The following is a 72089-nucleotide window of genomic DNA, read 5'->3' on the forward strand; positions in this document are numbered from 1 at the left end:
AATTTTTAGCAGTCGTGTTTGCATGTGAAAAGTTTAGATCTTATATAGTTGACTCCAAAGTCACTATTCACTCTGATCATGCTGCTATTAAGTACCTTATGGAGAAGAAGGACGCTAAGCCTAGGCTGATCAGATGGGTTCTCCTGCTACAGGAATTTGATTTGCACGTCGTTGACTGAAAGGGTGCTGATAACCCTGTAGCAGATAACTTGTCTAGGTTAGAGAATGTCCTTGATGACCCACTACCTATTGATGATAGCTTTCCAGATGAGCAATTAAATGTCATCCGCACTTCACATAGTGCACCGTGGTATGCCGATTATGCAAACTATTTCGTAGCCAAATACATACCACCCAGTTTCACCTATCAGCAAAAGAAGAAATTCTTCTTTGATTTGAGACACTACTTTTGTGATGATCCTCACCTTTATAAGGAAGGAGTAGATGGTGTTATTAGACGTTGTGTGCCTGAACATGAACAGGGACAGATCTTGCAGAAGTGTCATTCCGAAGCCTACGGAGGACACCACACTGGAGATTGAACTGCCCATAAGGTATTGCAATCTGGTTTCTATTGGCCCACTCTCTTCAAGGATGCCCATAAGTTTGTCTTGTCTTGCAACGAATGCCAAAGAATAGGGAATATCAGTAAGCGTCAGGAAATGCCTATGAACTATTCACTTGTCATTGAACCATTTGATGTCTGGGATTCTGATTATATGGGACCCTTCCCAAGTTCCAATGGGTACACTCACATCTTAGTTGCTGTGGATTACGTTACTAAGTGGGTACAGGCTATCCCCACTAAAAATGTTGATCACCACACCTCTATTAAGATGCTTAAAGAAGTCATATTCCCAAGATTTGGAGTCCCTAGATACTTGATGACTGATGGCGGTTCACACTTCATTCATGATGTTTTCCGCAAGATGCTAGCTAAGTACGATGTCAACCATAGAGTTGCATCCCCTTATCATCCTCAGTCTAGTGGTCAAGTGGAGTTGAGTAATAGGGAGATCAAGTTGATCTTACAAAAGACCGTCAATAGATCTCGAAAGAACTGGTCTAGCAAACTTGACGATGCACTATGGGCTTATAGACTGCTTATAAGAATCCCATGGGCATGTCACCGTATAAAATGGTTTACGGTAAAGCATGTCATTTACCTCTTGAGGTGGAACACAAAGCTTATTGGGCAATCAAAGAGCTCAACTTTGATTTCAAACTTGCCGGTGAGAAGCGGTTATTTGATATCAGCTCGTTAGATGAATGGAGAGCCCACGCATATGAGAATGCCTGGTTGATCAAGGAAAAGGTTAAGAGATGGCACGACAAACGAATACAGAAGCAAGAGTTCAATGTAGGTGATTATGTCATACTATACAGTTCTCATTTGAGATTCTTTGCAGGCAAGCTTCTCTCTAAATCGTAAGGTCCCTATGTTATTGAGAAAGTATATCATTCCGATGCCATCAAAATCAATAACACGGAAGGAAATTTTCCTAGAGTGGTAAATGGGCAAAGAATCAAGCATTACATCTCTGGTACTCCCGTAAATGTTGAGACCAATATCATCAATGTCATAACTCCAGAGGAGTACATAAGGGATGTTTATCAGCCTCTTTCAAACCCTGAAAACGAAGATGTATCTATTTCGATAAGAAATTGGACTCCGATGCTTTTCCAATAGGAAACTTCTTCCATTTTGGAATTTTTGGAAAATTAGAAAAATAAAAAGCAGTCCGGAGAGCGAACGAGGCAGCCACAAGCCCTGCCACCGCCCCTACCCCTGGTGGCGGAGGGCAAGCTTGTGGGCACCTTGTGTGCCTCCCGGACTCCGTTTTCTTGCGGATGACTCCTTCTGGCCCAGAAAAAATCAATATATACTCGCCCGAAGGTTTTGATCTCCGTATCTTGCAGTATTCCTTTGTTTTCGTTTCGAGCTTGTTTCTGCCGCAGATCTAGGTCAAGATGTCTTCTCAGGATTCAGAGGGGGAGAGGTATGTGGCTGACTACCTTGCTAACCCCATGGTCTATGGGGATTTGGAACCATATGGCTGGACCACTGATGAGGAAGAGGACTATGAGCCCGAAGGGAAGGAGCAAACGAGTTCCAGTGAAGAGGAGGCTCCTCTACCCCAACCCGCAAACACCCATGTGGAGTTCAAGAAGTCAAGCCTCCCTGACCATAGGAGGAAGCCTAAGACCTTGTTTATCCCTTCTCGTTTCTTGTAGGAGAGTAAGCAGGAACTTTGCCATAGAGTGTTGAAACTTGAGGAACAAAATGACGATTTAAGGGAGCAAAATTTTTTACTGAAGTGGAAATAAGACAAGCTCAAGACTGCTTCAACAGCTCCACCACCATCACCACCGAAGAAAGGCAACTAAGCATTGGTATGGGCAATCCTCTTGGCTTCTGCCAAGCTTGGGGGAGTTGCCCTGGTATTGTATCAACTTTATATCTTTTGCTTTTACCTTTGTTTTAGTTCTTTCCTTTTCAGTTTTTATTTCTTCCCTTAGAGGAATAAGTCTTTAGTATTTAGTTTGAGTCTTTTGCTTTTGTCTCTCTCCCGATGTATTAGAGCTTACGAGCTATATAATAAAGAGTGTCTTAGTCAAGGGCTTTGCTTTGTGCCATGATCAAAAGTATGAAAAGAATGATAAAATGAAAGATCATGAGACGATCTTGTGGAAAGTGATAACTTCACTTATGACACGTATGATGATTGAAACTTGTTGAGAATAAATCAACATAGACCTCAGTCATTGTTGCAATTAATAAGAAGTAATAAGGAAAGAGAGGTTCACATATAGATATATCATCTTAGACACTTTTTACAATTGTGAGCACTCACCAAACTATTACATGCTTAGGAGTAGATGTTGGACAAGGAAGACAATATAATGAATTGTGTTTGCTTGGTTCAAAACAATGTTATATGATTAGAGATCCCTTAGCATGTGACGATTGTTTCCACCTCATATTAGCCAAAACTCCCGCACCAAGTAGAGATACTACTTGTGCATCCATAAACCTCCAACCTAGTTTTGCCATGAGAGTCCACCATACCTACCTATGGATTGAATAAGATCCTTCAAGTAAGTTGTCATCGGTGCAAGCAATAAAAATTGCTCTCTAATATGTATGATCGATTAGTGTGTGGAAAATAAGCTTTGTACGAACCTCTGATAAGGAAGACATCAAAGCGACAGACTGCATAATAAAGTTCTTTATCACAAGAGACAATATAAAGTGACGTTCCTCCGCACTAAGAGGACACGCATTCAAACCTCAAAAGCGCATGACAACCTCTGCTTCCCTCTGCGAAGGGCCTATCTTGTACCTTTACTTTTTGCCCTCGTAAGAGTCATGGTGATCATCACCAATTCCCTATTTTTGCCTTTGTCTTGGCTACCGTCACATGTTTGGGAAAGATCTATATTCATATATCAACTTGGAGTTGAGTACTTATATTACTTGTGGTACCATATTTATGCCTTTTCTCTCTTATTTTGCAAGGTTTATTTGAAGAGGGAGAATTCAGGCAGCTGGAATTCTGGACTAGAAAAGGAGCAAATCTTAGTCCACTATTTTGCACATCTCCAAATGCCCTGAAAAGTTACGTGGATTTTTTTGAGATTATATAAAAAATATTGGGCGAAAGAACTACCGGAGGGGGGCTGCCAGGGCGCCACAAGCCCTGACACCGCCACCCCTGGTGGCGGAGTGGGGGCTTGTGGGCTCCCTGACAGTCCACTAGCCCCCCTCTTTTGCTATATGAAGCGTCTTGGTCCAGAAAAAATCATACGGGAGCTTTTGCGTGGTTTCGCCGCCGCCACGAGGCGGAACTTGAGCAGATCCAATCTAGAGCTCCGGTAGGACGATCCTGCCGGGGAAACTTCCCTCCCTGAGGGGGAAATCGTCTCCATCGCCATCACCAACAATCCTCTCGTCGGAGGGGAGGCATCTTCATCAACATATTCATCAGCACCATCTCCTCTCCAATCCCTAGTTCATATCTTGTAACCAATCTTCGTCTCGCAACTCCGACCGGTACTTGTAAGGTTGCTAGTAGTGTTGATTACTCTTTGTAGTTGATGCTAGTTGGATTACTTGGTGGAAGAGTTTATGTTCACATCCTTGATGCTATTCATTACACCTCTGATCATGATTATGATTATGTTTTGTGAGTAGTTACTTTTGTTCCCGAGGACATGGGATAAGTCATGTTAATAATAGTCATGTGAATTTGATATTCGTCCGGTATTTTGATATGTTGTATGTTGTCTTTTCCTCTAGTGGTGTTATGTGAACGTCGACTACATAACACTTCACCATATTTGGGCCTAGAGGAAGGCATTGTAAAGTAGTAAGTAGATGATGGGTTGCTGGAGTGACAGAAGCTGAAATCCCAGTCTATGCGTTGCTTCGTAAGGGGCTGATTTGGATCCACTAGTTTAATGCTATGGTTAGACTTTGTCTTAATTCTTCTTTTGTAGTTGTGGATGCTTGCGAGAGAGGTTAATCATAAGTGGAATGCTTGTCCAAGTAAGGGCAGTACCCAAGCGCCGGTCCGCCCACATATCAAACTATCAAAGTAACGAACGCGAATCATATGAACATGATGAAACTAGCATGACAGAAATTCTCGTGTGTCCTCGGGAGCGTTTTTCCTCCTATAAGACTTTGTTCACGTTTGTCCCTTTCTACAAAAGGGATTGGTCCACTTGCTGCACCATTGCTACTACTTGTTACTCTTTGCTTGCTACGTTTCACCTCGCTACACAATCACTTGTTACCGCTACTTTCAGTGCTTGCAGTAATTACCTTGCTGAAATCCGTTTATCAGAGCTTTCTGTTTCTCGTTGGGTTCGACACTCTTACTTATGGAAAGGACTACGATTGATCCCCTATACTTGTGGGTCATCAATCACCACTTCAAGTACTGTTGTGAACTCATTCTAAATTCATATTAGCATTATATCTAGTATAATCCAACTTCACCATGGTTCATACCCCCCGATACTACCCATAGATTCATCAAAATAAGAGAACAATGCATAGAAAAAAGAATCTGTAAAACAGAACAGTCTGTAGAAATCTGTATATTCCGTATACTTCTGCTATCTCAAAAAATCTGCAAAATTACTAACGTCTCTAAAATTTGCATATCAATCAAAAGAAAAACGAATCAACTCAAAATCTCTTCCAGAATAAAAAAGAAAATTAATTTCGGGAGCAGAAAGTTTCTGTCTTTTCTCAGCATGATCAAACAACTATCACCCAAACTAATCGTAAAGGCTTTACTTGGCACATTATTTTTAAAAACACAAGGGAATTGTACAAGGGGATAATTATTTTTGTGAGAAACTTCCATGAAAAATTCTACATTGCTTCCATGAGCATGAACACAAGTGTTCAAGGTCGACCCTCACTTCCGCAATGCATCACCTTTCAATCGCTTCTCTTTTTGAAAAAGTTTTAAGTTTCCCTCTATATTTTTTTTGTTTTTAAACTAAATAAAAGAACTGAACAGAAATAAATGACTCTCTAAAACTTCCGGGTTGTCTCCCAGGCAGCGCTTTCTTTAAAGCCATTAAGCTAGGCATAAAATGCTCAAGTAATGGATCCACCCGGATCCCAAGGTATATCAAAGCCAATTTTAATTAGCAATGATTTGAAATTTAGTAGTGAGCACAAGGTAACATATATCATGCAATGACAAAGTCTAACTCTCTTCCTATACATTGGCATGTCATAAAAGAACAATTCATGCACACCAAGTAAAGGTCAATACATAGCATAAGCAGTTTCTTGCAATTTTATCGTATTGGAAACATAGAGAGGTGGAGATGTAGTTCCTCTCTCATAATAATTGCAAGTAGGAGCAGGAAGCACATGCATATTATATTCATAAAAATCATCATGTTTAACATAAGGGACTATAACTAGCTCATCTTCATAAGCATCATTCATATTGACAACATGGCCACAAGCATAGCATGCATCAAGTTCATCAAAAAGGGATATTTTAAATGAATCCAAGGGATCATAGCAATCAACATATCATTCATCCTTCGGTAAGAACGAAGGGAAATTAAATAATGTATGAGTTGAAGAGTTACTCTCATTAGAAGGTGGGCACGGGTAGCTAGTCCGCTCTTCCACCTTTTGTTCTTCGCTCTCCTCGTCATCTTTTTCATCTAATGAGCTCACAGTTTCATCATTTTCTTCTTCCATAGTTTCCTGCAAAATATTAGTTCTCTTCTTGGGCAGCGGACAATTTCTCCTTAAATCGTTCAATATGGGCGTTATATTCATAATTAGTATAACAATAACGAAGCATAGCCAAATTTTTAGATTGGTAAGGAGCATCATCATTATCATCACACCTTTTAAACAGAGCCTCAATTTCATAAGCACCCATAAAAGCAACAAACTCTTCTATTTGATCCACATCATAGTAATCATATATACCATTAGCATAAGAAGCCAAGGTTCTATGACCATTAAACACACAAGAAAAGGGAAGGTGTGGAGCCTTCATCCTAGAGCAACAAGTAACACCATATCTCTTGCATAGTTCCCAAGCATACCATTTCAACAAATGGATTTGATCCCATTAAAGTTTCCCTTTTTGAGTCAAGCGATAATCCCTAAAGTATTCACGTTGATCCGACATGTATCCCATTATATAATTGAATGGGGCTTTCTTAGGATTACTAAAGAAGTGCATAATATTTTCCACATAACGAGCCTCGAGGGTTTTAGGAGGTTCCGCATCTCCATGAGTAGCAAGTACACCTAATTTTTTTGGTATTTCATGTTCCATATCTATAACTAAAGATAGAGAACAACTTAGAACAGCAAATAAATCTACTTAGTGATAAAGCAAACAAACGCACACGAGGATATTCACCCCATGCTATTGCTCCCCAGCAACGGCGCCAGAAAAAGGTCTTGATAACCCACAAGTATAGGGGATCAACTGTAGAATTTCTCGATAAGTAAGAGTGTCTAACCCAATGAGGAGCTAAAGGTAGGACAAATATTCCCTCAAGTTCTATCGACCACCGATACAACTCTACGCACAATTTACGTTCGCTTTACCTAGAACAAGTATGAAACTAGAAGTACTTTGTAGGAGTGATAGGATAGGCTTGCAAGAAAGTAAAGAACACGTAAATAAAACTAGGGGCTGGTTAGATAAAGGAACAACTATGAGTGTCTAACAAGTGTGGAAAAGTGGTGGTAGGAGTTGCGGAATTGTCCCTAAGCAATTGACTACGTTACTAGATCGATAGCAAGTATCATATGGGAGAGGCCTGTGCTTCATCCCTTACTTGGAATTCTATGCACTTATGATTGGAACTATTAGCAAGCGTCCGCAACTACTAACATTCATTAAGGTAAAACCCAACCATAGCAATAAGATATAGTGGTCACCCTTCAATCCCATATGCATCAATTTCTATGCTAGGTTTGAAGCTTCTGTCATTCTAGCCTGCCAATACATAGTCCTATCAACATACAACTAACCCTATGGTGTGATCCATGCGCGTGATCATATGATGGGCACCAAAGGACAACAACATAACCACAAGCAAATTAAACCAATCTTAGCAATTCATCAATCACTGATAGGACAACGATAATCTACTTAGACATCATCGGATAGCAACACATCATTGGATAATAATATGTAGCATAAAGAACCATGTTAAAGTAGAGGGTACAGCGGGTTGCGGGAGAGTGAACCGCTGAATATAGATGGGGGAAGATGATGGAGATGTTGGTGAAGATGACGGAGGTGTTGGTGTAGATCGCCGTCACACAATGATGTCCCGGGCGGCGTTTCGGCGCCGCCGGGAGAGAGGGGGAGAGAGCCCCCCCTCCTTCTTCTTCTTCCTTGACCTCCTCCCTAGATGGGAGAAGGGTTTCCCCTCTGGTCCATGGTCTCCATGGCGGCGGAGGGGCGAGAGCCCCTCCGAGATTGGATCTCTCTCTCTCTGTGTCCTTTTGTTTCTGCGCTCCCAGATTCTACGTTTCACCGTTTCTTAAATTCCCGGAGATCCGTAACTCCGATTGGGCCGAAATTTTAACACGATTTTCTCCCGGATATTATATTTCTTATGGCAAAATTAGGGCTCCAACCGCCTTAAGGAGTAGCCACAAGCCTGCCTGGCGCGGGACCACCCCCTGGCCGCGGCGACAGGGCTTGTGGGCACTTCGTGCATCGCCTCGCGTTGATTCTTCTTCTGAAAAATCATAAATATTCCAAAAAAAATCCCTGCAAGTTTTTATTACGTTTGGACTTCGTTTTGTATGGATATTCTGCGAAACAAAAAACATGCAACAAACAGGAACTGGCATTGGGCACTGGATCAATATGTTAGTCCCTCAAAAATAGTATAAAAAGTTGCCAAAAGTATATGAAAGTTGTAGAATATTGGCATGAAACAATAAAAAATTATATATACGACGGAGACGTATCACTCCCCCAATCTTAGGATTTTGGCCTAGCTTGGTCTACTCCCAAGGAGGGAAATAACCAGCTCCGGGATACTCCGGAGCGGACTGTGGATGCCACTGCTGTGTGATCTCCTCTGGCTCCCACTGATAAACTGGCGTCTGGTAGTCAACTCGCGGCTCGGGCACGGGCACTTGTGGTTGGGCCAAGCCCCAATACGCGTAGATGTACGAGGGCATAATAATGTACCTGCCTACATAAAGGTTGAACAAAGAAGGAGCAGGCAAAGTCATAGTCTCTCGAGTACCCTCACTAAATACCAGGTTATAAATCATCCGTCTACTAGCATCTCTATCCAGAAAATCATGGCGAACCATGCTGTCATAATCCAGATATTTCTCAGGAAGAAGCATTTCTTCTTCCTCCTTCAGTCTAATGGGTATCTCAAAGTGTGTGGCAAGACGGGTATCATAGATACCTCCATAGATGACACCTTTGGAACGGTTTGTGTTCAACCGCCGAGCTACTATAGCACCTAGGCTATAAGTCTTGTTGTTATAAAGGCCTTCGCGCAAAACCGCAAGGTCTGGAGAGCTAAGTGATCCAGCCTCCCCACGGCCAATCAAACATTTTCCCACAAATAATGAGAAGTACCGAAGCACAGGAAAATGTATGCTAGCAATTTTAGCGCGAAACACTCCTCTCTCCTCTCCAACAGCAATAGTTCCTATGAAAGACTCCAAGTCCCGTGGACGAGGATCATGAATATCCCCAACATAAGGTAATTTGCACACATTGCAAAAGTCATGTAGTGTCATGCACTGGGGGATATCGTATAACATGAACTCAACCATAGGAGGATTCTTCCTCGGATAAAAGTTGAAACTTTGAACGAAAATATTGGTGAGGAGGAGGTATTGTGGGCACTTATCTTCAACGAACGCGGTAAGACCTGCATTCTCCACCAAGTAATAAAAGTCTTCATAAAGCCCGACGGCACGCAAAAATTCATCACTTGGCCACTCGGACGCTCGAACTTCCGTGACTCGAGGAACCACGTACTTGGGGTGGTTCTTCTCATCCTCCTTGGGGTTACGGCTTGAAGAGCCTCTCAAGAACCTCCTCATCTTTTCCTTTTTCTAGCTCTGAAAAATTCTGAAATTTTTAGAGACTTCAAAACAAAAGTGAGTAAGCATTAACCCAACTCGTAGCAACTACTCCTACTAGTGCTTAGAGACCGTATCACACGCTAAAACTACTTGGAACCAGCTAAAATCAACATTTCAAGCTCACGAAAAGGGTCACCAAGGTAGCAAGAATACACGAAGGATAAAGCACTAGAGTAGAAACTAATTGGACCAATGGAGGAGTCACTTACCAAGGAGTAATTTCCCCAAAACGGTTCGGAGAAAGGTGCTTTGAGCAAGGAGATCGAAAATCACAGCCAAATGAGCAAGAACACATGTTTGAGCTGCGAAACGATTTTTTCTAGAGGTAGAAGAAGAGGATGGGAGCTGGAATGAGTGGAGGGGGTCCTTGTGGGCCCCACAAGCTTGGAGGCCGCGGCCAGGGGGAGGCCGCGGCTACACGGCTTGTGGCCCACTGGTGTGGCCCCCAGGCTAGCTCTCAGTCCCAGTATTTTTTGAAAAATCCAGAAAAAATCATATTTGATTTTCAGGACCATCGAAGAACTTTTATTTTCGGGTTACTTTTCTCCGGGATGCTAAAACAGAAAACAGGGAAAATTAAACTAAACATATCATTTTTCTTCTAAGTAATAGAAAGTGAAAGCTTAAAACAAAGGTTTGTGACTCTTTGATTCGTCCATTTCATGGTCATCAAAAGAAATCCGTCAATGGGGTTGATCAAATCCTCGTGAAAAAACCTTTTCAAATCACAAAAGGAAACGGAGAATTGTCGAATAGCCACTAAGTCACCTCGATGGGGATATGAATCTCCCCAACAAGCAAATCATACTTCATCTTAACACGAGGAATAGGGCATTCAAAGCTCCCAATAAGAATCGATGAAGTTTTTTTGATAGCATTGATGCAATGTACTTGATATCGTTTCTTCGGAAAGTGCAATGTATGCTCATTACCGTTGACATGGAAAGTGACATTGCCTTTGTTGCAATCTATAACATCCCCTGCAGTGTTTAAAAAGGGTCTTCCAAGAATGATCGCCATGGCATCATCCTCGGGAATATCCAAGATAACAAAGTATGTTAAGATAGTGGTGTTAGCAACCACAACAGGCACATCCTCGCAAATGCCGACAGGAAAGCAGTTGATTTGTCGGCCATTTGCAGAGAGATTTTAGTGGGTGTCAACTTATCTAGTTCAAGTCTACGATAAAGAGAGAGAGGCATAACACTAACACCGGCTCCAAGGTCACATAAGGTAGTTCTTACGTAGTTTCCTTTAATGGAGCAAGGTATAGTGGGCACTCCGGGATCACCAAGTTTCTTAGGAGTTCCACCTTTGAAAGTGTAATTAGCAAGCATGGTGGAGATCTCAAGATCTGGTATCTTCCGTTTATTAGTCACGATATCTTTCATGTACTTCGCATATGGAGATATTTTGAGCATATCAATTAACCGCATCTGCAGAAAGACGGGTCTCAACATTTCATTAAAGCGTTCAAAACCCTCATCGTCCTTTTTCTTGGATGGCTTAGGAGGAAAGGGCATAGGTCTCTGAACCCATGGCTCCCTTTCTTTACCATGCTTCCTAGCAGTGAAGTCATTCTTATCGTATCTCTTAGGTTGTGGGTTATCAGGATTAACCGTAGGTTCAATCTCCACATCCTTACCATTGCTAGGTTGAGCATTATTATGAACATCGCTGTCCATATTGTCACGAGGTTCATGTTCATCACCAGATTGTGTTTCTGCATCAGATGCAGAAATATCATTTAGTTCTTCAAGTGTGACAGTATTTGGTGAACTGACATGTAGGTTTCTATCATCCTTCTTCTTCTTAGGATGACTGGGTATATCAGCATTAATTCCTTGAGAATCTTGATCAATTCTCTTAGGATGGCCTTCAAGATACAAAGGTTCCTGAGTCATTTTGCCTCCTCTAGTAATGACTTTGACAGAGTTGTCATTTAATTCATTGGGCAAGTCATTCTGATCTTTAAGTACTTGTTCTACCTGAGTAGTAATCATAGAGGCATGTTTACTTAGAAGCTTCAGATCATTGACATTTCTGTCTACACAAGCACTTAAATGACTAAGCATACGGGTACTTTGTTCCAAATGTCTGCTAACATAATCATTGAAACTCTTTTGTTTGGCAACAAAGTTGTCAAATTCATCAAAGCATAGGCTACCAGGTTTATCAAAAGGAATGTCACTCTCATCAAACCTACGCAGAGAATTTACTTCTACTACCTGTCTCTGGTTATCGAGACCATGGATCTCTTCGATAGGTGGTAGATCTTTGACATCTTCAGATTTAATGCCTTTCTCTTGCATAGATTTATTGGCTTCTTGCATATCTTCGGGACTGAGGAATAGAATACCTCTTTTCTTAGGAGTTGGCTTGGGAGGTGGTTCGATAATAGTCCAAGCATTATCGTTGATCAAGATGTTATTCAGTAGGATCTCAGCTTGTTCTATAGTTCGTTCCCTAAAAACACAACCGACACAACTATCTAGGTGGTCTCTAGAAGCATCGGTAAGTCCGTTATAGAAGATATCCAGTATCTCGTTCTTCTTAAGAGGGTGATCAGGCAAAGCATTCTGTAGCTGGATGAGCCTCCCCCAAGCTTGTGGGAGACTCTCTTCTTTGAGTTGAGCAAAGTTGTATATTTCCTGCAAGGCAGCTTGCTTCTTATGGGCAGGAAAATATTTCTCACAGAAGTAATAGACCATATCCTAGGGACTACTCACACATCCAGGAGCAAGAGAAGTGAACCAGGCTTTAGCATCATCCTTTAGAGAGAAAGGAAACAACTGAAGGATATAGTAGTAGCGGATCTTCTCCTCACTAATGAAAAGAGTGGCTATATCGTGTAGTTTGGTAAGATGGGCTACGACCGTCTCAGACTCATAACCGTGGAGAGGATAAGATTCGACTAGAGAGATTATCTCAGGGTCGACACAGAATTCATAATCCTCATCGGTGATAAAGATAGGTGAAGTGGCAAACTTCGGGTCGTATTCCATCCTAGCTTTCAGAGATTTTTCCTTCCACTTGAGAAGTAATTTCTCAGCGTCATAGGCATCCATACACGCAAGAAAATCCTCAGCTATCTCTCCCTCCATAATATAACCCTCAGGTATATCAGGCAATTCATATCTAGGAGAGCTAGATCTAGCAGGAGCAAAAGCAGGTTCTATCTCAATAGTATCGGCAGTTTCAGAAGCATCACGAGCATTGGGAGTAACTCTAGCAATATGAGCATCAAGGAATACCCCTAGTGGCATATCAGGCAAAGTAGTATCTCTAGCAGTATCAAGCATAGCATCATCAGGCAAAATAGCATCTCTAGCATCATCAGGCAAAGCAGTATCAAGCATAGCATCTCTAGCAGTATCAGGCATAGCATCTCTAGTAGTATCAGGCATAGCATCTCTAGCAGTATCAGGCATAGTAGCATCATAAGTGTCATCAAGCACAGGCGACATATCAAGATTTATAGCAGGAGGTAGTGTCGCAAAATTACTCATAACTGAAGGTGAATCAAGTGCGGAGCTAGATGGCAGTTCCTTACCTCCCCTCGTCGTTGAGGGCAAGACTTTGGTTCTTGGATATTTCAGATTCTTCATAGTGATCAGCAGATATAAATCCCAAGTGACTCAGAGAATATAGCTATCCTCCCCTCGCTCCCTCGCCGCACGCCTCCCCAGATCCAATTCCCGCCAACGAGCCCGTCCCCGACCACCCGTGTCCGTGCCCACCCCCCGCCTCGCCGCCACCATCTAGCCAACCAGCTACCCACGAGAAAAGCAGATCGGGCCACATGACAGCATACATGCATGGAGGAGGATGTGGTCACGGCCGTCGCGGCTGCTGGACTCGTGGAACACGGCCGACCCCGACGGGGCCATGAGCCGCCTGCTCCTCTCATCCTCCTCGGCCTCTGCTGTAGCCGCGCACCGGGTGTCGTCATCGCCCGACCTCGCGGACGACCACCATCGACTGCCTAGTGCAGCGCTGCTTGCTCCTCGTCAAGGTAGGCGCCCATCTCCCGTAGATTTGCTCTTCTCCCCTCCCCTCCCTTGCCTCATGTGCTTACTTGCTTTCTCACTTCAGGCGTCAGACATCAGCATGGAGCAACGGTCGGTGCCTCTGCTGCTTCCCCTCTCAAGTGTCCGCTTCCGTAAGCCACTCGGTCTCCTCTTTCTCTTCTTCCGTCGTGATGGAGGACGACGGTGACTGTTGCCCTACTGTCGGTCGGCCAGCCATCCCCATACGTGGCACATTAATTTAGTTTCTAGGACTAGGATTCTGGGTGGCTGTGCTGACAGTCTGTGTGTGATGCAAACGCTCTTGCAGATTTGTTGGCTTGGATTAACCCATTGCAATTATATATCCTCCTTGTCAAATATGATCACTTTTTGTGATACGCTGATTATTGTTTGTGAGCACATTGCAACTATATATCCTCCTTGTGAAATATGATCACTTTTTTGTCGTGTGATGATGTGTTTATCATCATTTTGGTGTCCTGCAATATAGCTAATTGAAAATCCTATAAGATGGAATAGTGCTTTGTTGGTGTTAAACATGACATCAAATATTTCATGTGTACGTGTGCCGACTGTACATATGCGTGTCCGTGTGGGATTAGAGTTGGATGTTTGAAGTAGAAAGTAAAGAATCGAAAGAGTTGAATGGAAGATGATTCATTAGTCTTTATTGATGATAGCAATGGGGTATTTATACCCGAGCGGAAGTACACATGTTGCTTGGGAGTCAAGTAACTTGAAGTTACTTAAGGGCCAAGTTAATTATTACATAGTTTCCTTGAGAGTCAAGGAAGTGCATGGTTACTTGAGGACTAAGTAACCTATCTAAGAATTAACTTAATCCTAATCAGCTTAATTAATAAGCAACTAATCTATTCTTAACACTCCCCTTGTACAATGCCTCTTCTTGAGTATATGCATCATCTTCATAAATTCTTTGAATATTCTTGGAAGTCTCCTCCAAAAACCCTGTGGGAAAAATATGAGGAGAATTGTGCAGATATGTTGCTAAAACTCCTTTAAACCCACTGGGAAAAATAATAAGGAGAAAATAATGCAACATATAGTGATTATTGTCTCTTGATAACTCATATGAGAAAAACTTTGAAGAAGGAGAAAACTCATTGGTGAGTTTAGAGAACAATTGATATGTCTTGAGTACTTCCTTTAAAAACCCCAATAGGGAAAATAGAAAGTATGACATATGATCTTTGATAAGATATTGCCTCATTAAAAACCATTATGAGAAACTTTTGAGAGAAAAACTCATAAGGGAAAAGAGTGCATTTGACATGCCATTGAAAACTCCTTTAAAACCCAATAGGAAAAATATAAGGAGAAAATGATATGGCATATACAAACACTTGTGATTATATTGTCTCGTTAAAAACCTTTTATGAGAAACCATTAGGGAAAAACTCATCAAGGGAAAAAGAGTACAATATATGCAATCTGATGATTATTAATAGGTTATAGTCTCGGAGATTACTCCCCCTGAACTTTGCAAATATGGAGGATGTCTCATACCAATGCCATTGACATGAACATGAGATTGTGTATAATCTGTTGGATTATCACAATATTTTGTTTGCAAATTATTTCCTCAACTTTCTATAATCGATGAGGATAAGTAATTTCTGAGCAATATGATTTATGATATTGCTCTTCATATAACCTGTAGGTATTGAGTAACACAAGTGGAAGTATCTTGATAAATCAAGTTATGTGATTCTGATGAATCTCAACCACATGATTTGGAGTGTGGTTAACCATTCTAGTAAGTTATGCATATTTTGCAATAACTTTAGATAAAGCAATTATGTTAGAATGATAATTGGAACCATTAAAATCCATTTATATGACTTCCATGTGAAGGCTGTTCCAGCAAATTCAGTCATTGATATGGCGTCATTGGGATCAAATAAAAAGCCAATATCATTACATCATATCATGGTCATGTCTTCTATTTCCTGATGGAAATATTCAAGATTTACTGTAATCTTCAGATATAAGATGATAGTACTTATATCAACCATATACCTTTTGTTTGAGGTTGCACTACGAATAAATATAGCAAATATAGTGTCAGGCTTGACGTTGTTTGCAAGTATATGAGTTCTTTGGCATTAGTGAGATATAGAACTTCAGGTCCTAGTATCACTTCATTATCACCTCTAGGTATGGATGGATTTGTACATTATCAAAGGTAGTATGACCATACATGTATTTTGTTGTTATGTTATATCCACACTGAACTTCTCATATATGTTTTGGATATATATAGACTGATACGTATTCTTGATACAATGCTCAAGTTGTAAACTTAAGCTAAATTTGGTTAAATCCAAATTTTCCGTCTCGAGATGATTTTGTGTATGTTTATGTCTTGTAGAGACATTGATGATGAAATCATCGATATACACTCAGGTGATGTAAGGAAATAAAATTTTGGGATTCCTTTATTAACACATGAATAATCATCATCCTTTGAGTAATCCTCTGAAGAAGGAACTCGTGTAGTCGGTAGTACCATATGATTCACGACTATTTCTAGTCATAGAGTGACTTATGGAATTTTATACAATACATGTTGCGATTTGTTTTTGGATTCGAAAATGAAGCCCTTCAGGGACTTTAATATAGATTTCCGAAATGAGTGACTCATATGAGTATGTAGTCACTGCATCCATTAACTGCATGGATAATATTATTTGTACTGCCAATGGTATTTATTATCGAAACATAGTTCCACTCATACCAAGAAGGTATGTTACATCGTAATCGATGTTGGGTCTCTGCGTGAACCCTTTTGCTACAAGCCTCACTTTTTCACCACCTCATTGACTTTGTCTATGAATGAGAAGATTTTAGTATTTCATATGGAAGATACTTATGAGGAGTAGGTATTACTGTGGTAAATACCACTCTTTGATTGTCGAGTGCTATTCTTCATTATTTGCTTCCTTTTATGTGAACCAATATGAGCACAAGAGGCACTCTACCATGGATTTTGGTTCAGGTCCCAAAAGGTTTTAGCAATCTTTAGAAGAAATATATGTCGACAAATGTTATATGGTTCTAGAGGAATCGATGAAATTTGTGGAAATGTATTTATCCCTTTTAACTCCTTGTGATTTCCTACAACAATGGAGTCAAGGTGTTTCGATGTCCCGACACCAAAACATTTGTGCACATTTATGTCGGGATTTGGATGATGAGCATCCAATGAGGTGTCTTTCAACTTGATGTTGAATTACATTTACTGGTTGAGGATTTGATTTCCTCTGTTTCCGCGGATGCATATGCGAGATTATATCTCATGTGGTCAGATTTCTCCCCCTCTTGCTCTCATTTGGGGAGAAGAGTGGTTTATCAGGTACCTCCACTCTTTCTGACACTTTACTGCAGGAATATAAATTTGAGTGACACCTTTGTCATCAGTAAATGTATGTGGCAGATTTGCAATGTGTTGCAAATATGTGATTCTAAACTTCTTGTTTACATTCTTTGAGTACGTAGATATAAGGACTGAATGTGAATAACATTTCTAATTTATTTCTTGGCATTCTCTATGGTACTTGTCTCCCCCTAATGCCAGAAATGTCCTTATTGCTGATGCAATCAGCATACGGGCTATGAATAATTTTGATTGACGGATAAATTTTTGTTCCTCACATAGATCCCTAATAATAATATTTTTTTTGTGAGAGCCCATTGATGTATGCTGGAGTGGTGATATTGGTATGTAACCAGAATATCGCAGATAGGAAATACTTTGTTGATTTCCACGTAATTACTACAAGGGAAAGTAGTATGCTATGCAGTTGGTATGATTTATATCATACTTACGGTGTGTAATGCCATATTTGTCTAGCATGAGGCTAGTACATTACGATTCTATAAGTTTGGTCATCTTATTAATTTCACTATCTTTGATAAGATATTGAACTAAACCATTCTGGGCATGTACATAAAGTATTATGTATAATCAGACATTGCTTGTGAAATGAGTTCAACGCAGTTGTCCATTCGAATGGATTTATCCCTTGTTTAGGATAACTTGCTCTTACTTTGAGAATTTGAGCAATTAATTTAGTTATATAATTCATGATTTTGTGTGATAAGAGACACACTTGAAATCATTTTATAAATGTTTCCATGAGTACCATAAAGTATATATATAATACCACATAATGGTTGAGTAATCCACATATCTTCTGAATGTGTCCAAGGAAGAATTAGTGGCTCATTTAGAATTGTAAGGTGAGAGTGCCTTAAATTAATTTCCCCTATGTCACATGTGGTGCACATAAAATCTGATGATTTGAGAAATTTAGCAACTTGTTAAGTTGTGACCAATAGAATTGTTAATAATTTTCTAATCATCCCCAAACCAGGATGGCGAAGGCTATTAAGCTTAATATTTAATTTATTAATACTTATAAAATCGTTATGTACGCAACAATATTTAGTATGAATTGATTCATTCTTTCAAAATTTATCAAATATAATGTCTAAGAAATAGGATATTGGACATCTATCACACTACATGTAGTAGCACAAGTATAAGCTAATGTTATTTTGGGAATAATCAGGAGATTACATGAAGTGTCCAATATTAGTGATTTTTTTTCATATATGCAAACATATCTTGGGTGCAAAGGAATTGACCAACCTTTTCTTGCACTAGATTTTTGGTTCTCCTTCTGAGGAAGATTTGAGAACAACCATTTACCAGAATTGTTTTCAATTATAAGTTTGCAGTTTTTGAAATTTATCCCAATGACTTCTTTGCCTTTTTAATAAATTTGTGGTGTGGTTTGACCATATGTTTGAGGGTTTGGTAATCATAGGTACGATGTTTAAATAACCACACATTTGACAAACTTGAGAGTTGTCGTTGATCGTTTGAAAACGATATATTCCCTATTTAGAAATAATTCCATCTTTGGTTGTATTTTAGCCTCCACTTTACTTTGAATACACCATGGTTCTTTTTTTACCAATGACTTGATTATTATTCATAATACTAGCAAGAATTTAAAATAATGGAATAGCACTCGTTGGGTGAATCTGATGATTTTATGAAATTCCATGTTTCTTCATCATGAAAATGGTAGGACTATCATAAGAAGATGTAAAGTGTATTGAGAGCTTTTCAAGTAGATCTTCGGATGAAAATGTTTGATCATGAGATCTCAACATAAAGTTGATTGAGTGACAAAAATGTGAGCTGCGATAGACTTGAGGTCTTGAGAAACGAATGAATGATTATTCACGATGTGCTCATGGCAGCATGTTTCTTTTAATGGAAATATTCAAGGTGAATAAATATTCGTCCATTATGTACTTAGTTTGATAACCAAGTGAAGTTGGTGACATATAAAATGCATATGTGCATCAATAGAATATCCATGTGTTACATGAAATGATCATCCATTGTTTAAATTACTTCTTAGAGTAAAATAAAATATATGGATGAAATGATCTTGTTGAGCACAATCTGTCAAGGCGATCCTTGGTGAACATGGGGTGTAAACCTTCAATATAGTACATGCGATGAAATCGTTGCTAATGTTTTGGGCTTTATTTGTGATAAAAAGTGTGACTTTAGAGTCAGGGCCAAAAATATAGACTTTGCAATTTTAACATTGCTTTCTCACTATGAAAATACCAACCACAATGTGATGTGGATCTTCCAATAGTGTTTGAGACACTCGCTATAAATTATGGCATCCATCTTGGATGACACTATAATTAGAAATAGTGACGTAGGCTCCATTGCCATGCATTTTATGAATGTAGTAGAAGATAATCACAGGTATATGCACATATTTTCATAGTTTCCTATGACATATTCAAGCAAAATGTGCAAGAACAATATTTACTATGAGAGTAAAATATTTTAGTGAACAACAACAATAAATGCTTTAGAGGAGCAAGTTCTTGTTTGGCTGATGCCTTATATGTGTAAACCTCAATTGATATAGAATAACACTTTGAAGATAATCACCAATATGGTGTAGATCTCGCAGTAATAGAAAACATAGTCTAACTTTTGTCAGTAGATGTTCATAATTCTATTACCTTATGTTATGCTATTTTTAAGAAAATCGGTAGAAGATAGTCATATGTCAGAATGACATGATGTAGACCTCATAGTAATATTGGATAATCTGCAAGATTTTGCAGTAGATACCAATATTACCTTATGATATCTTGAGGTAGTCAAATATTAATTTTTGGAAGAGCACTTTGAAGGTAATCATCTTGTAAACACAAACAAGGTGTAGACCTCATAGTAGTGATGAATAATCTGCGAACTGTGCAGTAGATGTCATCAATACCTTGTGATTCACAAATAAAAATTTGGGCTATGTACACATTAATATTTAGAAGAGCACGTTGAAGATAGTCATCTTGCCAAAATGACAAAATGTAGATCTTACAGTAGTGATGGATATCTACAAAAATATGAAGTAGATGCCATCAAATACCTTGTAATTCACAAATAAACTTGGATGCCATCATATTAAGTATGAGAATATGTGATCCTTGTTTTGAATTACAATAAGATTTGCAAAAATTAAAATTAATTGCAAAAAAAGTTGTTTTCGTAAAACACATGTCTTAGGAAATGTTTGTGGCAAAGACATATATATTGTCTTAAATTCCGAAGGAATAAAGGCACGCAAAATATTCTTTTGCATTTAGTATTACTGTGGTAATACATACGGATGCAAACCTTAATAATTTACATATTTATGTAATTTCATTCACAAAGAGTATAACGATTAATCTGCAAAGTATTCTAAGCCTGAGGGCTCAATGGGGATATGTAAGGGATTGTCTTCCTTTGCGTGGATAAGAATCAAACTGATTCGTTTGGGTCGCCACCGGGGAGGTTGTTGCCTCATGGCTGGCGCGAGGGCGCCGCGGTCAAGCGTGATCGAGAGGTCGGGTCGTCGTGTTGGACTATGATCGCGTCTGAGGACGCACCACCGTGACTCGTGTTTTGTCTGTTGGAGCCGGCTGATGGCCATGAAGGGGCTGCGCGCCGGAGGATAGCGACGGGCCCGAGGGTCGCCGTGCGCTCCAGGATGGAGGCCGCCGTTTCGTCGAGGCCGGTGTTACCTTCCGTTGTCGGGGTGTCTCGCATGGATCGAGGCCTCCTCACGCTGGACATCATTTTTGCAAGTAGAAGAAACGCCTACGCGATGTGGATGAAGTGCAGTCGGCCTCTTCATGGATGATTTGATGAAGCGATTCTAGCATAAGGTAGGATGAATGAGATTTCTTTAATCACAAGAAGACAAACGGAATTAACATTGTGATGATTAATTTCCTGTACAAATGCATGCATGGACCATGGGTTGCCGCTGCATGTCGCTGCATTGTTAGCCTGTTGCTGCTCTTGCCAAGGATGAAGTCGTTCATGGCTTTGCCAGATCGGACTGCCACTCTTAATCACAAGGAGACAACAGATTTGCATTTGCAACTGATTTCCTGATGCATGCATGCATGCCGTTCTGCCACAACCAGCCTTGCTGCAATCACTCCGCGAATCATGAAGCCGCCCCGTGCCTTGATCCAGCCGACGGAGTACGCGCAGTACCGCACCAGTATGCCGCGGTCGCTACCGCTGCTTCGCCTTGCGTAGAAGTCGTTCGCCTTCTGTCATTATTGCTTGAATACCAGACGTCCAGACCTGTTGTGAAATCGCTCCATTTGAGAGCGTGCTGATAACGTGTTTGAAGTAGAAAGTAAAGAATCGAAAGAGTTGAATGGAACATGATTCATTAGTCTTTATTAATGATAGCAATGGGGTATTTATACCCGAGCGGAAGTACACATGTTGCTTGAGAGTCAAGTAACTTGAAGTTACTTAAGGGCCAAGTTAATTATTACATAGTTTCCTTGAGACTCAAGAAAGTGCATGGTTACTTGAGGACTAAGTAACCTATCTAAGAATTAACTTAATCCTAATCAGCTTAATTAATAAGCAACTAATCTATTATTAACATTGGACACCGATTGGGCTAGCTTGTGTTTGCCGGCTACTATATATACGTAGTTGTACCCCCTTGCAAACATTGAACTTTAAAATCAGTCAATAAAGGAAACAACAGGTATGATACGTACACGTGGCAATACGCCGGGCTTGCGTGCGTTTGTGTGTGTGTCCAGCCAACTGAATTGCCAGGCTTGCGTGCGTTTGTGTGTGTGTCCAGCCAACTGAATCGATCAAGCAAGGATCGATCATATTTTTGTTGAGTACGTGCGTGAGGTGCTCCTGTCTACGGCCAGTTATGTCGGTGGCGTACGCAGCTACCATTGCCAGTTCCGATTCATCGGAATTCCACCCGTTGTGCTCCGTCGTCATTCATCATGTGTCGCCGGAAAGTACCTTTTTCCATTATTACAAAGAAGGTTAATTCTGGCCTTCTAGAATAATCTTGAAATTCCCAATACAAATGCTTTTAGAGTACTATAGCAGTGTCTCACCTATGACAACAGGATTACATTGGAGGATTATTTCAGTGATATTGTCAAGTGCTTGTCTGTAACCTAAAGCCAACCAAAGCTCAAATGAACTCGCTACCAAGTTGGATGTCGATTGGCTCATTTTGTTTATGTTCAACATATATGTGATGGGCTTCTGATATGTCTCCGTCGTATCTACTTTTCCGAACTCTTTTGTCCTTATTTTGGACACTAATTTGCATGATTTGAATTAAACTAACCCGGACTAACGATGTCTTCAGCAGAATTGCCATGGTGTTGTTTTTGCGCAGAAATAAAAGTTCTCGGAATGACCTGAAAATTTACGGAGAATTTTTATGGAAAATTTATGAAAAATACCGGCGCAAGAATCAACGGAGGAAGTGGAGCCGTGAGCCCACAAGCCCACCAGGCGCGGGCCCCCCTGGCCGCGCCTGGCAGGCTTGTGGGGTCCACAAAGCTCCACCGCCTCTCAATCCAGCTCTATATAGTCCGTTTCGTTTGGAAAAAAAATTAAGGAGAAGAGTTCATCGCGTTTTACGATACGGAGGCGTCGCCACCTCTTGTTCTTCATCTGGAGGGCAGAATCTGGAGTCTGTTCTGGGCTCCGGAGAGGGGAAATCGTCGCCATCGTCATCATCAACCTTCCCTCATCGCTAATTTCATTATGCTCTTCACCATTCGTGAGTAATCTCATCGTAGGCTTGTTGGACGATGATGAGTTGGATGAGATCTATCACGTAATCGAGTTAGTTTTGACGGGGATTGATTCCTAGTATCCACTATGTTTTGAGATTGATGTTGAGACTACTTTGCCACACTTAATGCTTGTCACTAGGGCCCGAGTGCCATGATTTCAGATCTGAACCTATGATGTTTTCGCCAATATATGTGTGTTTTATATCCTATCTTGCAAGTTGTAGTCGCTTACTATGTGTTATGACCCGACAACCCCAGAGTGACAATAGCCGGAACCACTCCCGGAGATGACCATAGTATGAGGAGTTCATGTATTCACCAAGTGTTAATGCGTTGGTCCGGTTCTTTATTAAAAGGAGAACCTTAATATCCCGTAGATTCCAGTAGGACCCCGCTGCCACGGGAGGGATGAACAATAGATGTCATGCAAGTTCTTTTCCCTAAGCACGTATGACTACATACGGAATACATGCCTACATTGGATTGACGAATGGGAGCTAGTTACATATCTCTCCGTGTTATAACTGCTACATGATGAATAGCATCTGGCATAATCATCCATCACCGATCCAATGCCTACGAGTCTTTTACTGTTGGTCCTTGCTACGTTACTTTGCTGCTGCTACTATTACTCTGTTGCTACTGCTGTTACTCTGTTGCTGCTGCTGCTATCACCCTACTTTTCTACTAATACTTTGCTGCAGATACTAAATCTTTCAGGTGTGGTTGAATTGACAACTCAACTGCTAATACTTGAGAATATTCTTTGGCTTCCCCTTGAGTCGAATCAATAAATTTGGGTTGAATACTCTACCCTCGAAAACTGTTGTGATCCCCTATACTTGTGGGTTATCAAGACTATTTTCTGGCACCGTTGTCGGGGAGGCCAAAGTCAAGAATAGTCTCCCGTCAACGTGCTATTTTCTGGCGCCGTTGTCGGGGAGGCACAGCTATATTCTCTGAGTCACTTGGGATTTACGTCTGCTAGTCACTATGAGGAATCTGAAAGATTGAAGAACTAAAGTCTTGCCCTCAACTACGAGGACAGGTAAGGAACTGCCGTCTAGCTCTGCACTTGATTCACCTTCAGTTTTGAGTAAGTTTGCGACATCACCTCCTGCTAGAAATCTTGATATGTCGCATGTGCTTGATGATGCTACTTCTGTTGCCCATGATGCTTATGATGATGCTATGCTTGATACTGCTTTGCCACTAGGTCATTCCTTGATGCACAAATTGCTAGAGTCACCGCTAGATGTGATGATACTTCTGAAACTGCTGATACTATTGAAGTAGAACCTGCTATTTTGTCTGCTAGAACTAGCTCTCATATGCCTGAATTGCCTGATATGCCTGAGCGTTATGTTATGGAGGGAGAGATAGCTGAGGATTTTCTTGCGTGTAAGAATAGCTATGATGTTGAGAAATTACTTCGCAAGTGGAAAGAAAAATCTCTGAACGCTAGGATGAAATACGTCCCGAAGTTTGCTACATTGCATATCTTTGTGACCGATAAGGATTATGAATTCTCTGTCGACCCTGAGTTAATCACTCTGGTCGAATCTGATCATTTTCACGGTTATGAGTCTGAAACGGTTGTAGCCTATCTGTGACATCCCCGGATTAAGCTACAGTAATCACACGCTAATGGTGCCATGGCATCAAGATTAACTAAGCCAAATTGCCACTTGATAAAAAACAAAACTAAATTCAAATTTAATGTAAAGTCAAATAAATTATTTCTGAAACTCTAAAATAAAAATCGTGATTGGGTTGAAAATATTCCTTAAGTAATTGTCAGTGTGAAACCAATATTTTACCAAGTATTTAAATGCCCTACATTATTGAAAAGAGAGGCCAAAACTATTATGTAAATGCCTTTTGTTTTATGAAAATTTCAAACGTTTTCAAATGGTCCTCAAACTTTGTGCGGGAGTGCGGAATATTGCAATGTGAATAATGGACTAGGTCACATATTTTACAAAAGCTAAATAGTGCTGCAAATAAAGCCAAAACAAAATAAAAATACTAAAGCAGAAATTAAACAAAAGAAAAGGAACATACTAAAGGGGTACTATGCAACTGGTCTCTATGCTACTACAGTGCACTGGCCCAGCCCAACAGGCCCTTTCTCCTACCTCTTTGTACAGAGGAGGAGCTGAGCCATGGCGTGGCCACGGGCACGACCGTCCATGCCACCGATTGTCGCCGTGTCGGACATCCACAACACCCTGGAGATGCATAAGAGCCCCTCGCGACGACTGAGACCAACCCTAGCTCCCTCGTTCTCTATCTCAATCATCCCCTCCATTATTCGTCGCTTGAAGCTACTGGTAGTCGTGGTCGCGTTGATCCCGCGGCCATCGTAGTCCCCGCGCCCCGCCGAGATGTCTAGGAGCTCCGCCATTGATGACTCCTTCATCTATCCCCGTTGATTCGAGCTAGGAGTCACCGTGCGGTCGGCATCGAGCCGGTTTCCCGCCACGGCCGTCGCACCGTGTCGTCGAGCTCGTCACATCTGGTCTTCCCCGCGCCTCCAAACCACGTCCACGACCTCCGCGGTGAGCTCCTCGCCCGATTCCCCTCATTTCCTGGCTCGATTCGTCGCCGGTTGCTGTCGTCCCCGAACGTACGCGTACGCGCGCGTTTGCTCCTGATACATTGTTTGCTGCCGCTGGCTGCTGTTCTTTGCTACTGCTACTGGTTGTTGCTTCCCCGCACCGTGAACGTCCGCCTCGTCGTTGTCCATGCTCCCTGCGCCGCTGGCCGCCGTTGCGCCTATGCTGCGGCCCTCGAGCCAGTGCTGCTCCTGGGCGCTACCTGCTGCTGATGTGCGCTGCTGTCGCGCCCACGTCTGGCCGAGCCATCCGCGTGCACGCCCCACCCCGCGGTCGCGCAGCCCCGCGCCCACTGTCGGGCTCGTCGCCCGCGGTTCTCGCGCGCGTACTTGCCGTGCTGAGCTGCTGGCTGCTAGCTCCTGCTCTTGCCACGTTGGGCTATTGCTACCTACTGCATGTGCTGATTTATTTGTTGCTGCTCGATGCTGCCTCTACCACTGATGCTTGCTGCTGCCGGTAGCTGCTGCTCGTTGCTTTGCTACTAGCCACCCGCCTCTGCCATCGCTAGTTGCTGCTATCAGCTGCCTCCGATGTCTGCTGCTGCTAGCCATGGCTGGCCGAGTGTGAGTGTCTGTGTGTACGTGAGTGTGAGTGAGCGTGAGTTTGTGTGTCTGTATGTAGTGTGTGTGCGTAGGTGTGTGTATGAGCCAACACTTGTTTAGTCTAGCTTATGATTAAACTAATGCTAAGTTAGTCTAGTAGTGGATGACATCAGGGACCTACCCGTGTTAAAACGTTTTTTCAATAATAAAATAAATAATACTATAATTAAGTTAATAAAATTAATTAATTAATAAGTTAATTAATTAACTCCTGATTAACTTGTATAATTAATTCAATAACTAATTAGAATAATTAAACTTAATTTGCTTAATGAAATCTATTAACAGTTTAAGAAGTCTATGATATTGGGCCATTAACCCTGTTGACTAGTCAAACTTTGACTTCTCAAATGCTGACTAGGCAAGCTAACTGGCACCCTCGTCCCACTGTCATAGACTCTGGCTAGAGTAGCACTAGGTGACATAAGAATATCGTGTTTATTTTGAGTTAAATAATTTTTGAATATTGTTAAATCTTTGTAAAATCTTTGTTAAATAATTCGTAATTCGGATGCAAATATTTTATATATGAAAGTTGCTCAGAAAAATTCCACGAACCCGGATACACGGTCCTTTCGTCTCTCACACATCCCTAGCATAACAAACATGGAACATTTCCATCGTTTTCCATCTGTCCGGTAGTAGCCCGAGACCCGGAAAATATCGTCAGATATTCTTCCGACCCGTCTATGACGGATGTTGTTGCGTTAGCTCATGTCTAGTCTTTATCTTGCCATGTCATGCATTGTGTTGCACCATTGCTATTATTTATTGTTTCTCCCCCCTCTTCTTACTGGTAGACCCCGAGACTAACGTTGCTGCCGGTACATCTACGAACCTGCCGATCAGTCCTTTGCCGCAGAGCAGCAAGGCAAGCAACCCCCCCCCCTTGATCATTCCTATATCGCCTATGTCTTTCTTCCTACTGCTTGCATTACTATTTTGCTACTGTTGTAGTTAGCTCCTATATCTGATGCATAGCCTAATTTTGATGAACTTCTACTTTCAGCCATGTACCTTTAATATGCTTAGTATAGGTGGAGTAGTCATCCTCTCTGACCCCGTAGTCCAGTTGCCCCGCTTGTTTTCAAATCTCGATCCCTGATCGACGAGCCATACCCGACACATCACATACACCCCCTTAGTTGTACGAGCTACAGAGATACTATCGGGTACCGAGGGTGACACCTCGCTAAGTACTCCTGATGATATCTCTGTAGTATAGCTAGTCGGTCGTGGTTATCGAGGGTGATTCCTCTTTCACCATTCCCGATGATGCCTGTGTCGTAGAACCCCTCAAGTATGGGACCCCCGAGGGTAATTCCTCTAAGCCCACCTTGACGGATACATCGTTCGGAATCCAACAAGGGTGATACCTCGGACTCCCCCCGATGTTACAACCACACAGTTACTTGACCATGTTACTGGGATCATTGGTGATTAGTTGTTAAGACGGATGGATTCCCACGAGACTGTGTTGATGGCCTAATTAAAAAGTTAATGGATTTGGGTATTTGATCTGGGTTGGTCGGAGACCTTTTCGCACTAACCGTTTGCGTGGGAAGAAGTAAGGGTACTCGGCGTCGCGGTATCAGCCGAAGCTTTTCAGATGTCAGCAATGTAGCGGCGCACGCCCAAGTGGTCCCGAGATGCATCGTGCTTGTGATTAAGGGATGCTAGGACTGACGTCGACCGCCCACGCCACGTGCAGGAGTGCGAAGGGGAACTGGGCCCACGAACCCTTTGTCCTTAGGAGTTAGACCGGCGGGTTGGCCTCTCTGATTAGTCTTAGGTGGGGCTACGACGTGTCGATATTCCGAGGCCGGGCAGGACCCAGAAAAGTGTGTCCGGTCAGAGTGTTATCAAGCGCGTCGGGACATGTAGTGCACCCCTCTAGGGATGAAAATCAACTATTCGAATAGTCGTGTCCACGGTTACAGGACGACTTGGAGTTGTGCCCTGATCTTATACAACGACAATTGTTACTTAACTAGATTTAGTTGCCTCGGGATTGCTTCCCCGCAGGGAGTCGAGGGAGGATCTCTTGGCGTGACCTCACTTTAATATTGCTGCAAAAATATGACTATTAATTGTGTTACCCCTGTTCTACTCTCGTCTATTGCTGCAAGACCTTGGAGATGCTAGTCTTCGATAGGTCTAGGCCTTTTGTCTCTATTCTCACATTGCTGCAGTCAGTCCACATATAACACCCCCTTCTTTGATACTGATGCATACTTAGAATAGTTCTGATGTAAGACTTGCGAGTACTTTGGATGTGTACTCGCCGTTGCTTTGCTCCCCTTTGTTCCCTTGATCCGTTGTTGCGACCAGATGATGGAGCCCAGAAGTGGAGTTTCCTGTCGATGTCTGCCATCCCGATGGTGTCTTCTTCATGGAGGCCGCTGAAGATAGGAGTAGTTTAGGAGGTTCCTAGGCAGGAGGCCTCGCCTCGTTCGATCGTGTTTCTTTTGTGCTAGCCTTCTCTAAGGCACCCCATGTTTTATGTCTGTACTCAGATATTGTTGCTTCCGCTGACTCGTGTGTTTATCGAGCTTCTGTATTCTAGCCCTCGAGGCCCCTTGCTTGTAATATGAAGCTTGTATTATTTTATTTGTGTCTAGAGTTGTCTTGTGATATCTTCCCGTGAGTCCTTGGGTTTGATCGTACGCATTTGCGTGTATGATTAGTGTATGATTAAACCGAGGGCGTCACACCATCTTACCAAACTTCACGATATAGCCACCCTATTCACGAGTGAGGAAAAGATCCGCCACGACTACATCCTCAAACTGCTATAGGATGATGCTAAGACTTGGTGCACTTCTCTTTCTCCTGGTTTTGTGCGTAGCCCCCAGAATATGGTCTACTACGTCTCTGAAAAATATTTTCTTGCCTATAAGAAGCAAGCTATCTTGCAGGAAACATACAACTTTGCTCAACCTAAAGAAGAGAGTCTCCCACAAGCTTGCGGGAGGCTCGTCCAGCTACTGAATGCTTTGCCTGATCACCCTCTTGAGAAGAATGAAATACTTGATATCTTCTATAATGGACTTACCGATGCTTCCAAAGACCACCTAGATAGTTGTGTTGGTTGTGTTTTTAGGGAACGAACCGTAGAACAAGCTGAGATTCTACTGAATAACATCTTGTGCAATGAGAATGCCTGGACTATTCCCGAACCACCTCCTAAGCCAACTCCGAAGAAAAAAGGTATTCTATTCCTCAGTTTTGAAGATATGCAAGAAGCTAAGAAATCTATGCGAGAGAAAGGCATTAAATCTGAAGATGTCAAAAATCTACCACCTATCGAAGAGATCCATGGTCTTGATAACCCGATACAGGTAGTAGAAGTAAATTCTCTGCGTAGGTTTGATGAGAGTGATATTCCTTTTGATAAACCGGCTAGCTTATGCCTGGATGAATTTGATAACTTTGTTGCCAAACAACAGAGTTTCAATGATTATGTTAGCAGACAATTGAAACAGAATGCTCGTATGCTTACTCATTTAAGTGCTTGTGTGGACAGAAATGTGAATGATCTTAAACTTCTGAGTAAACATGCCTCTATGGTTACTACTCAAGTAGAACAAGTACTTAAAGCTCAGAATGACTTGCTCAATGAGTTGAATGACAATTCTGTCAGAGTCGTCACTAGAGGCGGTAGAATGAACCAGGAACCTTTGTATCCTGAGGGTCATCCGAAGAGAATTGAACAAGATTCTCAAGGAGTTAGCACTGATGCACCTAGTCATCCTAGAAAGAAGACGAAATATGATAGGAACTTGCACGCTAGCAACCCTGTTGCTGCTACACCTGAGAGTCCAAACGATGTCTCTGTCTCTGATGCTGAAACACAATCTGGTGATGAACATGAGCCTAATGATCATATCAATAGTGATGTTCATGATGATGCACAACCTAACAATGATAAGGATGTGGAGATTGAACCTGTTGATCTTGATAACCCACAACCTAAGAATAGAAGATACGATAAGAACGACTTTGCTACAAGGAAGCATGGTAAAGAAAGGGAACCATGGGTTCAGAAACCCATGCCCTTTCCTCCCAAACCATCCAAGAAAAAGGATGATGAGGATTTTGAGCGATTCGTTGAAATGATTAGACCCGTCTTTCTGCAAATGCGTTTGACAGATATGCTCAAAATGTCTCCGTATGCTAAGTACATGAAGGATATTGTGACTAATAAGAGGAGGATACCTGAGGTTGAGATTTTCACCATGCTTGCTAACTATACCTTCAAGGGTGGAACTCCTAAGAAACTGGGTGATCCTGGTGTGCCCACTATACCTTGCTCCATTAAAGGCAACTACGTTAGAACTGCTTTATGCGACCTTGGAGCCGGTGTTAGTGTTATGCCTCTCTCTCTTTATCGTAGACTTGAACTGGATAAGTTGACACCCACTGAAATCTCTCTGCAAATGGACGACAAATCAACTGCTTTCCCTATCGGCATTTGCGTGGATGTGCCTGTTGTGGTTGCCAACGTCACTATCTTAAGAGACTTTGTTATCTTGGATATTCCCGAGGACGATGCCATGGCGGTCATCCTCGGAAGACCCTTTTTAAACACTGCAGGGGCTGTTATAGATTGCAACAAAGTCAATATCACTTTCCATGTCAACGGTAATGAGCATACGGTGCACTTTCCGAAGAAACAATATCGAGTACATTGCATCAATGCTATCAAAAAAAACTTCATCGATTCTTATTGGGAGCTTTGAATGCCCTATTCCTCCTGTTAAGATGAAGTATGATTTGCTTGTTGCGTAAATTGTCACGCCCAAGATGCGACCCTATCCTCAATTTGGCACGAATGCCTCGTCAGGGATAGAAGCGCCTCTCGTCGTGTCGCAAGAATGGATATCGTTACAAGTACATGTACTGAAAAGAAGAGATATATATATATATATATATATATATATAGAATTTTCTTACACTCGCCACAAGCTACATCAGAGTCACATCAGTACATTACATAATCATCAAGAGTAAGAGCTGGGTCCGACTACGGACGAAAACAAACGACAAAAGAAGAACGACGTCCATCCTTGCTATCCCAGGCTGCCGGCCTGGAACCCATCCTAGATCGAAGAAGAAGAAGAAGAAGAAGAAGAAGAAGCAACTCCAAATGAACAATCAACGCGCTCGCATCAAGTAACCTTTACATGTACCTGCAACTGGTGTTGTAGTAATCTGTGAGCCACAGGGGACTCAGCAATCTCATTTCCAAAGGTATCAAGACTAGCAAAGCTTAATGGGTGAGGCATGGTTAAGTGGTGAGGTTGCAGCAGCGGCTAAGCATATATTTGGTGGTTAACTTACGAGTACAAGAAAATAAGAGGGGGAAGATCTACGCAAAACGGACGTGACTACTGATGATCAAATGAATGATCCTGAACACCTACCTACGTCAGACATAACCCCACCGTGTCCTCGATCGGAGAAGGAACTCACGAAAGAGACATTCACGGTTAAGCACACAGTTGGCATATTTTAATTAGGTTAACTTCAAGTTATCTAGAACCAGTGTCAAACAAAGTTACCACGTTGCGACATAACCGCGGGCACGACTTTCTGAAAAGATTTAACCCTGCAGGGGTGCTCCAACTAGTCCATCACAAATTACCACAAGCCGCATAGAAATCCTCAATCACGAAGCTCGCGATCTCGACGGATTCCCTAGTGGAAAATCTCAACTCTGAGATTACCCAAAGCATCACCGGAATCCCGATGCACAAGATATCTCGTCGAAGGTAAAAACTAATCTAGCAAGGTCGCCCGATGTGTCGACGAACCCGATAGGAGCCGCATATCTCGTTCTCAGGACACGAGGGATGGAACTAGCTACGGGTGCCAAACCTCGAGTTTCCTTACGGTGGCCCCGCTGGCAGACCGTTTGGGACCAACACCATCAGCACTGGCCCCTCCTGTTTAAGTAAAATTACTCCTCGGGTAGCGCTAACTCCCTATGCATTTCAGTATTATCAAATTATTGTGTTGGGCGAATGTAAAACCAATGTTGGGCCTTGCCAGACCAGCTTTAATCTAAAACGAATTATCAAGGGGGTCCCCATAACAACCCCGATCGTGTTAGGAGTGCTCGTTTATGGAACATAACACCGGTAGCCGAAACTAAGGGGGCAAAGGTGGAACAAAACACCAGGCTAGAAAGGCCGAGCCTTCCACCTTTTACCAAGTATATAGGTGCATTAAATTAAATAGCATTTAAATATGGTGATATAACAAGGAACCCATGTTTTCACATGGAAGCAACTGCACCTGCAACTAGCACGCTAACAACATGGATAAGAAAGCGGTAACATAGCCAAACAGTGGTTTGCTAGGTCGAACAGGTTGAAGGTCAACATGGCATTGTTGAGAGGCTGATATTTAACATGTGGTAGGAAACGATACATAATCGATAGAAGCGGTAAAACTAGCATGGCAATGATAGTAATGGTATCTGGGGAAATGGTCATCTTGCCTGAGATCCCGCTTGGAAGAAGAATGCCTCCGTGAAGCAGACGAACCGACGTAGTCGAACGGGTCCTCACAATCCGGCACGCTGCGGAACTCTATCGAGACGAAGAAAACCGGAAACACAAATCAACACACGGAACTCACCATACGATGCACAACACAAATGATGCATGAGCAGCTGAATACATGCAAGTCACGGCATGCCAATTTCACACAATTAAAACTACACATTAAGTGAAGTTCAATATGCAACGAGTTGCATATTGACGAAACTCCACATATGAATTATTTAGTTCACTCCCGGTTATTTACACGGCAATATTAATGTTGTCAAACATGCAAGAGGTGAAGCGGAAATTAAACTATCTATCTAGACATTTTAAATGAGGTCGGAAATGACATATAGCATCTCTGAGACGACCTCACATGTTAATTTGCAATTCTGTCCAGATCTGAACTAACACATTTAATTGGCTGTTATACAGCAAAACAAATAGGTTCACGTGATTCTACGCGTCATGGCAAGCAATCTACACATAGAGATCATCTCCAACGGAGCTACGGATCAAAAGTTACAAGCACCGCAAGATATGATGGCATGAATGCAATATGTGCGCAACACGGCTACGAGCACTTCAAAACATCCAACCAAGAAGAGAAAATGAAACTACACGATATTCTAAGCAAGTTCCATATAGGACACGTTCAAATCGGAGCTACGGTTCAAAAACTACGAGCAAAACAAGAAATCACTACAATCTGCCAAAATCAGCCACATAGCATTTTCTACGCCCCACAACTACGAGCTACAAAATCCCAATAGGCTCAAGCAAGGCATGACACGAAACAGGGCAAGACGCACTACTACAAAAAACTAACAACAACTAGCATGGAAGCAAGGAACACTAGGGAAAGAAGTCACAAAAAGGCATCGCACACACTATTTCAGACTTAGTGAAAATAGCACTTCATGAAAGTGCAGTTTTCGATCTGAAGCCATATTTGTTGGAATTATGCCCTAGAGGCAATAATAAATGTATAGTTATTATTATAATTCTTGTATCAAGATAATAGTTTATTATCCATGCTATAATTGTATTGAATGAAGACTCATTTACATGTGTGGATACATAGACAAAACACCGTCCCTAGCATGCCTCTAGTTGGCTAGCCAGTTGATCAATGATAGTCAGTGTCTTCTGATTATGAACAAGGTGTTGTTGCTTGATAACTGGATCACGTCATTGGGAGAATCACGTGATGGACTAGACCCAAACTAATAGACGTAGCATGTTGATCGTGTCATTTTGTTGCTACTGTTTTCTGCGTGTCAAGTATTTATTCCTATGACCATGAGATCATATAACTTACTGACACCGGAGGAATGCTTTGTGTGTATCAAACATCGCAACGTAACTGGGTGACTATAAAGATGCTCTAGAGGTATCTGCGAAGGTGTTAGTTGAGTTAGTATGGATCAAGACTGGGATTTGTCACTCCGTGTGACGGAGAGGTATCTCGGGGCCCACTCGGTAATGCAACATCGCACACAAGCCTTGCAAGCAATGTAACTTAGTGTAAGTTGTGGGATCTTGTATTACGGAACGAGTAAAGAGACTTGCCGGTAAACGAGATTGAAATAGGTATGCGGATACTGACGATCGAATCTCGGGCAAGTAACATACCGAAGGACAAAGGGAATGACATACGGGATTATACGAATCCTTGGCACTGAGGTTCAAACGATAAGATCTTCGTAGAAAATGTAGGATCCAATATGGGCATCCAGGTCCCGCTATTGGATATTGACCGAGGAGTCTCTCGGGTCATGTCTACATAGTTCTCGAACCCGCAGGGTCTGCACACTTAAGGTTCGACGTTGTTTTATGCGTATTTGGGTTATATGGTTGGTTACCGAATGTTGTTCGGAGTCCCGGATGAGATCACGGACGTCACGAGGGTTTCCGGAATGGTCCGGAAACGAAGATTGATATATAGGATGACCTCATTTGATTACCGGAAGGTTTTCGGAGTTACCGGGAATGTACCGGGAATGACGAATGGGTTCCGGGAGTTCACCGGGGGGGGGGGGCAACCCACCCCGGGGAAGCCCATAGGCTTTGGGGAGACACACCAGCCCTTAGTGGGCTGGTGGGACAGCCCCAAAGGGGCCTATGCGCCAAGGATAAGAAATCAAAGGAAAAGAAAAAAAAGAGGGAGGAGGTGGGAAGGGAGGAGGACTCCCTCCCACCAAACCTAGTCCAACTCGGTTTGGGGGGGAGAGTCCTCCCCCTTGGCTCGACCGACTCCTTGGGGGTCCTTGGACCCCAAGGCAAGGCCCCCCCTCCCTCCTCCTATATATATGGAGCAATTAGGGCTGATTTGAGACGACTTTCTCACGGCTGCCCGACCACATACCTCCACGGTTTTTCCTCTAGATCGCGTTTCTGCGGAGCTCGGGCGGAGCCCTGCTGAGACAAGGTCATCACCAACCTCCGGAGCGCCGTCACGCTGCCGGAGAACTCTTCTACCTCTCCGTCTCTCTTGCTTGATCAAGAAGGCCGAGATCATCGTCGAGCTGTACGTGTGTTGAACGCGGAGGTGCCGTCCGTTCGGTACTAGATCGTGGGACTGATCGCGGGATTGTTCGCGGGGCGGATCGAGGGACGTGAGGACGTTCCACTACATCAACCGCGTTCTCTAACGCTTCTGCTGTACGATCTACAAGGGTATGTAGATCACTCATCCCCTCTCGTAGATGGACATCACCATGATAGGTCTTCGTGCGCGTAGGAAAATTTTTGTTTCCCATGCGACGTTCCCCAACAGTGGCATCATGAGCTAGGTTCATGCGTAGATGTCTTCTCGAGTAGAACATAAAAGTTTTTATGGGCGGTGATGTGCGTTTTGCTGCCCTCCTTAGTCTTTTCTTGATTCCGCGGTATTGTTGGATTGAAGCGGCTTGGACCGACATTACTCGTACGCTTATGAGAGACTGGTTTCATCGTTACGAGTAACCCCCTTTGCTCAAAGATGACTGGCAAGTGACGGTTTCTCCAACTTTAGTTGAATCGAATTTGACCGAGGAGGTCCTTGGATGAGGTTAAATAGCAACTCATAGATCTCCGTTGTGGTGTTTCCGTAAGTAAGATGCGATCCTACTAGATACCCTTGGTCACCACGTAGAACATGCAACAACAAAATTAGAGGACGTCTAACTTGTTTTTGCAGGGTATGATTGTGATGTGATATGGCCAACGATGTGATGTGATATATTGGATGTATGAGATGATCATGTTGTAATAGAAATATCGACTTGCACGTCGATGGTACGGCAACCGGCAGGAGCCATAGGGTTGTCTTTATACTAACGTTTGTGCTTGCAGATGCGTTTACTATTTTGCTAGGATGTAGCTTTAGTAGTAATAGCATAAGTAGCACGACAACCCCGATGGCAACACGTTGATGGATGATCATGGTGTGGCGCCGGTGACAAGAAGATCGTGCCGGTGCTTTGGTGATGGAGATCAAGAAGCATGTGATGATGGCCATATCATGTCACTTATGAATTGCATGTGATGTTAATCCTTTTATGCACCTTATTTTGCTTAGAACGACGGTAGCATTATGAGGTGATCTCTCACTAAAATTTCAAGACGAAATTGTGTTCTCCCCGACTGTGCGCCGTTGCTACAGTTCGTCGTTTCGAGATACCACGTGATGATCGGGTGTGATAGACTCAACGTTCACATACAACGGGTGCAAAACAGTTGCGCACGCGGAACACTCGGGTTAAGCTTGACGAGCCTAGCATGTGCAGACATGGCCTCAGAACACATGAGACCGAAAGGTCGATCATGAATCATATAGCTGATATGATTAGCATAGGGATGCTTACCACTGAAACTACTCTCGACTCACGTGATGATCGGACTTGGGATAGTGTAAGTGGATCATGAACCACTCAAATGACTAGAGAGATGTACTTTTTGAGTGGGAGTTTAGCATCTAATTTGATTAAGTTGAACTCTAATTACCTTGAACATAGTCTAAGTCCACTTTGAATATATTTGTGTTGTAGATCATGGCTCACGCGACAGTCATCCTGAATTTTAATACGTTCCTAGAGAAAGCTAAGTTGAAAGATGATGGAAGCAACTTTGTAGACTGGGCTCGTAATCTTAAGCTAATCTTACAAGGTGGGAAGAAGGATTATGTCCTTAATGCTGCGCTAGGAGATGAACCACCCGCTACGGCTGATCAGGATGTTAAGAACGCTTGGTTAGCACGTAAGGAGGACTACTCAATAGTACAATGTGCAGTCTTGTATGGCTTAGAACCGGGACTTCAACGTCGCTTTGAGCGTCATGGAGCATTTGAGATGTTCCAGAAGTTGGAGTTTATCTTTCAGAAGAACGCCCGGATCGAGAGGTATGAGACCTCCGATAAATTCTATGCTTGAAAGATGGAGGAAAACTCGTCTGTCAGTGAACATGTGCTCAAAATGTCTGGGTACTCAAACCGTCTAGCTGAACTGGGGATTGAACTCCCACAAGAAGCTATCACTGACAGAATCCTTCAATCACTTACGCCAAGCTATAAAGGCTTTGTGTTGAACTACAACATGCAAGGGATGAACAAGTCTCCCGGCGAGTTGTTTGCGATGCTGAAAGTCGCAGAGTCTGAACTCCATAAAGAGCATCAAGTGTTGATGGTGAGCAGGACCACTAGTTTCAAGAGAAACGGCAAAGGCAAGAAGGGAAATTCGAAGAAGAGCGGCAAGCCTGTTGCCAATCCGCCGAAGAAACCCAAGGCTGGACCTAAGCCTGAAACAGAGTGCTTCTATTGCAAGGGTATGGGTCACTGGAAGCGCAATTGCCCCAAGTATCTGGAAGATAAGAAGGCGGGCAAAGAAAAATCAGGTATATTTGATATACATGTTATTGATGTGTACTTAACCGGCTCTCGTAGTAGTGCATGGGTATTTGATACCGGTTCTGTTGCTCATATTTGCAACTCGAAGCAGGAACTGCGGAATAGACGAAGGCTGGCGAAAGACGAAGTGACGATGCGCGTAGGAAATGGTTCCAAGGTTGATGCAATCGCCGTCGGCACAGTGTCACTTCAGCTACCATCGGGATTAGTGATGAACTTAAATCATTGTTATTTAGTGCCTGCGTTGAGCATGAACATTATATCTAGATCTTGTTTATTGCGAGACGGTTACTCTTTTAAGTCTGAGAATAATGGTTGTTCTATTTCTATGAGTAACATCTTTTATGGTCATGCACCGAATGTGAGAGGATTGTTCATATTGAATCTTGATAGCGATACGCATATACATAACATTGAGACCAAAAGAGTTAGAGTAAACAATGATAGCGCCATATTTTTGTGGCACTGCCGCTTGGGTCATATTGGTGTAAAGCGCATGAAGAAACTCCATGCTGATGGACTTTTGGAGTCACCTGACTTTGATTCACTTGACACGTGCGAACCATGCCTCATGGGCAAGATGACTAAAACTCCGTTCTCCGGAACAATGGAGCATGCAAGTGACTTGTTGGAAATCATACATACCGATGTGTGTGGTCCAATGAGCGTAGAGGCACGCGGCGGATATCGTTATTTTCTCACCTTCACTGACGATTTGAGTAGATATGGTTATGTCTACTTGATGAAGCACAAGTCTGAAACATTTGAAAAGTTCAAGCAATTTCAGAGTGAAGTGGAAAATCATCGTAACAAGAAGATCAAGTTCCTGCGGTCTGATCGTGGGGGTGAATATCTGAGTTTCGAGTTTGGTGCTCACTTAAGACAATGTGGAATTGTTTCGCAGTTAACACCGCCTGGAACACCACAGCGTAATGGTGTGTCCGAACGTCGTAATCATACTTTGTTAGAGAAGGTGCGATCTATGATGTCTCTTACTGATTTGCCATTATCATTTTGGGGTTATGCATTAGAAACAGCTGCATTCACTTTAAATATGGCACCATCAAAATCCGTTGAGACGACACCATACGAACTGTGGTATGGCAAAAGGCCAAAGTTGTCATTTCTTAAAGTTTGGGGATGTGATGCTTATGTCAAAAAGCTTCAGCTTGAAAAGCTGGAACCCAAAGCGGGAAAATGCGTCTTCATAGGTTACCCAAAAGAGACAGTTGGGTACACCTTCTATCTCAAATCCGAGGGAAAAGTGTTTGTTGCTAAGAACGGAAATTTCTCGAGAAGGATTTTCTCTCGAGAGAATTGAGTGGGAGGAAGATAGAACTTGACGAGGTTGTCGAACCTCTCATCCCTCTGGATGGTGGCGCAGGGCAAGGGGAAACCTCTGTCATTGCGATGCCGGTTGAGGAGGAAGTTAATGATGATGATCATGAAACTCCAGTTCAAGTTTCTGTTGAACCACGTAGGTCGACGAGATCACGCGCTGCTCCAGAGTATTACGGTAATCCCGTCTTATCAATCATGTTGTTAGACAACAATGAACCTGCAAATTATGAAGAAGCAATGGTGGGCCCAGATTCCAACAAATGGCTAGAAGCCATGAAATCCGAGATAGGATCCATGTATGAGAACAAAGTGTGGACTTTGGAGATACTACCTGAGGGCCGCAAGGCTATTCAGAACAAATGGATCTTTAAGAAGAAGACGGACGCTGACGGTAATGTGACCGTTTATAAAGCTCGACTTGTGGCAAAGGGTTTTTCACAAGTTCCAGGAATTGACTACGATGAGACTTTCTCTCCTGTGGCAATGCTTAAGTCCGTCAGAATCATGTTAGCAATAGCTGCATTTTTCGATTATGAAATCTGGCAGATGGATGTCAAAACGGTGTTCCTTAACGGTTTCCTTAAGGAAGAGTTGTATATGATGCAACCCGAAGGTTTTGTCGATCCTAAAAGTGCTAACAAGGTGTGCAAGCTCCAGCGATCCATTTATGGACTGGTGCAAGCATCTCGGAGTTGGAACAAACGCTTTGATGAGATGATCAAAGCATTTGGGTTTATACAAGTGGTTGGAGAATCTTGTATTTACAAGAAAGTGAATGGGAGCTCTGTGGCGTTTCTAATATTATATGTAGATGACATATTACTGATTGGAAACAACGTAGAGCTTTTGGAGAGCATAAAAGGTTACTTGAATAAAAATTTCTCTACGAAGGACCTAGGAGAAGCTGCTTACATTCTAGGCATTAAGATCTATAGGGATAGATCAAAACGCCTGATAGGACTTTCACAAAGCACATACCTTGATAAAGTTTTGAAGAGGTTCAAAATGGAACAGTCCAAGAAAGGGTTCTTGCCAGTGTTACAAGGTACGAGATTGAGTAAGTCTCAGTGCCCAGCAACTGATGAAGATAGAGAGCATATGCGCTCCGTCCCCTATGCTTCAGCCATAGGTTCTATCATGTATGCGATACTGTGCAATAGACCGGATGTTAGCCTGGCCATAAGTATGGCAGGTAGGTTCCAGAGTAATCCAGGAGTGGATCATTGGACAACGGTCAAGAATATCCTGAAGTACCTGAAAAGGACTAAGGAGATGTTTCTCGTGTATGGAGGTGACGAAGAGCTCGCCGTAAAAGGTTACGTCGATGCAAGCTTTGACACATATCCGGATGACTCTAAGTCGCAAACCGGATACGTATTTATTCTTAATGGGGGTGCAGTAAGCTGGTGCAGTTCCAAGCAAAGCGTCGTAGCAGATTCTACATGTGAAGCGGAGTACATGGCTACCTCGGAGGCGGCTAAGGAGGGTGTCTGGATGAAGCAGTTCATGACGGATCTTGGAGTGGTGCCAAGTGCACTGGATCCAATAACCTTGTTCTGTGACAACACTGGTGCCATTGCCTTAGCAAAGGAACCAAGGTTTCACAAGAAGACCAGACACATCAAACGACGCTTCAACCTCATCCGCGACTACGTCGAGGAGGAGGACGTAAATATATGCAAAGTGCACACGGATCTGAATGTAGCAGACCCGCTGACTAAACCTCTTCCACGGCCAAAACATGATCGACACCAGAACTGTATGGGTGTTAGATTTATTACAATGTAATTCACATGGTGATGTGAGGGCTAGATTATTGACTCTAGTGCAAGTGGGAGACTGTTGGAATTATGCCCTAGAGGCAATAATAAATGTATAGTTATTATTATAATTCCTGTATCAAGATAATAGTTTATTATCCATGCTATAATTGTATTGAATGAAGACTCATTTACATGTATGGATACATAGACAAAACACCGTCCCTAGCATGCCTCTAGTTGGCTAGCCAGTTGATCAATGATAGTCAGTGTCTTCTGATTATGAACAAGGTGTTGTTGCTTGATAACTGGATCACGTCATTGGGAGAATCACGTGATGGACTAGACCCAAACTAATAGACGTAGCATGTTGATCGTGTCATTTTGTTGCTACTGTTTTCTGCGTGTCAAGTATTTATTCCTATGACCATGAGATCATATAACTTACTGAAACCGGAGGAATGCTTTGTGTGTATCAAACGTCGCAACATAACTGGGTGACTATAAAGATGCTCTACAGGTATCTCCGAAGGTGTTAGTTGAGTTAGTATGGATCAAGACTGGGATTTGTCACTCCGTGTGACGGAGAGGTATCTCGGGGCCCACTCGGTAATGCAACATCACACACAAGCCTTGCAAGCAATGTAACTTAGTGTAAGTTGCGGGATCTTGTATTACGGAACGAGTAAAGAGACTTGCCGGTAAACGAGATTGAAATAGGTATGCGGATACTGACGATCGAATCTCGGGCAAGTAACATACCGAAGGACAAAGGGAATGACATACGGGATTATACGAATCCTTGGCACTGAGGTTCAAACGATAAGATCTTCGTAGAAAATGTAGGATCCAATATGGGCATCCAGGTCCCGCTATTGGATATTGACCGAGGAGTCTCTCGGGTCATGTCTACATAGTTCTCGAACCCGCAGGGTCTGCACACTTAAGGTTCGACATTGTTTTATGCGTATTTGGGTCATATGGTTGGTTACCGAATGTTGTTCGAAGTCCCGGATGAGATCACGGACATCACGAGGGTTTCCGGAATGGTCCGGAAACGAAGATTGATATATAGGATGACCTCATTTGATTACCGGAAGGTTTTCGGAGTTACCGGGAATGTACCGGGAATGACGAATGGGTTCCGGGAGTTCACCGGGGGGGGGGGGGCAACCCACCCCGGGGAAGCCCATAGGCTTTGGGGAGACACACCAGCCCTTAGTGGGCTGGTGGGACAGCCCCAAATGGGCCTATGCGCCAAGGATAAGAAATCAAAGGAAAAGAAAAAAAAAGAGGGAGGAGGTGGGAAGGGAGGAGGACTCCCTCCCACCAAACCTAGTCCAACTCGGTTTGGGGGGGAGAGTCCTCCCCCTTGGCTCGGCCGACTCCTTGGGGGTCCTTGGACCCCAAGGCAAGGCCCCCCCTCCCTCCTCCTATATATATGGAGCAATTAGGGCTGATTTGAGACGACTTTCTCACGGCTGCCCGACCACATACCTCCACGGTTTTTCCTCTAGATCGCGTTTCTGCGGAGCTCGGGCGGAGCCCTGCTGAGACAAGGTCATCACCAACCTCCGGAGCGCCGTCACGCTGCCGGAGAACTCTTCTACCTCTCCGTCTCTCTTGCTGGATCAAGAAGGCCGAGATCATCGTCGAGCTGTACGTGTGCTGAACGTGGAGGTGCCGTCCGTTCGGTACTAGATCGTGGGACTGATCGCGGGATTGTTCGCGGGGCGGATCGAGGGACGTGAGGACGTTCCACTACATCAACAGCGTTTTCTAACGCTTCTGCTGTACGATCTACAAGGGTATGTAGATCACTCATCCCCTCTCGTAGATGGACATCACCATGATAGGTCCTCGTGCGCGTAGGAAAATTTTTGTTTCCCATGCGACGTTCCCCAACAATATTCACAACAGCAAAACCTATAGCTACGGGACTCCAAATGGCATGAAAATTTATCTCATGCTAGAGAAACACAAGGGGTACAACTAACTCCATTGGACCAACCTCAAAAGAGCTACAGATCACAAGATACAAGCAAGACAAGACAGCAACAAAATATAACAGATTCCAGACTTAGAAATATTTCAGCTCCTCAAAATCAACACTATTTCTAGCAACTTGAGAGAAATCAAACCACACCTAAACATGCATTTCTATTGCAACCAAAAATACCAGGGGCTAGACTAAACATCAAAGAACAAGTCTCTAGTTGACACCTCATTCAAACGAAGCACGGAATAATTCGTACTAATTAAACTAAAGGGCATCACGGCAAAAATATCGTGCGAACTAACTTACTCAAAAGCTAAAACTAATTGCACAGAAAATTCCATGGATTTTTCTACCCCGGAAACATATAAAATATGTGGGGTTGCACAACAATATAATGCCACACGAAAAATGCGAGAAAATAACCTATACACGGGAAAATAAACTACCGGCAATCCCTACACGCAAAAATACCAATGACCGCTCAAAATTACATGGAGAAATGGTCCCTAAAACATGGGCATTTATACTACGGCATCTGAGCAACCCGGTCTTGCGCGAAAAATAAATACGGCGTCTATCCTATCTAGTCAGCACGCTAATCTATGCATTTGACACGTAAAACTACGTCAACTAAATATGCAAGTTGTGATATCGTGATCTACGCGCAAAACTACCCCAAAACCATATATTACTCGCTCCGATCCGACACACGGGTAAAAAGTTACGGACGTATTAACATCTATATATTTTCTGGTATTTAATTAATTCCAAAATTACTAAATTAACTAACCAGGCCGAAACTAAGGCGCAACATACCGAAAAGGTGCACAGGTGGGGGATAGGTTCAGGCTCACCTTGGGCCGCCGGTTGGCCTGGCGCGGTGCTGGTCTGGGGAGGAGGCAGGCGGAGGGAGGCCACTCGGCCGCTGCGGGAGGCCAGCCGGTCAACGCCTGGAGGAGGCCATCGGGCCTGATGGCTGCTGCTGGGCCTCATGGGGGCGCGCGGCCCATAGGCGAAAGCAGCCCAGGCGCTGGAGCACACGGCGACCTGCCATGCCCTCGTCCTCCTGCTCGGGACCGTGGCCATGGCGGCTCGAGGCGGGGCTCCAGGAGGGGCGTCGGCGCATGGCGGCGCGCGGGCTGGCGAGCACGCGGGGTGGCGCTGGAGGACGGGATCTCGCGCGTGCGGCGGAGGACGGCCATCGCGGCGGGGCTGGCGGACCTCGGAACTCCGGCGAGGAGAGCTCTGGATGGGGATGGCCGAACCGGGTGGAGGCAGGCCGGCGGTGGCCCGGGCAGGCGGCGGCTGGAGTCGCGGGCGAGGAAGGCGAGGTCCATGGCGGCGGCGCGATCTGAGGCCGGAGGCGAGGCGGCTTCGGCGGCGCGCGGGACAGGAGATCGGGCAAGCTGTGCGAGGCGGCGGCGGCGCGATGGGCTCGGCCGGGCCCGATCTGGGCCTGGCGGGCCCGCGGGAGGAGTGGAGGAGAGAGGCTGTGGGTGGAGATGGCGGCTAGGGTTTGAGGGTTGCATGGATTTCGAGGTGGGGAGGGTGGAGGCTGTCTAAAATAAACCCGGGGGTCTATATATAGGCAAAGGGGGGGCTAGGTTAGCTGGAATTTCGTTCCGGATCCAACGTGCGGTCGGATTCGGACGATTCCACACGCGGGAATGGGTGCATGGCCGTGTAGAGGGGATATCCGGAGACGAGAGGGAGAACGGGCGGCGCGGCAACGATTTTTAAAACACCGACAGACGTCCGACGGTAGACCGAATACGGTGCCGCTACGGTCGACCGTTCGGGTACCAGACGAACTCCGATCGCGACGAAATTCGACAGGCGGTCTACCTATATCTAATCACGATGCATGCCAAGTTTCACCTCGATCAGAGAAAGTTTTACGCACACTTTAAAAACAGGGTTGCGACGGTGCCGCGGGCGCGTGCGTGTGCGGTCGGACTCAGAACGGACAACGACGTGAACCGGCAACTACTAGCGGATGCAAGTTTGAAAACTGGCGGCAACGGAGATGCCGATGCAATGCAGATGATGCGCATGATGCGATGAAGATGCGACAAAATAAAATAGACACACGACGAAAACGGAAAGAAGGGGGAATCTTCTGGAACGCCGGCATCGGGATGTCACATAAATACACATCCCCATTGAGGTGACCTAGTGGTTATTTGAAAATTCTCCGTCTTCTTTTGCGATTCGAAAGGGTTTGTCGAGGAGACTTGATCAACCTCATTGATAGATTTAGTTTAATTTTCCCTGTTTTCTGTTTTAGCGTCCTGTGGAAAAGTACCCCGGAAATAAAAGTTCTCCGAACGTCCTGAAAATCAAGTATGATTTTTTCTGGATTTTTTCGAAAAATATTGATACGAAGAGCTGGTCTGGGGGCTGCACCAGTGGGCCACAAGCCCTGGAGGCGCGGGCACCCCCCTGGCCGCGCCTACCTGGCTTGTGGGGCCCACGTGCACCCCCTCCACTCATTCTAGCTCTCATCTGCTTCTCCTACCTCGAGAAAAAATCGTTTCGCAGCTCAAACCCGTGTTCTTGCTCCTCTTGCTGGGATTTTCGATCTCTTTGCTCAAAGCACCATTCTTTGAACTGTTTTGGGGAAGTTACACCTTGGTAAGTGACTCCTCCATTGGTCCAATTAGGTTTTGCTCTAGTGCCTTATACATCGCGTATTTTTGCTGCCTTAGTGACCAAGTTCTTGAACTTTGCATGCTAATTTTAGCTCGTCCCAAGTAGTTTTGATGCGTAATATGGCCTCTAGGCACTTGTGGGAGTAGTTGCTACTAGTTTCGTTGATCCTTATTCACTTTTCCTTAGAGTCACTAAAAATTTCAGAAATTTTCAGAGATAGGAAAGGGAAAAGATGAGGAGGTTATTAAGAGGCTCTTCAAGCCGTGACCCCAAGGATGATGGAAGTGAGAAGAAGCCCAAGTATCCGGTCCCTCGAGTCGTAGAAGTTCGAGCGTGCAAATGGCCAAGCGATGTGTTCTTACGCGCCGTCGGACTTTATGGGGACTTTTACTACTTGGTGGAGAACGCAGGCCTTACCGCCTTCGTTGAAGATAAGTGTCCGCAATACCTCCTCCTCACTAATATCTTTGTACAAAGCTTTAACTTCTATCCGAGGAAGAATCCTCAAATGGTTGAGTTCAAACTTTATGATATCCCTCAATGCATGTCACTCCAGGATTTTTGCAATGTTTGTAAATTAACTTTTGTTGGGGATATTCATGAACCTCGTCCACGGGACTTGGAAGCTTTCATCGACACAATTGTTGTAGGAGAGGAGAGAGGAGTGTCTTGCGCTAGAGCTGCTAGCATTCATTTTCCCGTGCTTCGGTACTTCTCATTATTCGTGGGAAAATGTTTGAATTGCCGTGGGAAAGATGGGTCACTTAGTTCCCCAGATCTTGCAGTCTTGCACGAAGCCCTTTATAACGATAAAACTAATAGCTTGGGCGCTATAGTAGCTCAACGGTTGAACACGAACCGTTCTAAAGGCATTGTCTATGGAGGTATCTATGCTACTCGTCTTGCTAGACACTCTGAGATACCTATTCGACTGGAAGAGGAAGAAGAGATTCTTCTTCCCAAGAGATATCTACATTACGATAGCATGGTTCGCCGTGACTTTCTTGATAGAGATATAAATAGAAGGATGATTTATAACCTGGTATTTAGTCAGGGTACTCGTGAGACTATTACTTTGCCTGCTCCTTCTTTGTTCAATCTTCATGCAGGCAGGTACATTATTATGCCCTCGGACATCTACGCATATTGGGGCTTAGCCCAACCACAGGTGCCCGTGCCCGAGCCACCAGTCGAGTACCAGACGCCAGTTTATCAGTGGGAGCCAGAGGCGCTCACACAGCAGTGGCATCCTCAGTCCACTTCGGAGTACCCCCGGAGCTGGTTATTTCCCTCCGTGGGAGTAGACCAACTTAGGCCAAAGGCCTAAGCTTGGGGGAGTACTTGTTTCTCACCGACTTTACCTTCTTGCTTATGCTTTCACTTTGTTCGTCAGTATTCACACTTTGCCACTGTATCATCCGTGCTAGTTTATTTTCTTTTTCTCGTTTTCTTTTCGTGTGTCTGTCTAGTTTGAGAAAACCAAAAAATATTTTGTTTTTCTTCTTTTGCTTGTTGGGAGCTTTCTCGTGTAAATAGTTTTCTTTTTCTTTGGGTCAAGGTAGAAGACCATGGTTACAATGTTTAGTGGCTCTCGCATGCATACCTATTTAGCTGTCAAAGAACCATATTACTTTGTCTTCTCCTTTGTGTTTGCCAGCAGATTCCAGCTTTAGTCCAATGCAAGAGCACGCTTATTATTGTTCACATCATTCGGTCGTGCAAGTGAAAGGCAATAATGACGATATCTGATGAAGTGACTGAGCCTGGAAAAGCTGGTATGCACTCGATCTATTTTGTTTTTGTAAATATGACTAGCTCATCGTGCCTGATTCAGCTTCGTTGTGAGAGAAACATGTTTGCAATGACAACTTAGAGATCATAGTTTCTGATGCCATGCTTAATTAGCTAGGAGCTTATAATGGTTTGTCTTGGATGCCCACATGAATTCTGAGATGACTATGATGTAGTGTGATAGGATGGTACCCTCCTTTGAATGATTCAAGTGGCTTGACTTGGCGCATGTTCACGCATGTAGTTGAAACAAAGTCCACAAAGCCTCTATGATGTTCATGTTCATGGTGATTTATGTCCTACTCATGCTTGCACTCAATGTTAGTTAACCTCAATGCATTTTGATGACTGTTGTCGCTCTTTAGTTGGTCGCTTCCCAGTCTTTTGTTAGCCTTCACTTGTACTAAGCGGGACTACTACTTGTGCATCCACTTCCATAAACCCAAAGTTCTTCCTTATGAGTCCACCATACCTGCCTATATGCGGTATCTACCTACCGTTCCAAGTAAATTTGCATGTGCCACTCTCTAAATCTTCAAGAAATAATATGTTTTGCATGCCCGAACCGCTCATGTGATGACAGGGGGCTATCAGTATCTTCCATGCTAGGCGTGTTATCCTCGATATGTGTTTGTTCACTATCATTCTCGAGAAAGGGGCCGGTAATTGGAAGTCCCAGTTCCATGCTCAAATCAAAAAGATAATTACAAACAAAACTCCCCCAGGATTGATGTTAGTATGGACGGCACCCGAGGATTCGGCTAGTCGTGGAGTGTGATTGATTGGTGGTGGGGGAGTCAAAACTTTACTTTTCCGTTCGGGAACCTCCTATAGCATGTGTAGCGTGGAAGATGTTGGGAACTCTTAGTCATTGCGTTGACAATGAAAGCATGCGACCCAAAATTATTATCTCTGTTTTCAAAGCTTGAGCTCTGGCACCTCTGCAAATCAATGCTTCCCTCTACGAAGGGTCTGTCTATTTATGTTCCTGTTGAGTCATCCTCCTCTTATAAAAGAACCAATTAGAGAGCACCTCTATCATTTTTATGCTTTGCTTTTAACTGTGTTGAGTATGACTCTGACTGGATCTTCTTTGCCATGAATTACAATGTTTAGTCAGCCCTTGGTCTTTGAAGGTGTTCTGCATTTATGTTTTGCGGTCTCAGAAAGAGCTAGCGAGATACCATCTGTTCGTACTGCTTCATGTTGTTTTAATTGAAGTGTTGACGTTTGAGGCCTATTATTATTAGCTCGCTAGTTGATTATGCCATTGATATGAATTTACCGTGAGACCTAGATGTCATTTGCTTATGTGGTTTACTTGTGATCTTGCTGAAATTCTGGTTATGAGCTAGACATAGTTGCAACAACATGCTCAAACAGAGTTCGTCAAAGTTTTTCTTTTGTCTCTTTCAGTTTGTCAATTGAATTGGTTGAGGACAAGCAAGGATTTAAGCTTGGGGGAGTTGATACGTCTCCGTCGTATCTACTTTTCCGAACTCTTTTGCCCTTGTTTTGGACTCTAATTTGCATGATTTGAATGGAACTAACCCGGACTAACGTTGTTTTCAGCAGAATTGCCATGGTGTTATTTTTGCGCAGAAATTAAAGTTCTCGGAATGACCTGAAAATTTATGGAGAATTTTTCTGGAATTATGAAAAATACCGGTGCAAGAATCAGCGGAGGAAGTGGAGCCGTGAGCCCACAAGCCCACCAGGCGCGGGGCCCCCTGGCGGCGCCTGGCAGGCTTGTGGGGCCCACAAAGCTCCACCGCCTCTCAATCCAGCTCTATATAGTCCGCCTCGTATGGAAAAAATCAAGGAGAAGAGTTCATCGCGTTTTACGACACGGAGGCGCCGCCACCTCCTGTTCTTCATCTGGAGGGCAGATCTGGAGTTCGTTCTGGGCTCCGGAGAGGGGAAATCGTCGCCATCGTCATCATCAACCTTCCTTCATCGCCAATTCCATGATGCTCTTCACCGTTCGTGAGTAATCTCATCGTAGGCTTCCTGGACGGTGATGAGTTGGATGAGATCTATCATGTAATCGAGTTAGTTTTGACGGGGATTAATCCCTAGTATCCACTATGTTCTGAGATTGATGTTGCTACTACTTTGCCATGCTTAATGCTTGTCACTAGGGCCCGAGTGCCATGATTTTAGATCTGAACCTATTATGTTGTTGCCAATATATGTGTGTTTTAGATCCTATCTTGCAAGTTGTAGTCACCTACTATGTGTTATGACCCGGCAACCCCGGAGTGACAATAGCCGGAACCACTCCCGGAGATGACCATAGTATGAGGAGTTCATGTATTCACCAAGTGTTAATGCATTGGTCCGGTCTTTATTAAAAGGAGAACCTTAATATCCCGTAGTTTCCATTAGGACCCCGCTGCCACGGGAGGGATGGACAATAGATGTCATGCAAGTTCTTTTCCCTAAGCACGTATGACTACATACGGAATACATGCCTACATTAGAGTGACGAACGGGAGCTAGTTACATATCTCTCCGTGTTATAACTGTTACATGATGAATAGCATCCGGCATAATCATCCATCACCGATCCAATGCCTACGAGTCTTTTACTACTCGTCCTTGCTACGTTACTTTGCTGCTGCTACTGTTACTCTGTTGCTACTGCTGTTACTCTGTTGCTGCTGCTGCTATCACCCTACTTTGCTACTGATACTTTGCTGCAGATACTAAATCTTTCAGGTGTGGTTGAATTGAAAACTCAACTTCTAATACTTGAGAATATTCTTTGGCTTCCCCTTGAGTCGAATCAATAAATTTGGCTTGAATACTCTACCCTCGAAAACTATTGCGATCCCCTATACTTGTGGTTATCTGCTCCCTGCTACATTTGTGCTTACATTGGACAGAAATATCACTGTGATGATGATACCTCCATATTGTATTTGTTTTATACATATGTGAGGCTCGGTTACTTGGGCCTTTTCAGAATCCTGATGCTTGGTGCTGCTGCTATATGTATGTGTGTGTAGGTCACTCGTGGACCACCAGGGTAGAGCAATCAAGAGGGTGATTGGCCTGTCGGGCGACTGGATCAGCGTCGTGGAGATGGAGGAGAACCAGAAGATGCCGGAGGGGCATCGTACGGTCGAAGGGGACAAAGGCAGCGTCAGCTTGGGTTTGAGTGCCTAGGGCCCTGTAAGAAACAGATTCTGCCACTCCCTTGTAATTTTCTAGTATTTCTTGCGTGCCATGTAGTGAGACGAAGCCGCACTGCAAGGTCAGAGGTGTTGGGGAACGTTGCATGGGAAACAACAAATTTCCTACACACACGAAGACCTATCATGGTGATGTCCATCTACGAGTGGAGATTAGATCTACGTACCCTTGTAGATCGCTCAGCGGTAAGCATTAAGAAATGCGGTTGATATAGTGGTACAACTTCGTGATTCAAATCACCATCGTCCCACGATCTGTCCCACGAACGGTTCCGATCTAGCGCTGAGCGATCGGCACCTCCGCGTTCAGCACACGTCCAGCTCAACGATGATCTCGGCCTTCTTGATCCAGCAAGCAAGACAGAGAGGTAGATGAGTTCTCCGGCAGCATGACGGCGCTCTGGGGGTGGTGACAATATTCTTGTGCAGGGCTCCGCCCGAGCTCCGCAGAAATCCGATCTAGAGGTAAAACTATGTGGAATAGCCTTGACTTCCGCGTGGCAAAGTTGTGTCTCAAAAATCCCTAAACCACCAATATATATAGGAGGAGGGAAGGGGCAAGCCTTGAGGCACAAGGGCCTCAAGGTGCGCCGGGCTGCCGGGAGGAGGAGGACTCCTCCTCCAATTCGGTTTGGGAAGGAGGAGTCCTGCTCTTCCTTCCCACCTCCCTCTTTCCTTTTTTTCTTCCTTTCTTTTGGTATTTTCTTATGTGGTGCCATAGACATCTTGGTCTGACTCCACCAGCCCACTAGGGGCTTGGTGCGCCACCCTAGGGCCTTGGGCTCACTCCCGGGTGGGTGGGCCCCTCCCAGAAACACCCGCAACCCATACGTCACTCCCGGTACACTACCGGAATTGCCCAAAACATTCCGGTGACCAAATGAAACCATCCTATATATCAATCTTCGTTTCTGGACCATTCCGGAAACCCTCTTGACGTCCGTGATCTCATCCGGGACTCCGAACAACATTCGGCAACCACACATATAACTCAACTATACTAAAACATCATCGGACCTTAAGTGTGCACACCCTGCGGGTTCCAAAACTATGTAGACATGACCCAAGACACTCCTCGGTCAATATCCAATAGCGGGACCTGGATGCCCATATTGGATCCTACATATTCTCCGAAGATCTTATCGGTTTAACCTCAGTGCCAAGGATTCATATAATCCCGTATGTAATTCCCTTTGTCCTTCGGTTTTTTACTTGCCCGAGATATGATCGTCGGTATCCACATACCTATTTCAATCTCGTTACCGACAAGTCTCTTTACTCGCTCCGTAATAACAGATCCCGTGACTTACACTTAGTCACATTGCTTGCAAGGCTTGTGTGTGAAGTTGTATTACCGAGTGGGCCCCGAGATACCTCTCTATCACACGGAGTGACAAATCCCACTCTTGATCCATACTAACTCAACGGACACCTTCGGAGATACATGTAGAGCACCTTTATAGTCACCGAGTTACATTGCGACGTTTGATGCACACAAGGTATTCCTCCGGTGCTAGTGAGTTATATGATCTCATGGACATAGGAATAAATACTTGACACGCAGAAAACAATAGCAATAAAAGGACACGATCAATATGCTACGTTCATAGTTTGGGTCTAGTCCATCACATGATTCTCCTAATGATGTGATCCACTTATCGAGTGACAATACTTGCACATAGTCAGAAAACCTTGACTATCCTGGATCAACTGGCTAGCCAACTAGAGGCTTGCTAGGGACATTGTTTTGTCTATGTATCCACACATGTATCTATGTTTTCATTCAATATAATTATAGCATGGATAATAAACGATTATCTTATAAGAGGAAATATAATAATAACTATTTATCATTGCCTCTAGGGAATATTTCCAACAGTCTCACACTTGCACTAGAGTCAATAATCTAGTACTCACATCGCCATGCGATTTACATTGTAATACATCTAACACCCATACAGTTCTGGTGTTGATCATGTTTTGCCCGTGGAAGAGGTTTAGTCAGCGGGTCTGCTACATTCAGATCCGTGTGCACTTTGCAAATATTTACGTCCTCTCCTTCAATGTAGTCGCGGATGAGGTTGAAGCGTCGTTTGATGTGCCTGGTCTTCTTGTGAAACCTAGGTCCCTTTTCTAAAGCAATGGCACGAGCGTTGTCACAGAACAGAGTTATTGGATTTAGTGCACTCGGCACAACTCCAAGATCCGTCATGAACTGCTTCATCCAGACACCCTCCTTTACTACCTCCGAGGCAGCCATGTACTCCACTTCACATGTAGAATCTGCTACGACGCTTTGCTTGGAACTGCACCAACTTACCGCACCCCCATTAAGAATAAATATGTATCCGGTTTGCGACTTAGAGTGGTCTGTATCGGTGTCCAAGCTTGCATCGACGTAACCCTTTACGACGAGCTCTCATAACTTATAAATTCCATCACAAATTCATACTAATTCCAATTTGCTTTATTCAAATTTCTACAGGTTCCTAAATTCAAGCTCTATCCACACATGTGCTTTGCACATTTTTCCAGGAAGCCTTTCTGTAGTGTCATTACCCAAATCCAAATCTGGATATAAATTGTTCCTCCTTTCAAAATTCCCATAGGTTCCAAATCAACTCCAAATGGAGTGATTCAAATTTCCAGAGCCTTCTAAAATCATTACCTATTTTTAGAACCTTGGTCAACATTTTGTGTGACTTGCTTCTGTTGCCATAAATAAATAGCTTCCTCTTGCTATTTATTCCACATTAGAAAATTCCTAGTATATTCTTCTCAACTCCAAATCCAGTGAAACCACTTCCCAAATATTTCTAAATTCATGCTCTCTTTATTGAGTGCCTCCACTCATTTTTAAGAGAATGATTTCTGTAGGCTTATTCAATAATCACCTATTCCTCCTTTCATTCCGTTCAGACACCCGTGATGATCCAAAAACCCTTTGTGAAGCTTCAGGTATTTTTCTTATGACCAGAGAGGTCCAAGAAAAATAAAACTGCTATTTTTAGAACACTTTTATTCTGCTTGCTATGTGGCTTACTGTGGTTGTTTCCGACGATAGTTACGAGTAGACGGAGTATTCGGAGTTGGAGTGGAAGACCTCGAAGAACCCGAGGACTTAGGTGAGCAAGGCAAGTAGCCCTTTGACCATGACTGACCATACGTTACTTTGCATGATAAAATAGCAAGTATTTCTGTTGCATATGATCATAAGTGTCGGTAATCATTTGATATCATTTTACTGAAGGCTCCCCCCGGAGCACATGCATTGAGCTTGACCGTACCCTTGAGGGTCATGCTAATACCATGTTGACAAGTAAAGATAGAAGTAGTATTATCATGACCATGATGTTGTCATAAAGCAAGAGTTTATGAAAATCCCGTCGGGTGCCACTAATGCCTGAGGGTGATGATGAGTTGGTGGTCACTTTTGGTGAAGTGATGCACCCAGTATTTGTGTGAGTATGATTTCGGAAATGGGATTAGATTTATGATGTGTCGACCGTCCCAACCTTACTAGTACGACCACGTTACCCCTTATGGGACGGGGCTATGTTAATTACTCTGGTCGGTGCTAGCAAAGATCCACATTACTAGTGACGGGAGTGATGTGTGGTCACTCTCGTGATGGGGTCGTGCCGGGTAGGACGACTATACCATTTTTATGAGTTCTAGTCACACCATTGGTCCCCGCATGGTTGGTACTGTCCAGAGTTGGTGCTCATAAGACGTACAACATGTGGGCTGGGTACCAATCGAGTGGACCTCTTTGTCTAGTATTGTCAGGGGAAAGGCATTGATCGGGTACTTACCTCGGGTATGTGATATACCGTGAGTCGTGGATGACACGGAAGTTTCCAGGATCTCATGAGTCCAGGGTACTACCTCTGCAGAGTGTAAACTATTCGAATAGCCGTGTCCACGGTCAAGGACAGTTGAGTAATCCTGCTTAAACTACGTCCAGTTATTTCCGCATAAACCAAAGTGTGTGTGTGTTTGTGTGTGTCTGTGTGTGTGGTAATGAGAAATGTCTTGCTATGATAGCAATGATATGACCAAGTTCGGTGACTTGGCATATAGGGTGAACCCGGATGGTTCAGCCCTCGACAGATATATTGATACATGTAACCTGTTCTTCAAGAGTAATTCTTTAACTTGATGCATATTCATGATCAGTCCACCCAGATGAGTTACACTAAAGATGCATGATATTGTTATCCTTCAATTTCGTTGTTCATGTCATGCGCTGTTTGCGAGTACATTCAAAGTACTCATTGGCTTGCCACTGGTTATTTCATTCACCAGGTATGCAAGAACAGGATAAGGCGAAGATTAACTCGGTGACGTTCATGTGAGCTAGGATGTGTCCCAGTCAGAATGCCTGTAGGATAAGGCTGATGGCATGGGCTCACGCTTTCAACCAATAATTCCACTATTGGTTAAGTTTCGAGTGTAGGCCTTTAAGGCCCTATATATGTAAGACTCGACCGAAGTGGTCATTTATTGTATCAAACGGTATGTATGGATGTAAGACTCTTTTATTCGGTATCTATGTTCGGTGAGCATTGATCTCTGGGATCACTGAGAACGGCGATCTCGACTCTTAAGTCGGGGTCCCCAAAACATCGGCTACAAAACCGCAATGTTGAACTCCTCCCACAGCTCCGTTACAGTTTATTATGTGGTGCTTCCTTCTAGAGTGAATGATCTGGGGGTAGCTATATATAGACCTGTTTGTTACTGTTAGATGATCTTATGGTTAATTAGAATTCTACTCCTCAATTTATGATCCGTTATTGATATGATTCCTACTTCAGTTAGTGCTCTAAGTGGTTAACTAAACTTCTAAGTTTCACATAATAAAACCATATTGAAATGAATAATCCAACTACACTACTTGCCGCAATACTTCTGTTTATTTTTTGGTATTAAGACATGATTGGTTGGTCTATTTGATAAGATTTCTCGGCCAGAAAAACAGCCCAAACATACTTGAAGCTACACTTCTATTTAGAATGTCCTTGTACCATGTTTTGTTTCCTTCCTGGACATGGTATGGTCTAAGTGATGCTCGTATGGTAAATGGTGTGGTTCCTATAGACCTGTTGTTGTTTGATGCTCTTGTAGTTAGGATTCTACTCCTTGAAGTGATGCTCTTGTATTGGTCCCTAATTTAGTTAGTGGTCTAAGTGGTTAACATAACTGCTAACTTTCAGCTACTAAAATCCACTCCCAAATTAAATGTGTTCCCCTTGTTAGTGCTCTCGTTCTTGGTAGACTAAACTGGATGCAGAAAATGCCTTAAATTTATATGGCTAAAGGTTGTGCATTAATCATTTCGTGCACATGGAAGATTTTGTAGTATCGATTGTTAAATATGCTTCATAAAAAATCAAAATTCAAATTTTAGTATTTTGTACTGAAAGTTATAAATCAAATAGTGATAATAGTTAGTCTTTCTTCTTATTCTTCTTCTAACTTTCTTAATTACTCCCATTTTTGCAGATTTTATTCATTTCATGGAAGCTGGCATCGATGGACTGTAGTGTTAAGTTTTTTTTTCATTTGTATTGACGAACAATGTAAAACTTATGTATATATATATATATATATGAACTATGTGAAACTATGTATTGTGCTAGACTATGTGTTCTCTAGCTTGTTAAATATTTCGTGATGATGTTGGAAATATATATGCTGTGAAATATATGTGTTGAATATGTCTGAAACTGTATGTTGTCGAAAATGTGCTATGAAAATGCAGGGAAATAAAAGAAAACAGACAAAAAAGGAGCAATACAGGCTCTTTGCCATCTGCTAGTGGATGGCAAAGCCCTTTTTCATCAGCCAGCAAGCGATAAAGGGCCGACCCCAGCAGATGGCAAAGGGCTCCCGACAGACGGCAAAGGGCCGCCACCCATCAGACGAAAAAGGGCTGCCCCTCGGCAGACGGCAAAGACCCCCCGGGAGGCATACGGCAAAGGCTCCGTTAGCTATCTAACAGACTCGGCCCTATCAGGTGCCGCCTAGCTTCCTTTGACGTCTGCTTGCTATGGCAGACATATGGCAAAGCCCTTTGTCGTACGCTTCCTATCGGCAGACAGCAAAGAAGACCCTTTACCGACAACAGGTATTATAGAAACTTTGTCGTCCGCTGGGTCTTTGCCGTCCATGGAGTGGCCCTTTGCCATCCGTTATGCCAGATGGCAAAGAAGCTGATTCCTGTAATGAATGGCTAGTGATGCATATGGGCTTATCTGAAGCACCAAGTACTTTCATGTGTGCTATGCACTATGTCTTACGTCATCTCATTGGTGATTGTGTTGTGGTCTACTTTGATGACATTGTTGTTTTTAGCAATAATCTAGAGGAGCATGCTAAACATGTTAGGGAAGTATTGCAAGTCCTAAGAAATGAACAACTTTATGCGAACATGGACAAATGCACCTTTGGTGTTGACAAAATTGTTTTTCTTGGATTTGTAGTTTCTTCTAAGGGTGTGCACATTGATAACACTAAAATTGATGCTATGAAAACTTGGCCCACACCCACAAATTTTCAACAAGTGCGTAGTTTCCTTGGCCTAGCCGGGTTTTATCATAGATTTGTTAAGGATTTTAGCACAATTGCTTCTACTCTCCATGATTTGAGCAAGAAAAGTGCACCATTTCTTTGGGGACCATTGCAAGACACTGCTTTTAATGAGCTTAAAAACATGCTTACTAATGCACCATCACTTGCCTTACCCAACTTTGACAAAACTTTGTAAGTGCATTGTGACACTAGTGGTAACGACATATGCGGTGTGCTCATGCAAGATAAACGCTCAATTGCTTATTTTAGTGAAAAACTCTCAGGCGCTCAACTTAATTATCCCATCTATGACAAAGAATTGTATGATTTAGTGAGAGTCTTGCATGTTCGTGAGTAATTAAGACCTCATGAATTTGTCATTCATAACGATCACGAGACATTGAAATACCTTAAGGGTCAAACTAAGTTGAACAAGCGACATGCTAAATGGAGTGAATTCATTGAGTCTTTTCCTTATGTTATTAAATACATTAAGGGTAAAGAGAATGTAGTAGCCGATGCACTTTCACGCAAATGCATGCTTGTTACGCAACTTGAATAGAATGTGATTGGTTTTGAGCATATCAAAGATTTATATGAGCATGATACTTTCTTTGCGATCCCATATGCTAAATGTCATACTAAACCTTGTTGGGAAAAAATATTACATGAAAGATGGCTATCTTATGCACGCTAACAAATTGTGTATTCCCGACTCTTCTCTTCATTTGTTACTTTTGAAAGAAGCTCGCGGTGGAGGACTAATGGGTCACTTTGGACGCGACAAGACATATGCCACAATATCCAACAAGTACTTTCGGCCAAAGAAGTTTCGTGATGTTGCACGCTTCATCAACCGTTGCTCGACATGCTGCAAAGCTAAGTCCAAAGCTCAATATCATGTTGTTTACATGCCTCTTCCTATCCCTTCCCAACCATGGGAAGATATAAGCATGGACTTTGTGCTCGGTTTGCCTAGATCTAAAAATGGTCATGATTTCGCGTTTGTCATTGTGGACCGTTTTTCCAAGATGGCTCATTTGATTCCATGTCACAAGATAGACGATGCTTCACATGTTGCAAATCTATTTTGTATTGACATCTTGAGACTACATGGCGTCCCCAAGACCATTGTGTTGGACCGCGACGTCAAGTTCCTTTGCTACTTTTGGAAGACTTTATGTGCCAAGCTCGGAATCAAGCTCCTATTCTCCTCGGCCTATCATCCACAAACCGATGGACAAACGGAGGTGCCAAACAAGATGTTATCAACTCTCCTAGGTGTGTTGATCAAGAAGAACCTCAAGGAATGGAAAGATTGCATCCCCATCGCCGAGTACGCCTACAACCGTGCATGACACATCACGGCTAACAAGTCTCCTTTTGAAGTGGTCTATGGTTTCAACCCATTGTACCCATTGGACATCCTTCCTCTACCAGTTCAAGAGCGAGTGAACAAGGACGCAAGTGCACGTGCCACCTCTATCAAGAAGCTTCATGAAGCAAAAAGGCACGTGATCGAACAACACATGGAACGCATCACCAACAAGCACAACATCAAAAATATGTTGGAAATATACCCTAGAGGCAATAATAAATTGGTTATTAATATATTTCCTTGTTCATGATAATCATTTATTATCCATGCTAGAATTATATTGATTGGAAACTCAAATACATGTGTTGATACATAGACAAAACACTCTCCCTAGTGAGCCTCTAGTTGACTAGCTCGTTGATCAAAGATGGTCAAGGCTTCCTAGCCATAGACATGAGATGTCGTTTGATAATGGGATCACATCATTGGGAGAATGATTTGATGGACAAGACCCCAACTATAAACATAGCATACGATCGTGTCAGTTTATTGCTACTGTTTTCTGCATGTCAATGTATCTGTTCCTAGGACTAGGAGATCATGCAACTCCCTAACACCGGAGGAATACCTTGTGTGTATCAAACGTTGCAACGTAACTAGGTGACTATAAAGGTGCTCTACAGGTATCTCTGAAGGTGTCTGTTGGGTTTGCATGGATCAAGACTAGGATTTGTCAATTCGTGTGACGGAGAGGTATATCGGGGCCCACTCAGTAATACAACATCACAATAAGCCATGCAAGCAATGTGAATAAAGAGTTAACCACGGGATCTTGTATTACGGAATGAGTAAAGAGACTTGCCAGTAACGAGATTGAACTAGGTATAGAGATACCAACTATCGAATCTCGGGAAAGTAACATACCGAAGGACAAAGGAAACATCATACAGGATTAACTGAATCCTTAACATAGAGGTTCAACCGATAAAGATCTTCATAGAATATGTAGGGGCCAATATGGGCATCCAGGTCACACTCTTGGTTATTGACCGGAGAGTATCTTGGGTCATGTTTGCATAGTTCTCGAACCCATAGGGTCTGCACAATTAAGGTTCGATGATCTTTCGATATAGTTGAGTTATGTATGTTGGTGACCGAAGTTTGTTGGGCGTCCCGGATGAGATCCCAGAAGTCAGGAGGAGCTCAGGAATGGTCTGGAGGTAAACATTGATATAAAGGAAGTCCTGTTTTTGTTACCGGAAATTTTTTGGGCTCATTGGTAGTGTACCGGGAGTGCTAGGAGGGTACCGGGGGACCACCGGGAGGGGTGTGACGACCCAAAGGCTTCATGATCTGTGAGAGGAGGTAGACCAGCCCCTAGTGGGCTGGACGAAGCCTCCCCTAAGGGCCCATGTGGCTGGAGTGGAGGAGTAAGGCAAAAAGGCCAAAGGTGGAAACAGTTTCCAAGTGGGAAGAAAGGAATCCTAATCCTACTAGGATTGTAGGAGGACTCCTCTCCTCCCTAGTTTAGCCGACCCAAAGGGGCAAACGCTAGGGCGCAGCCTCCTCCCTCCTTCCTCCTATATATACTAGAGGTATTGAGGGATTTTGGACACAAAAATCAGCCACGGCTGCCTCTCTCTCCCTCTAGATTTGTTTCTCCTCTAGTCTAGTTCGGCGGTGCTTAGGCGAAGCCCTGCTGGATTAGTTCACCACCACCACAACCACCACCACCACCACGCCGTGCTGGAGAACTCATCTATCTCTCCTCCCCTCTTGCTGGATCAAGAAGGCGGAGATCGTCATCGAGCTATACGTGTGCTGAACACGGAGGTGTCGTCCGTTCGGCACTAGATCGGGATGGATCGTGATGGGATCGCAGGACGGGCTACGATTTGGATCATGAAGATGTTCCACTACATCAACCGCGTTATATATGCTTCCGCTTAGTGACCTACAAGGGTATGTAGATTCACTCTCCCCTCTCGTAGATGATCATCACCATGGATAGGTATTGTGTGTGCGTAGGAAAATTTCTGTTTCCCATGCAACGTTCCCCAACAGTGGCATCATGACCTAGGTTCATGCATAGATGATATCTCGAGTAGAGCACAAAAGAGTTTGTGGGTGTTGATGTTCAATTTTCATCCCTCCTTAATCTTTTCTTGATTTGGTGGTATTGTTGGATTGAAGCGACCCGGACCAACATTACTCGTACGCTTACGAGAGACCGGTTTCATCGACTAACATGCAACTTGATGCATAAATATGACTTGATGGTGTTTGTTTCTTCAACTTTAGTTGAATCGGATTTGACCGAGGCGGTCCTTGGAGAAGGTTAAATAGCAATTTGCATATCACTGTTATGGCTTCGCGTAAGTAAGATGCGATCATACTAGATACCCATAGCAGCCACGTAAAATTTGCAACAACAAATTACAGGACGTCTAACTTGTTTTTGCAGGGTATGCATGTGGTGTGATATGGCCAAAGACATGATATGATATATTGGATGTATGAGATGATCATGTTCTAATAGTTAAATATTGACTTGCACGTCGATGCTACGGCAACCGGCAGGAGCCATAGGGTTGTCTTTAATTATTTTGCGCTTGGTGATGCTTTGCTTTATCGCTAGTAATAGCTTTAGTAGCAACAACATAGTTAGCGCGACAACCTCGATGGCAGCACAATGATGGAGATCATGATGATGGAAATCATGGTGTGGCGCCGGTGACGATGGTGATCATGTCGGTGCTTTGGTGATGGAGATCAAGAAGCACAAGTTCATGGCCATATCATATCACTTATGATTTGCATGTTATGCTAATCCTTTTATGCACCTTATTTTTCTTAGGACGACGGTAGCATTATAAGGTGATCCCTCACAAAAATTTCAAGATAAAATTGTGTTCTCCCCGACTGTGCACTGTTGCGACAGTTCGTCGTTTCAAGACACCACGTGATGATCGGGTGTGATAGATTCAACGTTCACATACAACGGGTGCAAAACAGTTGCACACACAGAACACTCGGCTTAAACTTGATGAGCCTAGCATGTACAAACATGGCCTCGGAACACAAGAGACCGAAAGGTCAATCATGAATCATATAGTTGATATGATCAGCATGGAGATGTTCACCATTGAAACTATAGTCAACTCACGTGATGATCGGACTTGAGTTAGTGACCTTGGATCATGCAACACTCGAATGACTAGATGGGTGTCAATTTGAGTGGGAGTTTATTAGTAATATGATTAGCTAAACTCAATTATCATGAACATAGTCAAAATGTCTTTGCAAATTATGGTGTAGCTTGCGTTGTAGCTCTATGATAACCCACAAGTATAGAGGATCAATTGTAGCCTTTCTCGATAAGTAAGAGTGTCGAACCCAACGAGGAGCTAAAGGTAGGACAGATATTCCCTCAAGTTCTATCGACCACCGATACAAGTCTACGCACACTTTACGTTCGCTTTACCTAGAACGAGTATGAACCTAGAAGTAGTTTGTAGGTGTGATAGGATAGGTTTGCAAGATAATAAAGAACACGTAAATAAAAACTAGGGGCTTTTTAGATCAAGAAAGAATTACATTAGTTTAACGAGTGTGGAAAAGTGGTGGTAGGAGTTGCGGAATTGTCCCTAAGCAATTGACTACGTTACTAAACCGATAGCAAGTTTTATGTGGGAGAGGCCACTGCTAGCATTTCATCCCTTAGTTGGAATTCTATGCACTTATGATTGGAACTATTAGCAAGCATCCGCAACTAGTAACGTTCATTAAGGTAAAACCCAACCATAGCAATAAGATATATTGGTCCCCCTTCAATCCCGTATGCATCAATTTCTATGCTAGGCTGAAGCTTCTGTCACCCTTGCCCTCCAATACATAGTCCTATCAACATACTACTAACCCTTTAGTGTGATCCATGCGTGCGCTCATATGATCGGCACCAAAGGCAGCAAATTAAACCAATCATAGCAATTCATCAATCACCAATAGGACAACGAAAATCTACTCGGACATCATAGGATGGCAACACATCATTGGATAATAATATGAAGCATAAAGCACCATGTTCAAGTAGAGGGTATAGCGGGTTGCGGGAGAGTGGACTGCTGAATATAGATGGGGGAAGGTGATGGAGGTGTTGGTGAAGATGACGGAGGTGTTGGTGTAGATCATCATCACACGATGATGTCCCGGGCGGCGTTCCAGCGCCGCCGGGAGAGAGGGGGAGAGAGCCCCCCTCCTTCTTCTTCTTCCTTGACCTCCTCCCTAGATGGGAGAAGCGTTTCCCCTCTGGTCTATGATCTCGATGGCGACGGAGGGGCGAGAGCCCCTCCGAGAATGGATGTGTCTCTCTGTGTCCTTATGTTTCTGCGCTCCCAGATTCTGGCCTTTCACGGTTTCTTAAATTCCCCGAGATCCGTAACTTCGATTGAGGTGTCCTTTTAACACGATTTTCTTCCGGATATTAGCTTTCTTGCGGTGAAAGAAGGTCCCAACCGCCTTAGGGGTTGGTCACGAGCCTGCCAGGCGCGCCTGGGGGGGGTAGGGCGCGCCTCCTAGGCTCGTGACCCCCTTGGGTATCGTTTCGCGTTGATTCTTCTTCCCAAATATCTTAAATATTCCAAAAAAAATCACTGTAGGTTTTTTATTGCGTTTGGACTTTGTTTGGTATGGATATTCTGTGAAACAAAAAATATGCAACAAATAGGAACTTGCATTGGGCACTGGATCAATATGTTAGTCCCAAAAATAGTATAAAAAGTTGCCAAAAGTATATGAAAGTTGTAGAATATTGGCATGAAACAATCAAAAATTATAGATACGATGGAGACGTATCAGCATCCCCAAGCTTAATTCCTGCTCGTCCTCGAGTAGGTAAATGATAAAAAAGATAATTTTTGATGTGGAATGCTACCTAGCATAATCTTGATCATATAATCTAATCATGGCATGAATACTAAAACACGAGTGATTCGAAGAAATAGTCGATCATTTGACATAAAGAAAATAATATTTCAAGCATACTAACAAAGCAATCATGTATTCTCAAAATATCATGGCCAAAGAAAGTTATCCCTACAAAATCATATAGTCTGGCTATGCTCCATCTTCCCCACACAACGTATTTAAATCATGCACAACCCCGGTTTTAGCCAAGCAATTGTTTCATACTTTAGTGTTCTCAAACTTTTTAAGTTTCACGCAATACATGAGCGTGAGCCATGGACATAGCACTATTGGTGGAATAGAATATGGTGGTTGTGGAGAAGACAAAAAGGAGGATATAGTCTCACATCAACTAGGCGTATCAACGGGCTATGGAGATGCCCATCAATAGATATCAATGTGAGTGAGTAGGGATTTCCATGCAACAGATGCACAAGAGCTATAAGTGTATGAAAGTTCAAAAAGAAACTAGTGGGTGTGCATCCAACTCGCTTGCTCACGAAGACCTAGGGAAATTTGAGGAAGCCCATCATTGGAATATACAAGCCAAGTTCTATAATGAAAATTTCCCACTAGTATATGAAAGTGACAACATAGGAGACTCTCTATCATGAAGATCATGGTGCTACTTTGAAGCACAAGTGTGCTAAAGGATAGTAGCATTGTCCCTTCTCTCTTTTCTCTCATTTTTTATTATATTTTCCCTTTTTTGGTGGGCTTCTTTGGCGTCTTTTTTTATTTTGGCTTCATTGGCCTCTTTTATTACTTCCTCACATGGGACAATGCTCTAATAATGATGATCATCACACTTTTATTTACTTACAACTCGATATTTAGAATAAAATATGATTCTATATGAATGCCTCTGGCGGTGTACCGGGATGTGCAATGATCTAGCGTAGCAATGACATCAAAAACGGACAAGCCATGAAAACATCATGCTAGCTATCTTACGATGATGCAAAGCAATATGACAATGATGGTGCATGTCATAATAAACGGAACAATGGAAGTTGCATGGCAATATATCTCGGAATGGCTATGGAAATGCCATAATAGATAGGTATGGTGGCTGTTTTGAGGAAGGGTATATGGTGCGTGTAATGCACCGGCGAAAGTTGCGCGGTACTAGAGAGGCTAGCAATGGTGGAAGGGTGAGAGTGCGTATAATCCATGGACTCAGCATTAGTCATTAAGAACTCACATACTTATTGCAAAAGTCTATTAGTCATCGAAACAAGGTACTACACGCATGCTTCTAGGGGAAGGGTTGGTAGGAGTTAACCATCGCGCGATCCCGACTTCCACACAAAGGATGACAATCAATAAATAAAGCATGCTCCGACTTCGTCACATAACGGTTCACCATACGTACATGCTACAGGAATCACAAACCTTAACACAAGTATTTCTACGAATACACAATTACTCACTAGCATGACTCTAATATCACATCTTCATGTCGCAAAACTATTGCAAGGAATCAAACATATCATATTCAGTGATCTACAAGTTTTATGTAGGATTTTATGACTAACCATGTGAATGACCAACTCCTGTTAACGCTCTAAATAGGTATAAGTGAAGCATGAGAGTTTAATCCTTTCTACAAAATATATGCCCCGCTCTAACAAATATAAGTGAAGCAAAAGAGCATTCTACAAATGGCGGTTTTCCATGTGTAGGGAAACAGGCAATCCAAACTTCAAATGATATAAGTGAAGCACATGAAGCATTCTATAAATCAACCAAGGACTATCTCATACCAGCATGGTGCATAAAATAAAAATGAAACATAAACATAAAAGACGCTCCAAGCATTTGCACATATCATGTGACGAATAAAAATATAGCTCTGAGTAAAATTACCGATAGATTGTAGACGAAAGAGGGGGTGCCTTCCGGGGCATCCCCAAGCTTAGACGCTTGAGTATTTCTTGAATATTACCTTGGGGTGCCTCGGGCATCCCCAATCTTAGGCTCTTGCCTCTCCTTATTCCTTCATCCATCGTGGTCTCACCCAAAACTTGAAAACTTCAATCACACAAAACTCAACAAAACCTTCGTAAGATCCGTTAGTATAGTAAAGTAAATCACCCCTTTAAGTACTGGTGTGAAATCATTCCAAATTCATATTAGCATTATATCTACTGTAATCCAACTTCACCATAGTTCATACCCCCCAATACTACCCATAGATTCATCAAAATAAGAGAACAATGTATAGAAAACTGAATCTGTCAAAAACAGAACAATCTGTAGTAATCTGAACACATACCATACTTATGATACTCCAAAAATTCTGAAACAATTATGATAATTAAGGCAATTTGTATATCAATCAGCAGAAAAATGAATCAACTCAATAGCTCTCTCTTTATAGAAATAAGAAATGATTTCGTGAGTGCAAAGTTTCTGTCTTTTTCAACATGGTCAAACAACTATCACCCAAACTAATCATAAACGCTTTACTTGGCACATTATTTTTATAATACAATGGAATTGTACAAGGGGATAACTATTTTTGCGAGAAACTTCCATGAAAAATTCTACATTGTTTCCATGAGCATGAACACAAGTGTTCAAGGTCGACCCTCACTTCCGCAATGCATCACCTTTCAATCGCTTCTCTTTTTGAAAAAGTTTTAAGTTCCCTCCTATATATGTTTTTGTTTTTAAACTATATAAAAGCACTCAACAGAAATAAATGACTCTCTAAAACTTCCGGGTTGTCTCCCAGGCACCGCTTTCTTTAAAGCCATTAAGGTAGGCATAAAGTGCTCAAGTAATGGATCCACCCGGATCCAAAGGTATATCAAAGCCAATTTTTAATTAACAATGATTTGTAATTTAGTAGTGAGCACAAGGTAACATATATCATGCAATGACGAAGTCTAACTCTCTTCCTATGCATTGGCATGTTATAAAAGAACAATTCATGCACATCAAGTAAAGACCAATACATAGCATAAGCAGTTTCTTGCAATTTTTCGTATTGGAAACATAGAAAGGTGGAGATGTAGTTCCTCTCTCATAATAATTGCAAGGAGGAGCAGCAAGAACATGCATATTATATTCATCAAAATCATCATGTGCAATAGTAGAAGGCAACCCATCTATGTAATCCCAAATAAGAGCAAACTTCTCCGATATAGCGTAGTTGGGAGAGTTCAAAAAGATAATAGGACTATCATAAGTGGGTGCGATAGCAACAATTTCATGTTTAACATAAGGAACTATAGCAAGTTCATCTTCATAAGCATCGTTCATATTGGCATCATGGCCACAAGCATAGCAAGCATCAAGTTCATCAAAAAGGGATATTTCAAACGAATTCAAGGGATCATAGAAATCAACATAGCATTCATCCTTCGGTAAGAATGAAGGGAAATTAAACAATGTATGAGTTGAAGAGTTACTCTCATTAGAAGGTGGGCACGGGTAGCTAGTCCGCTCTTCCTCCTTTTGTTCTTCGATCTCCTCGTCATCTTTTTCATCTAATGAGCTCACAGTTTCAACATTTTCTTCTTCCATAGTTTCCTGCAAAATATTAGTCTCTTCTTGGGCAGCAGAGAATTTTTCCATAAATCGATAAATATGGGCATTATATTCATAATTAGTATAACAATAACGAAGCATAACCAAATTTTCATATCGGTAAACATCATCATTATCATCACCCTTTCTAAACAGAGCTTCAATTTCATAAGCACCCATAAAAGCAACAAACTCTTCTATTTGTTCCACATCATAGTAATCATATATACCATTAGCATAAGAAGCCAAGGTTTCATTAGCATTAAATTTACAAGAAAAGGAAAGGTGTTTAGCCTTCATCCTAGAGCAACAAATAATATCATATCTCAAGCATAGTTCCCAAGCATACCATTTCAACATATGAATTTGATCCCATAATAGTTTTCCTTTTTGAGTCAAGCGATAATCCCTAAAGTATTCACGTTGATCCAACGTGACTCCCATTATATAATTGAATGGGATTTTCTCAGGATTATTAAAGAAGTGCATAATATTTTCCACATAACGAGCACCGAGGGTTTTAGGAGGTTCCCCATCTCCATGAGTAGAAAGTACACCTAATTTTTTAGGTATTTCGTGTTCCATATCCATAACTAAAGATAGAGAACAACTTAGAACAGCAAATAAATCTACTTAGTCATAAAGCAAACAAGCACACACGAGAATATTCACCCCACGCTATTGCTCCCGGCAACGGCGCCAGAAAAATGTCTTGATAACCCACAAGTATAGGGGATCAATTGTAGCCTTTCTCGATAAGTAAGAGTGTCGAACCCAACGAGGAGCTAAAGGTAGGACAAATATTCCGTCAAGTTCTATCGACCACCGATACAACTCTACGCGCACTTTACGTTCGCTTTACCTAGAACCAGTATGAAACTAGAAGTACTTTGTAGGTGTGATAGGATAGGTTTGCAAGATAATAAAGAACACGTAAATAAAAAATAGGGGCTGTTTAGATAAAGAAACAATTATGTTAGTTTTACGAGTGTGGAAAAGTGGTGGTAGGAGTTGCGGAATTGTCCCAAAGCAATTGACTACCTTACTAGACCGATAGAAAGTTTTATGTGGGAGAGGCCACTGCTAGCATGCCATCCCTTACTTCGAATTCTATGCACTTATGATTGGAACTATTAGCAAGCATCCCCAACTACTAACGTTCATTAAGGTAAAACCCAACCATAGCAATAAGATATATTGGTCCCCCTTCAATCTTGTATGCATCAATTTCTATGCTAGGCTGAAGCTTCTGTCACCCTTGCCCTCCAATACATAGTCCTATCAACATACTACTAACCCTATGGTGTGATCCACGCGCGCGCTCATATGATGGGCACCAAAGGACAGCAACATAACCACAAGAAAATTAAACCAATCATAGCAATTCATCAACCACCGATAGGACAACGAAAATCTATACAAACATCATAGGATGGCAACACATCATTGGATAATAAGATGAAGCATAAAGCACCATGTTCAAGTAGAGGGTACAGCGGGTTGCGGGAGAGTGGACCGCTGAATATAGATGTGGGAAGGTGATGGAGGTGTTGGTGAAGATGACAGAGGTGTTGGTGTAGATCGCCGTCACACTATGATGTCCCGGGCGGGGATCCGGCACCGCCGAGAGAGAGGGGGAGAGAGCCCCCCTTCTTATTCTTCTTCCTTGACCTCCTCCCTAGATGGGAGAAGGGTTTCCCCTCTGGTCCATGGTCTCCATGGCGGCGGAGGGGCGAGATCCCCTCCGAGAATGGATCTGTCTCTCTGTGTCCTTCTGTTTCTGCGCTCCCAGATTCTGGCCTTTCACCTTTTATTAAATTCCCGGAGATCCGTAACTTTGATTGAGGTGTCCTTTTAACACGATTTTATTCTGGATATTAGCTTTCTTGCGGCGAAAGAAGGGCCCCAACTGCCTTAGGGGTTGGTCACGAGCCTTCCACGCGCGCCTAGGTGGGTAGGGCGCGCCTCCTGGGCTCGTGACCCCTCGGGCATCGTTTCACGTTGGTTCTTCTTCCCAAAAATCATAAATATTCCAAAAAAATCCCCGTAAGTTTTTTTATTGCGTTTGGACTTCCTTTGGTATGGATATTCTGCGAAACAAAAACATGCAACAAACTGGAACTGGCACTGGGCACTGGATCAATATGTTAGTCCCAAAAATAGTATAAAAAGTTGCCAAAAGTATATGAAAGTTGTAGAATATTGGCATGAACAATCAAAAATTATAGATACGATGGAGACGTATCACTCTACTATTTTTTATATGTTCCTAAAGAAAACTTTGTTGAAATAAGATAGTAGAAATTATGCGGACTAGGTCCGTAAACCGAGGGTTCTCCTGATTCCTGCGCAGAAGACTTATGTCCTTAATGCACCGCTCGGTGTGGTGAACCCCGAGAATCGTTTGTGGATGTTGCGAACATCTGACATACACGTTTTTGATGAATATGTGATATTCTAGTGTGTAATGCTTAACGGCTTTGAATTGAGGCGTCGAAGACGTTTTGAACGTCACGGAACATATGGGATGTTCCAAGAGCTGAAACTGGATTTCAGGCTCGTGCCGACGCAAGAGGTATGAGACCTCCGACAAGATTCTTGGCCTGCAAAGTAAGGGAAAAAGCTCAATCGTTGAGCATGTGCTCAGATTGTCTGAGTACTACAATCGCTTGAATCGAATGGGAGTTGATCTTCCACATAAGATAGTGTTTGACATAGTTCTCCAAAGTCACTGCCACCAAGCTACAGAGCTTCGTGATGAAATATAACATATCAGGGATAGATATGATGATCCTTGATCTATTTGCAATGTTTGACACCGCGAAAGTAGAAATCAAGTAGGAGCAACTATTGTTGATGTTAGTAAAACCACTAGTTTCAATAAGGTCGAGGTCAAGAAAGGATACTTCAACGACAAACCAGTTGCTGCTCTAGTGAAGAAACCCAAGGTTGAACCCAAACCTGAGACTAAGTGCTTCTGTTATGAGGGGAATGGTCACTCAAGCGGAACTACCCTAGATACTTGGTAGATGAGAAGGCTGGCAAAGTCGACAAAAGTATATTGGATATACGTGATATTGATGTGTACCTTACCAGTACTCCTAGTAGCACCAGGGTATTAGATACCGGTTTAGTTGCTAAGTGTTAGTAACTCAAAATTATAGCTACGGATTAAATGGATACTAGCAAGAGTGAGGTGACGATGTGTGTCGGAAGTAGGTTGATGTAATGAACATCGCACGCTCCCTCTACCTTCGGGATTAGTGTTAAACCTAAATAGTGAATGGTGTTTGCATTGAGTGTGAACATGATTGGATCACGTTTATTGCAAATACGATTATTCATTTAAAGAGAATAATGGTTACTCTGCTTACTTGAATAAAATCTTCAATGGTCATGCACCTAATATGAATGGTTTATTGAATCTTGATCGTTGTGATACACATGTTCATTGTTGCATAAAAATTCAAAGTAGTAATGATAGTACCACTTACTTGTGGCAGTGCCGCTTGAGTCATATTGGGATAAAATGCATGAAGAAGCTCCATGCTGATGGATCTTTGGACTAACTCATTTTTGAATCGTTTGAGAGGTGCGAACCATGCCTATTGGTGTAAACGCATGAAGAAACTCCATGCATATGGATTGTTTAGACTCACTTGATTTTGAATCACTTGAGACATGCAAATCATCCCAATGGGGCAAGATGACCGAAGGCCTCGTTTTCGAGTGAAATGGAACATGAAAGTTACTTATTGGAAGTAACATATTTTTTATGTATGAAGTCCAATGAGTGATGAGGCACGCAGTGGATATCGTTATGTTCTTATTTCAGAGATGATTTGAGTAGATACTAGTATATTTACTTGATGAAACACAATTCTAAATTATTGAAAGGTTCAAGTAATTTCAGAGTGAAGTTGAAGATCGTCGTGACAAGCGGATGAACTGTCTACGATATGATTGTAGAGATAAATTTCTGAGTTGCGAGTTTGGTAGACATTTAAGAAAATGTGGAAATTGTTCCACAACTCATGCCACCTGGAACACCATAGTGTGATGGTGTGTCTAAACGCTCTAACCACGCCCTATTGGATATGGTGCATACTATTATGTCTCTTATCGAATTACCACTATCGTTTTAGGGTTATGCATTAGAGACAACCGCATTCACTTTAAATAGGGCACCACGTAATTCCGTTGAGATGACACCGTATGAACTATGGTTTAGAGAAACCTAAGGGGTCGTTTCTTGAAAGTTTGGGGCTGCGACGCTTATGTGAAAAAGTTTCAGCCTGATAAGCTCGAACCCAAAGCGGATAAATGTATCTTCAGAGGACACCCAAAACAGTTGGGTATACCTCCTATTTCCGATCCGAGAGCAAAGTGTTTGTTTCTAGAAACGGGCCCTTTCTCGAGAAAAGGTTTCCCTCAAAAGAATTGAGTGGGAGGATGGTGGAACTTGAAGAGGTTATTGAACCGTCACTTCAACCAGTGTGTAGCATGGCGCAGGAGGTTGTCCGTGTGGCGCCTACACTAGTTGAAGTGGAAAGCTGATGATGGTGATCATGAATCTTCGGATCAAGTTACTACCAAACCTCGTAGGTTGACAAGGAAACGTACTTCTCTAGGGTGGTACAGTAAACCTGTCTTGGAGGTCATGTTGCTGGACAACAATGAACCTACGAGCTATGGAGAATTGATGGCGGGCTTGGATTCCGACAAATGGCCGAAGATCATGAAATCCGAGAGAGGATCCATGTGTGAAAACAAAGTGTAGACTTTGGAAGAACTGCTTAATGGTCATAAGGTTGTTGGGTACATATGGGTTTTTAAAAGGAAGACAAACGATGATGGTAAATGTCACCATTAAGAAAGCTTGACTTGTCGCAAAGATGTTTCCGACAAGTTCAAAGAGTTGACTATGATGAGACTTTCTCACTCGTAGCGATGCTAAAAGTCTATTGGAATTATATTAGCAGTTGTTGCATTATTTACGAAATCTTGTAGATAGGATGTCAAAACATTGTTTCCTGAACGGTTTCCTTGAGTAAAGGTTGTATGTGATACAACTAGAAGGTTTTGTCGATCCTAAGGATGCTAACAAGTATACAAGCTCCAGCAATCCTTCTATGGACTGGAGCAAGCATCTCGGAGTTGGAATATACGCTTTGATGAGATGATCAATGTTTTTGGTTTTATACAAAGTTTATGAGAAACTTGTATTTCCAAAGAAGTGAGTGGGAGCATTATAGAATTTGTGATGAGTTGAACGAAAATGATGTAGAATTTCTGGAAAGCATATAAGGTTGTTTGAAAAGTGTTTTTCAAAGGAAACCTGGATTGAGCTACTTGAACAATGAGCAGCAAGATCTATAGAGATAGATCAAAATGCTTAATAGCACTTTCAAATGAATACATGCCG

The sequence above is a fragment of the Hordeum vulgare genome, chromosome 4H (assembly GCF_904849725.1).
Source record: "Hordeum vulgare subsp. vulgare chromosome 4H, MorexV3_pseudomolecules_assembly, whole genome shotgun sequence".
NCBI classification, from domain to species: domain Eukaryota; kingdom Viridiplantae; phylum Streptophyta; class Magnoliopsida; order Poales; family Poaceae; genus Hordeum; species Hordeum vulgare.